Below are 68,887 nucleotides of genomic sequence, written 5' to 3' on the forward strand. Positions count from 1 at the left end.
ATTGTCTGGTAGTTCTGTCCCTCTGCCGTCCCAGCCAATCAGCGTCATTCGGCTCCTCCAATGGCAGGAGGGGACTAGCCCACCTGACGAAGTGGCCTGGGACGCGGAGACAGACAGAACAAGGCTCCGCCCAAGGAGCTCACGTGCTCGCTAAGCGGGCCAGCGCGGCTCCTCTCTGGAGACTTTGTCACGTGAAGAGAAGAATTCCCCCTCCACATGACCCGTGAGCCAATAGGACGGGCTAAGAGGCGGAGCCGAGGCCGGGCTCGGCCAATGTGAAGACGGCCGGGGGAGGGGAGGTGAGTTGCCCCAGAAGCAGTGTAAGGAGTGGAGCTGGGCGCGGCCATTGGGGGTGAGTGGAGGGAGTACTGGGCGAGGCCATCAGGTAGAGGCGCTGTCTCTCCGGCGCCCCGTGTTCGGGAGCCACCCGGCGAGTGGGGTGGGCTGGGATGCCCCGCTCTGTGCTGGGAACCGGGCAGCACCGAGCAGGGACGGGGAGCGCTCCCCGGGGACAGGTGTGATGGGGCGGGGCTACGATGGATGGACGGGGCTAAGAGAGGTGGGGAGGGCAGGCATGATGTCCAATGCATGGGGTGGCTTGGGATAGGATTTGGCAGGGCAGGGTGAAGGCAGGGGAATGGCGTGATGCGGGGCAGGCAGGGTGAAGGGGAGGGGTGGGGTATGAATGGGTGCAGATGGATAGTGTGTGGTATGGGGACCGAATGGGTAGGGAGGGGCGCAGCATGGGATACGGGAGTTGGGATGGTGTGGGGGTGTGACAGGAAAGGGTGCTGGAGGTGAGGTGGGCGGGGCAGAGGAGCAGCATGTAGGAGCGGGATAGGACAGTGTGGGGGGCAGGGACAGGTTCCAAGGGGGGGGCAGTGTGTGGTGGGAAGGACTGGGCGCTGCAGAGTCTGTTGATGCCCCTGCAGCGGCACACCTGCACTGACAACAGCATCTGCCCTTTCAGCTTCTGTTTCCTTGGCCGGGGGGCTGCTCTCGTGCTGGCAGGATCAATAGGCCCTTCCGAGTGGTTTGGATGGGGATACAGATGGAGAGTAGCAGAAACTGACAGTAGGGCTGCAGGCTCCATGCTAACAAAGAGAGCTGTAGGGAGGGGTGGGCTGGGACCCTCATCACCTGTCTCCCATCCCAACTGCAGGCATCCCAGTTCAGTATGGCCTTGGTGACCAGTGTGGTTAGTGATCTGGACCATGTCCAGTCTAGGATTTAGGAGAGGGATGGTTTAAACAGCATTAGATTAGCTCAATCTCACAAACCCAGGCATTACGTTGACTGGCTCAGTGCATTCTAAGCATCTAAAGTACAGTTTGTTTGCTCTTGACTGGGTGTTTAAATGGCTAAATAACAGTGACTAACCTATCTTCCTACCCTGGTGTGGCCAGAGCCCAGGAAGAGGGTGCACCCAGCTCGCTAAGGAGACCTGTGGCTGCTGTGAAAATGGCAGGAGTTGCAATCACCACAGGACAGAAAGGCTCCCTGGGGAAGGAGGGGGCTGACTAAAAGAAGGGGAGAGGTTATAAATTTGGGCAGTGACCTGCAAAATGAGGTGCTGAATGGGCAAGTGCAGCTGGGACACTTGGGAGGGGTGATCTGCCAGCAAGAATCTGGCTGGAGATGGGACAGCCAGAGTGGCCAGAAGGGGCTGGGGGGAGGACAGGTGGCAAAGGAGACCACCTGGGTCTGTGATAGGATGTGGCTGCAGGAAAGGCTGGTGCAGGTTGACGCTGTGTGTGTCTCCCACAGCAAGAACGAGCCCTGTTCTGTTGGGATGTTGTGTTTAGGAGCTGGGCCTCTCGGTACCAGAAAGGGATTGACAAACCCCAGGGCATGAGAAGAGCCACAAAACTGTGCAGGGAGCTGGAGTGGGAGACTCCAGGGAAGGCAGTTGGAGGGGGTAATCTGCCTAAGGGCAAGGGAATGAGCCCCCAGGAGGGAGAGGGGTAACGTGCAGGGCAGGGGCAAGATTAGGAATTCCAGCAGGGGACTAAGAAAGTGAATCTACTTCCCTTGGTTCTTCTTGGAGCTTCAGTCTGACAGGGTTTCTCCTTCACTTCCTGCTAAGCACTCCTATGTGGCTGTTCAACAGCTGCCCAGCCCCACCCCAGCAGTGGCTGCATGTTAGTGCTGGGTGAGGGATCCCTGTGCATACAGGGGAAGTGCTTGGGATCCTCAGGGGAAAGGAGTTGGAGATGTGTTGAGTTGATTATTTAGGGTGTGGTCTTTCTCCCATTTCTTCCCAGCATGTTGTATTGATTAGCCCCTGGCAGAGGACCCAGAGCAGCACCAGAGGCACAGACTCTCCCCACCACAGGGCTGGATTATCTCGGGGTTCACGGTGCTCTGACCGGGGCTGGGGTTTGACTGACACACAGACGCGCACACACACACACACACACACACCCCGAGTGGGGAGAGCCCAGCTGCATCACTCTGTGGCCATGAGGTGCCTTGTTACCGGGGGCAATGTCAAAGGTGCGTGCAGGGCTACCAGCTGGGCATGGGGGTGGGGAACAGGACGTGAGGCCTTTCCCCCTAAGGGTCATTGACTCCTATCTGACCCCAGGGCAGAGGGACTGGGCTCAGCAGGGTGGGGAATGCGACATGGGGCCTTTCGCCTCTAGGGGGTGCTGGCTCCAAGTGGCTGTTTTTCTTGCCCCAGAGAGTAGGAGTTGAGTGGGGGTGGGATGGGTCTGGCCCTGGGTCACTGTCTCTCTCCTTCCCCCCAGTCCTAGGGAAGGCCGTGCACTCTCTGTCCCGCATCGGAGACGAGCTCTACGTAGACCCCACAGAGGATGGGGTAAGGGGGGGGTGTTGTTTTAACTGGTGGGGGGCACCCTTCTGATCTGAGGGGGAGGGGAGAACTGAAGGGGGTTGTCAGCGGGGGGGGTGGGGGGGTGGGGAATCAGGGTTTCGGAGTTATCACTGAGCTCCAAGAGGAGCAAGTTGGGTCACCCCCTGGTTGGTGATGGGGCTGGCTCTCCATGAGGAGATGGGGGGGTGAGGGGGCTGGTCGGTGACGGGGCTAGCTCTCCCGCAGGGGGCTGGTCGGTGGCGGGGCTGGCTCTCCTGCGGGTGGACGACTGGTCGGTGACGGGGCTGGCTGTCCTCTCCACAGCTCTCCCTGCGTGCTGTGAACTCTTCCCGCTCAGCCTACGCCTGCTTCCTGTTCGCCCCGCTCTTCTTCCAGCTTTACGAGGAGGGGAGCCCGGACCCTGATGGGGAGCCTTTCCGCTGCAAGGTCTTCATGAAGGTGAGGTTGCTGTGCTGGGGCGTCAAGAGTGGGCCTCAGAGGGATGGCCCAGGGATATCTGGGATATGGGAAGCCCAGCAGAGGGCCCTGGCTCTATGGTGTGGGGCGGAGGGGGAAGGGGGGGGGAGAGTTGGGCTCAGGGCTGTGCTATCTCTTAGCAGCCTGTGTGCCCAGTCCCTGTGTCCCGGGGCTCCCCTGCAGGGGGCAGGAGCTTGTGGCTTTCTTTGTCCTGGACAGTGAGTGTAGCTGGCACAAGGTGTGGTGAGGGGGAGGGGGGAAAGACGGAGGAATCAAAAGGGATCAGGGCTTGGGACCACCCTGTTCCATGGGAAAGAATCTTGGTGTGAATCTGCAGGACTCCTGGGTTCCCTCCCTGGCTCTGGGAGGGGAATAGGTGTCTCGTGGTTACAGCAGGGGAGCTGGGAGCCATTTCTCCAGCTGTGTGGCGGGAGGTGCAGGTGGTGACGAGGTGGTGTCTGTGCCTCCCCCCCCAGTCCTTCCTGGGCGTGTTCCGCTCACTGCCCTCCCTAGAGAAGATGGTGGAGAAGTGTTTGATTTCCCTGAATCCCCGGGCCAGCCGGCTGGTCGTGCAGCTGCACTGCAAGTACGGTGAGTGCACTGCTGCTGGGAAACCCCCTAGTGGGGCAGGAGGCGGGGATCTGGGTGGCCCTGCTGAGGCAAGAAGGGGTATCCAGGGAGCCCCATTAGCGGGGTGGGGGAGGGAGATTAGGGAGCCCTCCAATGGCAGGGGGCACCCCAGGGGTCCAGCAAAGGTAGCAGGGGGCCTGGATGGAGTGAGTTGGGATGGAGGGCTGGGGCAGAGCTGGGAGCCAGGTGAGCAGAGGGGACCCTGCAGTGAATGGTACTGGGAAGCGGAAGGGTGCATGCAGGTGGGTGGGGCCGAGGAGTGAGTGAAGCTTTGGGGTGGGGCGAGGCAGTTTCCAAGGGTCAGGTCCCCAGCCTGGTTCCCTACTGAACATAGGGCAAGGCTGGTGAAGTGTACTGGGGAGGAGCTGCAGGGATGGGTCCTGGGCTGGTGATGGTCCTGATGCAGGGGCAAAGGCGGCCCTGGCCTTGAGCTGCTGTTCTGATGCCTTTGGCAGGAGTCACCAAGACCCACAACCTGTCATTCCAAGAGTGCGAATTGCTACAGGCTGTTTTCGACAAGGAGCTGTGCGCCAACACGCTGCGCGCCCCTGCCCGGTGAGTGGGCTTTGCCGAGTTGGGGGAGAGGAAGCAAAGCATGAAGTATAGCTGAGGAGTTCTCAGCCTTTTTCTTTCTGAGGCCTCCCCGCATGCTATAAAAACTCCAGGCCCAGTGAGGAGGCCTCCAGGCTTCAGCTGCCGGAACAGGGGCTTCTTCTGGGTGGGGGGCACATTAGCCCTGTGAGGCTGGGGCTCAGGGGCTTCACCTGCAGTGTGTGGGGGACCTTGGGACTCTGGGCTTCAGCCACTGGGCAGGGGGAGGGATTCGGGGCTTTAGCCCTGTGGGACTGGGGGCTTCTGCCTCATGGGGCGCCGGGGCTTGGCGCGCCAGGCTTCAGTCCTGCAGCTTCGCTTCTGGCTTCAACCCCATGGGGCAAAGGGACCTGGGGTTCCAGGCTTCAGTTGCAGGGCCCCACAGACCCCTGAAACCAGTTTGTGGCCCCCTGGGGTGCTGTAGACCCTTGGTTGAGAACCACAGGTATAGATGAGGGGAGCACAGAGGGATTGAGGATATATGCTGGCTCCCTTGGGTGTTAGTTTGACACAGAGGGGGTGGGAAGATCAGTGGGGCAGAAGCTCTCTCTGGGGTGCTAGGTTGGCACAGGAAGTGGGAGGATTGGGGGCACAGCTGGCTCTCTGGGGCGCTAGGTCGGCACGGAGGGGGTGGGAGGATGCAGCTGTGTCTGTAGGGTGGGGCTCACAGCTCGCTCACCTCTGATGGCAGGGTGCTGGTGGACGCTGTGGTCCATTTCCCAGTGACGCTGGCCGAGGTGACGCTGGGGGTCAGCCCTGCTGGGAAGGTGAGCTTTCGCAATTACCTGGATGAGGAGACAGGTGAGCCAGCTCCGCCTTCCATGGGCCTCATCCAAAAGAGACCCAGCATGGTCCAGTCCCCTTGCCAGGGGGCTAGATTGAAGCTGGCACCCCCTAGAGGGGAAGGGCCCCATGTCCCACTCCACAAGCCCTGGGGTCTGGGCTGGCTGGCTGGCATCTCTGGGGTGGGAGGTTTTGGCAGCAGTTTATAGAGAGTGGCCAGTGGGTCCTGGGGGGGGGGAGGTCGTCTTGGCAGTGTGGGGACACCGGGGAGCTGATGTTGAGCTCCCTCTCTGTCTCCAGAGCCGAGCAGGACAATGGTGACTGAGCTGTGCCTCTCCGAGGACGAGTTCCAGGATGTCCAGGTGCAGCAGCAGTCCCATGTCACCTTCTGCCTCAAGGAATTCCGGGTGAGCAAGCAGAGCCAACCCCCACCAGCTCTTCTGCTCTAGCCCCAGAGGGTGGGGCTGCCTCACTGACCCTGTCTGTCTGCCCCTAGGGTCTCCTGAGCTTCGCCGAGTCCTCCAACCTGCCCCTCAACATCCACTTTGACTCCCCTGGCAGGTATGTCCAGGCCAGCCCCTTGTGGGGTGGGGATGCTCCCTCTACCTCAGTGCCCTGAGCTGGCTCTCCCCAGATGAGATCACGTGCTCATTGCCACTCTCACTCCCTGGCCCTGTCTCTGACCCTCTGGATTGGTCAGGGTCCCCTGTGGACTCCCCAGGCCTCTGCTGCAACTCTCTCTCTCTCTCTGTACACACCCTGTGCTGTCCCTGTAGAGTTCTGGACCTCCCCTCCCCATCTGTCTCATTCTCCTGTGATATCCCTGCAGGCCGGCCATCTTCACTCTGTCGGACCCCCTGCTGGAAGTGCACCTGGTTCTAGCCACCCTGTCAGACCCCAACAGCAGCTCACAAGTCTGCTCCACAACCTTGCAGGCCCGGCCAGCCAATGGGTAAGCAGAGCCCTGAGAGTTCGACAGTGGCACTCAGTTGTCATTAGAGTTCAGAGTGAACAGCCCCATTGGACTGGCTGGCTGCCACCTTCCTCATAGGGCTGCTGTTGCAGGCTGTCTGCAGACTCAGGCAGCAGCAGCTTCTGTGGGGAAGCCTAAGGGTGGGAGAGCTGGGATACTGGGCTGGCCACAGCAGGGAGGGGTAAGGACCCCATCTCCAGAGGCAGGGTTTGACTCTGGCCCCAGCCCTGCTCCCTTCTTCCCACAGTGCCTTTCCCATGGCTACCCCTGATGATGACTTCATGGGTGATGACATTGATTCCTATATGATTGCCATGGAGACCACATGTGAGGAGGGGCCAGGGCTGCCCTCCAGCCCCACCTTTCCCCAGAGACGCCCCCATCCGGGCGCTGCCCTGGAGTCAGAGAGCAGCACCATGGAGAGCGACCTGGAGGGGGCTGTGCCAGGGACACCCCCACAGAAAAAGGTATGTGGTGGTGACGGGGGAGGGTGCGTCAGGGCTGTTCTGTGGAGGGGAGTTGTGTGAATGGCAAGGGCAGTATTGAAGCCTAGGGGGAATGGGACCATGTGGGTGGAGGGAGAAGCTGGGAAGTGTCCCCCCACACACACTCACACATCCTGCTGCATTTCTTTCAGTTCCGCTCCTTGTTCTTTGGGTCGGTGCTGACCCAGTCTCAGGTTGGGACCCATCCAGGGCCCAGCCAGGATGTGCTGGCCGAGGACAGCGAGGGAGAGTCCTGAGAGATCACCTTCTGCAGCCTGGCTCCAAGCCCCCTCCCCCTAAAAAAGCCCCCAGGAGCCTGCGTTGAGAAGCTGGACTTTACAACCCCATCACCTCTGCTGGAGCAGGGCAGGAGGACTGGGCAGGGCTGCTGCTTCCGAGCCACTGTGAATAGACATGACCCTGTAAATAAAGCTTTTATAATAAGTCTGCTGCCTGCAGAGCTGCTGCTGGGGCTGGAGGGGAAGCTCAGCTCCCACCTCTCCCTGGGCAGAACAACACCCCCAGCCAGTTTGGGTGGGGGAGGAGGGGCTGCAGGCAGGATCCTTTCCCTCCTGCACCTTGCAGAGGCTGGGCCAGGAGGGGGAGGCAGGCTATTCCATTCCCCAAGTGCCTCTTACTGTAGTCAAGCTAGCTGGCTTCCTGCTGCTTGCCTCAGTCTTTCTTGCAGGGCTGGTGGGTTTGAGGCTGGGGCAGGGGATGTGTATATTTCCCCAGCTTGCTCTCTATGGACTGTCCTCACTCAGGGCAAATTCCTGGGAGCTGCCGGAGCCCTGTTGCTGGCCGTTAGGGGGCTGGCTATGGAGCTGGGCTAGTAACGGCTGCAGGCTGAGCGGCTGGGGCATGTGGTAACCCTCTTACTGCCCCAGGAGCACTATCCCACCCAGCCCTGGGGCCCAGTAACCAGTCCCCCACCCTTACCTTGGCTAGAAGCCAGGAAATCTGCAGCTGCCAGTGCTCAGGGTGCCTACCTCAACTGAGGGAAGCTGCCAGCCTATCCCCCTCTGTTGGGGGGCATAAACTAGGCAGAGTGGGGGGATGGGTCCTGCTCCTGGCTGGTATCAGCCCTACTGGAGGCAGGAAGAGCAGGCCCATGCTTTCCCCTTGCAGCAACCCCCACCCCCATTGTAATAGCTGTGATACCCCCTCCCAGGCAGCTGAGTTCACCCCCTGAGATCCTCTGCTACAGTGACCCCCACATTGCCATTTCCTCCTCCCACCTTAATGAGGGGGCAGTCAGGGCTCAGCTGCCTCCGCCACCCTCAACATCCCCTTCCTGGCAGGGGCCCCTTGGCGCTCCTGGAGCCATCAATAACTGCAGGGGCCCCTTGGCGCTCCTGGAGCCATCAAGGTCCCTGCAGGGGCTGTGGCTCCCTGCTCTCCTCCATCATACCAGGAAGGTAGATCACAGCATAGTTCAGGGCCCCACTATAACACCCCCCACCCATGGTGTAGGGGCAGTACAGCTCTCCCCAAAAGTGGCTGCACATCAGCACTTTGCCCTGGGGGGGGGGGGGTGTCAAGAGATGCTGGGGGCTGGAAGGCACATGCCCCCGCTCACAGGTCAGGCAGGAATCCCCTGTGGCATTGGCTGCAGCAGGCAGGAGCTGAGGGGAAATACCATTCTCCACTCCCAGGGGTATTAGAGCCTCAACATGGGGCAGGACAGGGTATTCCTTGCATAGCCCCTCAGAGAACCCCTGCGCCACCGCCCCCAACACCACCACCACCACAGGCTGGGAACAGAGGGACAGGGAGGCAGCAGGGTAAGAATTTCTGGTAAATATTTATTCAACAAGAAATATTCTCAGCATTAAGGGGGAGGGGTGGGGGGCTCAACTGACAAAATAGACTTGATCCAAAAAGATTAAACCCACTCCCCCAAAATCAAGAGCCCCCTCTCCCCAGAGCAGGATTTTTGGTACCAAACTCCAGGAGTTTAAAAATAATAATTCAGCTCTGCCCCAGGCAGGCAGGGCTGGCACTGGACAGCAGAGCCCCTCTGTGCAGAGAGCCAGGGGCAGGGCAGTGAGGGGGGGCCCTAGTCCATGGGGTAGGGCAGGGGGAGCAGCCGGTTACTTCTTGGCCTTGGTCGAGTTGCGCGGGGGTGTGACAGGGCGGCCGCCGGGGTTCAGGCCACTGAACTGCCCATACTTGCCCTTGTTCTTGTCAGCCGGTTTCAGGATCTGCAAGAGGAGAGGCAGGTTGGATGTGGGGAAGGGGGGCCGAGCCTGCTGTGACCTGCCCTCCCAAGAGCTGGCCCAGGTACTGGGCCAAGGCCCATGCCAGCCCCCACAGCCCAGGGAAGTGGTCCCCAACACGGTGCCCACAAGCGCCATGGCATTTGTGTGCACCCGCCTAGTGCTCAGCAGGGGAGAGACGCCGCGGCCCCGTGCCTGACGGGGACAGAGAACTCAGGCTGCGGGTGCGGTGTTCTCTGTTCCCAGCAGGTGCGGGGCCCACCTAGTTCCCAGCAGGGGAGAGAAACTGCGGCCACACACCTGCTGGGGACAGAGAACTCCGGGGCTGCAGGCACCGGTGTTCTTGGCAGGGTTTTTGCTGCCTCAAGTGGGGGGGGGGGGCGGGGAGGAGGGGGGGAAGGAGGCCGTGATTGCGATCAGCTCTACCGGCGGCAATTCGGTGGCTCGTCCTTCGCTCCCAGAGGGAGTGAGGGACCCACCGTCGAATTGCCACCGCAGAGCCCGACGTGTCGCCCCTCTCTGTTCGCCGCCCCAAGCACCGGCTTGCTAGGCTGGTGCCGGCCCTGGTTCTCAGTCCCTGGCAGGCACGGGGCCGCGGCTTAAGCCGGAGAGAAGCTGCGACCCCGTGCCTGCCGGAGACAACGAACTCCGGGGCTGCAGGCACCAGTGTTCTCTGTCCTCGTGGCTTCTCTCTGGATTCATATATTATGTAATATTAAAAATGATGTTTTTCGTATTTAATGTACAAATAAAAAATAAGCCTTGAAAAATTGTTGGCCCCCGCCACACTTCTGAAAACATGAATGTGCTACTGGCCACAAAAAGGTTGGGGACCACTGGGCCAAGGGATCTACTGCTCTTGAAATCAGAGCCCCGCCCCCCTGGCTGAAGAAATGGCTGCCATGGAGACACCCCCACACACACTCCTTCAGCCCCACAGAGCCCAGACTTGGGATCCCCACAGCTCCTCTAAGGCCTAAACCCTTCCCCATCTTGGCTGTTACTGGAAGGGGGGTTGTCCTCTGCAGGAGGTTTCCTCCCCCACTTGCCATTATCCCATCTGAGGTCTGACACCCCTCCTAGCTCCTACCCCTCCACCCCCGCTCCCCCTGGCAGGGAGATCAGGCTGCAGGGCCATAGCTGCCCCATGGTGCTGGCTCCACACGCCCTCTGCCCCAGCAGGGTGGACACAGCACTGCCCTGCCCCAGGCTCACCTGGAAGGAGCACATGAGTGTCTCATCCACACTCATCATGGCGCCCGCGTTGTCAAACTCGCCGCAGTAGTTGGGGGCTGAGAAGAGTGTCACCAGCTGGCGCTTGGCAAAAAACTCATAACCATCCTCCACCACCTGAGGCAGGGAGACAGGAGGTAGAGTCCAGCCCTACCCACTCCATGCCCCCAGCTCTGCCTGACACTGCCATCCCCAAACAGGCACAGCCTGGTACCACAGACTAACCCCTCTCTGTCACCCACATGGGATGCAGGAAGGGGTGCGGTGTGCAGGAAGGGGCTCAGGGCAGGGTGTTAGGGCTTGGGAGGGGTACGGGGTGCAGCAGGGGGCTATGGGCAAGGGGTTGGGGTAGAGGAGGGGGTGCAGAGTGTGGGAGGGGTGCAGCATGGGGTTGCGGTACAGGAGGGGTGCGGCAGGGGGCTCAGGGCGTTGGGGTGCGGGAACAGACTGATCCAAACAATGCAAACCATCCCCAGCCGGCAGGTTCCTGTACCTCAGCCTGGGGAACCCCTGCCAGCAGAGCACCCCACACAGCTCTGACGATGCCCTCCATCCAGACCCACAGCGCCCCCCCCATCCGCTCTGACAATGCTCTTCCATGACGACCCCCAGCTATCCCAGCCCTTCTGATGCCCCTCAATCCCACCTGACAGCACCCTAGTGCTGAGTTCCCCCCAGACTGGTACCTGATGTGCCCGACAGATAAGGTCCAGGTCGTGTTTGTGCAGGAACTTGGCGACCACCTCAGAGCCGAAGGTGAAGGAGACGCCGCGATCATTCTCGCCCCAGCCCTGGACATCCTTGTCGGGGTCGGACCAGAGGAGGTCGCACAGCAGGCCCTGATCCGGCACGTCCGTGGGGCGCATGATCCTGCGGATCTGCTCCATCGACTGCAGGTCTGGTGAGAGTCCTGAGGGGAGGGGGAAAAAAAAATCAGTCTGTTAGACTCCGCCCCTCACAGAAGCCCCACGCACTGTGGTAGCATATTAATAGGGTCCTTAGTTTTCAGTTTTTATTTTATTTAATTTTCACCAGGAATTTATCAGTGTTTATTACCACCACAACAAAACCAGGTGAAAAATCAGTGCTAAAATAATTTTTCTGGGTAAATATCGGGTTTATTTTGGTGGACGAAAGGACGGGGGGGAAAGTATTCGGTAGATTAATGCTGTGAATTCCATTCATCAATGTGGTTTGCTGCAGAACTAAAACAAACTCAGAGGTGGCATTGTGTTTTGAGTTTTAAGAAACAATCTCTCTCTAATCCCCAAATAAAGCTTTTCATTTAAATAAACAGTTTACTGGTGTAGACTTAGAACTATTAGCCTATAAATATTTATTTTTAATAATTGGGCCACACGATTTGCAGTGCATACACTCAACTTGGTCCTTTTCTCCTGTTTTTGCTTTTGAAATCTTGAATACTTCCTTGTGTTCTGAAATGTATTCTGATATAGATTTTCATTTTCTTCCCAATTTAGTGTCTCGGATCTTTAAACCGTTATATGCTAACAGCTTGAAACATATACGTGGTGAGCATGAGATTCATCAGTATGGTCAGATGTGCACACACTTCAGAGCTTGCGTGCTGCCTGTTTGTTTCTTGTGTGTATCTTCTAGACCAGGGGTGGGCAAACTTTTTGGCTCGAGGGCCACATCTGGGTGGGGAAATTGCAGGCAGGGCCATGAATGTAGGGCTGGGACAGGCAGTTGGGGGTGTGGGAAGGGGTGCGGTGTGCAGGAAGGGGCTCAGGGCAGGGGGTGTATGAGGAGTGTATGAGGGGGCTCAGGGCAGGGGGTTGGGGTGCAGGAGGGGGTGTGGCAGGGGGTTGGGGCACAGGATGTACAAAGAGGCTCAGGGCAAGGGGTTGGGGTGTGGGCTCCGTCCCGGCACCGTTTACCTGGAGCAGCTCTGGGGTGGCAGCGGTGCACAGTGAGGCTCAGGCAGGCTCCCTGCCTGCCCTGGCCCCGTGCCAAAGCGGCTGGCACCACATCCCAGCAGCCCTGGGGTGGAGTAGGGGGAGGGGGGCAAAGGGCTCCGTGCGCTGCCCTCCCCTGCAGGTACCTCCCCCGAAGCTCCCATTGGCTGCGGTTCCCTGTTCCCGGCCAATGGGAGCTGCGGGGGGCTGTGCCTGGAGGCGAGGGTAGCACACAGAGCCCTCTGCCCCCCCTTCCCCAGGGGCGGCAGGGACATGGTGCCAGCCGCTTCCAGCAGTGGCGTGGGGCCTGTGGCGCCACGGAGGTGGCAATCCCGTGGGCCAGATCCAAAGCCCTGACAGGCCAGATCCGGCCCGCGAGCCGTAGTTTGCCCATCCCTCTTGTAGACCAATACATAGCCTTAGTTCAACAGGCAGCTTTGCATATACACACAGACTAATGTATTATCATGATACATACAGCTCATGCAATGCTTTGTATTTTCCTAATCAAACTAGTTTTTTTTATATATTTGAATGATGCAAAAGTAGGGTGAAAATCTGAAGAAGAAAAAAAAAATGAATAATACTTTTTGTAAAACCTGGGGATTTTTTGGTAAATCCCACCAGACACAGCCCCTATAGCAACTCCCTGCCCCCCCGCACCAAATATCTGCCTTTGCAGCATTCCACCCCAGATGTGCCCTCCACAGCCCTCCCAGCATCCATTAGCCTTGCCCCAGCACCCTCCCATCCGATCCGCATGACAACACCCTGCCCTGATCAAGCGCCCACAGCCCCATGGTGCCTAGCACCCTCCGCCTTCCCCAGCAGCGCCCTCTATTGCACGAAGCCCACATTGGAATTCCTGAAACACCCCACTATGCTGTCTCCCTCCTTCCTGGGGACAGGGTCACGGAGCTCTGGCCACCACACCCTGCAGCACCTCCCAAACCTCCATGGCCGCAGAAGATCTTCTCGTCCACAATAGCGGCGATGGGCAGGCAGTTGAAGCAGTCGGTGAACGTCTTCCACAGCTTGATGTTGTAGCGCCTCTTGCCTGTGGGACACAATGGGGGGGGATGGGGGCCCAGCCACTGAGGGAGACTCGGGAGAGGGGCCCGCCTCCAAGGCTGGACCCTTGCCTGCTGGGAGAGACCTAGGCCATACAGGGAGCCAAGTGAACTGTGCAGCGACAGCACACAGGGCCTTCCTCTCCAGGGTTAGCTATGGGGCACATGGGATATGGGGCAGAGGCTGCCCTCTGCCATGGACGCTGGCGCACTCATGGTTGGGGGTGTAGGGGATATGATGGTCAGAGCAGAGGGGGTACAAGAGTATAGATGTGGGGCAGTGGAGGATATGGAGAGTACGGGGCAGAGCAATGTGGGCACACTCATCATAGAAGCCATAGATTTAGTTGATGCTGGTGCATTCGTGGTAGGGGTGAGGAGCAGGGTGAGGGGAGATTCGGGGAGCCGGGCGGTGGGCGTTCGGGCAGGACCACACTCACTCTCATCGTAGAAGCCATAGATGCGGTTGATGCTGGCGCACTCATGGTAAGGGTGAGGGGAGCAGGGCTGGGGGGACTCGAGGGGCCGGGCGGGGGCACACTCACACTCATCATAGAAGCCGTAGATGCGGTTGATGCTGGCACACTCGTGATTGCCACGCAGTAGGAAGAAGTTCTCAGGGTACTTAATCTTGTAGGCCAGCAAGAGGCAGATGGTCTCCAGCGACTGCTTCCCCCGGTCCACATAGTCGCCCAGGAAGAGGTAGTTGCTCTCAGGTGGGAAGCCCCCGTACTCAAAGAGCCGCAGAAGGTCATAGTACTGGCCATGGATGTCACCTGGGGAGAGCAGGAGGTGAGTATAGCAGCTACCACAGCCAAGCCTAACCCACCTCCCCCACAGAGCCAGGGTCCTCCCCCCACAGACCCAGGGATCCCTCCCACCTCCGGAAAGGGCCAGCAAGGGGACCACAGATCCACCCTGGCCTCCCCACCTAGCCTGAGCCAGCGAACCCCCCCCAGAGTGAACAAGGCCTCTCCCCCATGGCCACTGGGAGGAAGGTTCCAACCTCCCGACCTCACTCACCGCAGATCTTCAGCGGTGCCTCCAGCTCCAGCAGAATGGGCTGGCTCAGGAAGATCTCCCGCGACTTGAGGCAGAGGCCCCTGATCTCACTCTCCGTCAACTGCACATTCTTGCCAGGTCGGGAGCCTTGCACTGCAACACAGAACAGTGGGCATCTCTGCTTGGCCTTGGTCATAGCCCCCGCACTGTTCACAGACCCACCCACAGCTCAGGGCAAGGCCCCAGCTCCAGCTGGAATGCTCCAAGGGGCTACAGGGCTGAACTGCCTGAGGCTTTTCTGGGCAGCCTGTGTACCACCACCACCACCACCCCTCCACCCACAAGGGCAGGTTAACACGTGACTCAAGACCAGCAAAGGAGGAGGAGGCACCAAGCAGCCCTGGCCCTGCCTAAGTCCTCACCTGCTCTGTGCACCAAGCAGCCCTGGCCCAGCCTAAGTCCTCACCTGCTCTGTGCAGCCGGCTCAGGAGGCGCAGTGAGGCTGGACCCAGACCCACCACGGCATCTCACACAGGAACCTTGGCCAGAACCCAGATGGGCTCTTCAGACACTTGGCCAGAGGAGAGCTGGCACCCCCTACAGAGGAAAGGCCCAGTGTCCCATTCCCTCACCCCTTTCAGCCAGCCAGTTCCCCCACCCTGGGGCAGGATCAGAGCCAGTGGCTCCCGTATCCCATTCCCTCCCTCCCCCCACCCCCCGGCTCCTGGTCACACTAGAGTCCTTTTCAACATTGCAGGCTGCAGAATACACATGCTTTAAGAAGCAGCGTGTCCTAGCAACTGATACTGGACTGTTAGGCCCCACACCTGGGTTCTTTTCCCAGCTCTGAACTGTTCTGTAATCTTGGGCCACTCCCTTCCTCTGTGCCTCAGTTTCCCCATATGGTACACAGGACTGATGCTTTTGCTTTCCCTTTGTGATGCACTAGGATGTGAGACCAGATAATCTGCCGCTCAGCAGCTGCTCCGGTTCAGGGTCCAGCCCCAGGGGTCAACTACCACCCAGAAAGCGTAGCTAGGGTCGCCCCCCAAACACCCCTAGTATTATAAGGGTGCAGGGAAGTAACAGTTAATTTTCCCCTCCCTTTTGTTAGCAGCACTGGGAGAGCAGAGTTCGCACTAGGACGACCGCCCCCCACACGGGTCTGTCTCCCTCCACAAACGCCCCCGGCACCCGGGTCTCCCCCTGCAGCTGAGATCAAGTCCCCACCACGCCCCCGGGAATTGGAGAGTCCCTAGTTCCTCCCTGGGGCCTAGGAACAGCGCGTCCCACCCGGGATTGCCATGAAATGTACAAGCCATGGGCCCAGCCAGCGTGGGGCAGGCAGCAAGCGGCCGGGCCGCTACCGGAGCCCGGTCCCCCCCTCCGCGTAGGGCCAGCCCCGACCCCCGCCCAGGAGCGTGCTGCAGACAGGGAGACCCGAGCGAAAACAAAGGAACCCAGAAAGTCAACACGGAACTTCCCGGAGCACCCGGCCCGGGCCCTTCCAGCCACAGCGCCCAGTGCTCCCGGCCCCTCCGCAGCCGGCCCAGCCTGGGGTGGGGGGGTATGAGTCAACCGGGCAAACCCCCAGCACCGCCCCACGCCCTCAATCGCTCTGCTCGGGCCCCTCCCGCCCCGGCCCCCCATGCTAGGACCTCTCCCGGCCCCAGCACCTTCCAGCAGCCGCCCGATGATGGAGTCCAAGTTGAGTTTCTCGCCCTCCGACATGGCGGCTCTGCAGGGGGGGGGGGGGGAGACCCGGACTCCTGGGTTCCTCACGCTGCACTCGCCCCCCGCCCGCCTGCTTGGCTCCGCGACGTCCGGAGCGAGAGCCTGGCTCTGACTGATTGCCGCTTTCAACGACGAGGCGGGTCGGGAGCGCAGGCCCCCTAGAGGAGTGGAGGGATCATTGGCAGCCACCCACCTAGAGCCCCGAGGGAGGGGCGCGGCTCCGCAGCGCGGCCTCTGCCAGCAGGGGGCGCTGCAGTGAGCGGGGCGGGGGGCGCTCGCTGTGGGGGAGCTCCCGGCTAGTCCAGCCGCAGCCTCTCCCAGCAGGGGGCGCTGCAGGGAGCGGGGTGGCAGCGCTGCCCCACAAACACACTCCCCGTGGCCTCAGGCTCCCTGTCCCCGCCCCCCACCCTCATGCTGATTGCTGCCTTCTGCCTTAGCCCTGTCAGGTGCAAAAGGAAATGACAGCAAAGAGGAAATAAGTTTGCAGTGCTTGTGGGGAGCGCCCTGGACTGAGGTGTTGGCAAGGGACGGATGCACGGCCGTGCCACTTGGGCACTGCTCCATTGGGAATGGCCCCAGCACAGAGCACGAGCTAAGGGGATTGGGCACATTGAAGGTGAGTGGGAATGAGGGAACGGAGCACAGGGAGGGCTCCTTGGGGGCAATGTGGGGAGATTCTCTAGGAACCCCCCTGAGCCGTGCTTGGAGACAAGGGCTGCACAAAGCCATCCCCAGGATAGACACAGGAGAACTGGAGTGGGGGCTCTGGGTGAGGGTGTTACTCACGCTCCCTGCCCAGAAACCAGGCCACCATGGATTCCTCCCGCTAGTACACATGGGGCTGGAGGAGCTGGGGCCCGGAGCGGGGGAATGGAGGTGTGGTTCCCTTCGCTGGAACCTGGGAACGGGGATGGAGGTGTGGGGCCCTGGACTGGAAGCAAAGATGGGGGGGAGGAGCCCTGAGTGGGTCAGACCCTGGGAAATGGAGATGTGGGACAGTGGGCGGTGCAGATCCTGAGGGAATGTGAGTGTGGAGTTTTGGGTGGGGCAGATCCTGGGGAAGATGGGGGTGAGGGGCCCTGGGCTCTGCAGACCCTGGGGGGATGCGGTGGGGTGAGCGGCCTTGGGCTGGGCAGACTAGAGGGAATGGGGGTTTAGGGCCCTGGCTGGGCAGGACCTGGGTGAGGATGGCGTGCAGAGCTTTGGTAGAGGCAGACCCTGGGGGGAATGGAGGTGAGGGGCCCTGGGCTGGGTAGACCCTGGGGGGATGAGGTTGTGCGGCCCTGGGTGGGGAAGGCCCTGGGGGGATGGGGGTTAGGGGCCCTGGGCTGGGCAGATTCTCGGAGGGAGGGAATGAGAGGCCCGGGGGGAAAGGCCCTAGGGAAGATTGGGATGCGGGGCCCTGGGCAGGTCAGACCAGGGCCGCCCAGGGGGGGGGGAGGGCAAGTGGGGCAATTTGCCCCAGGCCCGAGCCCCACAGGGGCCCCCACGAGAATATAGTATTCTATAGTATTGCAACTTTTTTTATGGAAGGGGTCCCTGAAATTGCTTTGCCCCAGGTCCCCTGAATCCTCTGGGTGGCGCTGGGTCAGACTCTGGGGTTGTCTCCTGGGGTGTTCGGTTCTGGGCTGGCCGTGCTGGGCACTCACTGAGGGCCTCTCTCCCTGCCCTCCCTCCCCCTGCAGGGTGCTGGGCTCGTGGGCATGGCGTCTGGCCCCATGTCCTCCGCCGACTCCTCCAGCCACAGTACCCTGGAGGAGCTGTCCGATGCCTTCGATTCGGCCCTGGGGCGACATGACGACTCCAGCTCGCTGGGCTCCGACTCTGAGCTGAACGGGGCCGCCCCCTATCGCCAGACCGACCGCTATGGCTTCCTTGGGGCCAGTGGTGCCCAGGATGGGTAAGTGGGGCAGGCCTGGGCATGGGAGTACTCAAAGGGGCCATTGCAGAGGGAGTAGGGGTGCTGCGAAGGGCATTTCTGTGTCCCCTAGGGGTGAGCACCCTGCATGGCTGACCCGGATGCCTGGCTCCCATTCCTCGTCCTGATCTCTTGCTCCCTGGAGCCATAGTGGGTGCTGGACTGATACCCACATTCCCAGTCCCACAGGGCAATCCCCTGGGCTCTGAGCCTGGATCCAGCATCTCCCCGCTCTGTAAGCTGAGGATATGGGGTGCTTAGGGTTACCATATTTCAGCGAGCAAAAAAGAGGACGGGAGAAGCCCCGCCCTAGCCCCGCCCCTGCCCCTCCCACTTCCTGCCCCCCCTGACCTCCCAACCCTCCCCCCGTTCCTTGTCCCCTGACTACCCCCTCCTGGGACCCCTGCCCCTAACTGCCCCCCAGGACTATCTAAGCCTCCCTGCCTCTTGTCCCCTGACTGCCCCAACCTTTATCCACACCCCCACCCCCAGACAGACCCCTGGGACTCCCACGCCCCATCCAACCACTCCCCACCCCCTGACAGCCCCCCCCCCGAACTCCCAACCCATCTAAACCCCTCTGCTCCCTGTCCCCTGACTGCTCCGATCCCTCTCCGCACTCCTGCCCCCTGACAGCTCCCCCCCAGAACTCCCAACCCATCTAAACCCCTCTGCTCCCTGTCCCCTGACTGCTCCGATCCCTCTCCGCACTCCTGCCCCCTGACAGCCCCCCCCAGAACTCCCAACCCATCTAAACCCCTCTGCTCCCTGTCCCCTGACTGCTCCGATCCCTCTCCCCACTCCTGCCCCCTGACAGCTCCCCCCCAGAACTCCCAGCCCCCTACCCCCCCGCTCCTTGTCCCCTGACTGCCCCCTCCTGGGACCCCTGCTCCTAACTTCCCTCCAGAACCCCACCCCCTACCTAAGACTCCCTGTTCCTTGTCCCCTAACTGCCCCCTCCTAAGACCCCCCCACAACTGCCCACCAGGACCCTACCCCCTACCTGTACCCTGACTGCCCAAAACTTTCTCCACTCCCCCCAAAAAGCCCCCCCCCGTTTCTTGACTGCCCCCTCCAGAACCTCCCTGCCCCTTCTCCTGCCCCCCTTACCCTGCTGCTCAGAACAGGGTGTTGGGCTCTGTGCGAGCCGGACACGTGGCTAAGCTCCCCAGCACAACAAAACCCGTCCCTGGCCCTGCACAACAAAACCCGGTCCGTGGTCCGGACCGGGTTGCAGGGGAGAGCTGCCCTTGTATCAGCACAAAGTGCTCTCGCTCCCGTTTTGCTACGCTGCATGGCAGTAACCGCTCCCAGTTGCAAAAGGGGAGGGCTGCACTTTGTGCTGAGACACTTGCTCAGAATGCAGGGCGGAGCTCCTCTCCAGCTGCTCCGGAGTCCAGCCCGGGACTTTCCTGCAGCCCTCCCAGCCGCTCAGGGGGAGGGGGGAAATCCCGGACATTGTGAGTGCTTTACAAATTCCCCCCGACGCTATTTTTAGCACAAAAAGGAGGACATGTCCGGGTAAATCCGGACGAATGGTAACCCTAGGGGTGCTCAGGCCCATAGAATGGACATACACAGAGGAGCTGAGCCCCTGGCCCACACCCAAGTAGAATCAGCCCACACCCAAGTAGAGCAGCTTGTGGTTGTGGCCTTGCCCCTCTTTCCTAGTCCTGCTGCCCCCCAGGGGTGGGGCAGAAGCAGGGAAGAGGCAGAGTTTGGGGAAGGAGAGTCTCAGGCGCTGGGGGCGAGGACTGTTTGGGACTCTTGCATCAGGGCCCTGTGCACCAGCCCCATCTCCCTAACAGCCTGATGTAGGGGATCCCCCGACCCAGGGAATATCATGTGTGCCCTCTAGGGTTTCTACAGCCAAGATGCTACTGAGGGCAGGCCCCCTGCTGGGGAGGCACAACGGCCCCTGGGAACCCCGGTTCACTCTCTGTACCTTCCCCCAGCTGGGAAATCACGAATGGGTGTACAGCCCCAAAGCTGTATCCAGGGAGGGCCGGCTCAGGCCATCAGCCTCATGGCTGGATCAGCTGAGGTTGCTGGAGCTTTCGGGGCGGGGTTCGGAAGAGCCCATGCCACCCTGGTGTCAGTGTGCCATGCTGCTGCCACGCTCCCTGCAGCACAGTGTCCTGTGGGTGCCCTCCTCCCTAGAGGCAGCTGCAGCCCCATAACTCTCTATGATCACAATAACACCTAGCTCTTCCAGAGCACCTGCCATCCCATTTCCTATTGGATGGGAGGGGTGCGGGGTCAGTGTCCTACTCCCCATTGAACAGATGGGGAAACTGAGGCACCAAGCAGGGCAGGTGACCTGCCCCAGCTCACACAGCCAGCATTGACTGCAAAGTGCTGCAGGATGAAAGATGCTATGTTACTATAACATCCTCTCCTGCTTCCCTGGGACTTGGCTTATGGGGTGTCTCCCTGGACACTGGGCTAGCTGATGGTGATAACAAATGTGAGGGCTAAGCTTAGCTAGTGCCAAGGGGTTTAGTGGTGATTGTCCAGCATGGCAAGGCTAAGGTCTGTGTGGTTGTTGTTGTTTAAATGCACAGTGTGCTGAAGGCAGATGACAGGGTGGGGTTTTCTAACTACTGGCTCAGTCAGGGATCCAGGGTCTTCCCTTGGAGGGGGGACATGTTTAGGTAGGGTCTAACCAAACAGATCCCAGTTCTGAAATCTGCAAGGTGCATCTGCAAAGGAGCAGAGCTTGGGAACACCAGAGATGGAAGCTCTGTCTTTGGAGGGGATTTTCCTCCCCTTCCTCACTGTTCATTACAAAAACTGTAGGAAATTAAATGCAAACTATGATGTCAATGTAATGCATGGAGGCATGGGAAGGCTCCTGAATCCCTGGCTGGAAGGCCAGAAGGGGCTGTTCTGATCATCTAGTCCAATGCTTTTGAACCTTTTTTCATTTACAGACCCCCCAAAAATTTCAAATGGAAGTGCAGGCCCCTTTGGAAATCTTAGACATGATCTACAGACCCCACAGGGGTCTGTGGACCACAGATTGAAAACCATTGGTCTAGTCTGATCTCCTGCGGAGCCCTGAGGTGACTCCTGCACTGATCCCAGAACTTGTCATGAGCTAGAGCGGGTCTTTAGGGATGTCCCCTCAGGACTGCTAGGCACCGAGGCCTGGAGAATGCCCCAGCCCTGGGAGAAGCTGGGGAGCTCTGCCCCATTATCATGCCATGATCCTGCAGAGGACATGAGCTCAGAAGCTATGATTTCCTTCTGGGCTGCTCACACCTGTCCATGGCCCTAGTCTTTCTTGGGGTTCTGGCGGGGACGTGTGGTAATGAGGGGTGTGAGGCCCACACAGGGCCGGCTCCAGGCACCAGCAAACCAAGCAGGTGCTTGGGGCGGCACATTTTCAGGGGCAGCATTCCGGCCACCCTTTTTTTTTTTTTTTTTGTGCTTGGGGCAGCAAAAGCCTAGAGCCGGCCCTGGCAGCAGCAGCGGGGGGCACCCTGGGGCCGCTGCGGTTTGCGTCAGGGAGCAGCGCCCGCACCTTATGGCCAGGCGGGCTCCGAGAGTGGGACACTCAGGCTGGGGGCCACTCGGTGGGGCACACGGAGCTGTCTGCAGGTGCCACAGGGCGGCCATCCCCCAGCGCCGCAGCCAGGGCTGGGTGAAGCAGCCCAAGCCGCCCAGGGACTGCGGCAGGGCGGCCAGAAGCAGCAGCAGCGGGGCCATAGAGGGTGGGGCGCTGCCGTGCGGGGCCTGTGTCCCACTCTCCGGGGCTCCACTCCATCTGGGGCTGCCCTGCCCCGGCTCCTCAGCCCCCTGCCGGGGTGGTCCCCCGGCTCTGCCCTCCCGGGTCCCGGCCGGTCCTAGAGGCGGGAGCCCCGACGGGTGAGGTGGGGGGGGAGAGCCCAGGGTTGGCGTGGCAGGAGGTGCAGGTGGAGTAGGGGGGAGAGCCCAGGGCTGGGGCGGCAGGGGGTGGGCGGGTGGGGGGGAGAGCCCAGCTCTGGGGCGGCAGGGGGTGCGGGTAGGGGGGAGAGCCCAGCTCTGGGGCGGCAGGGGGTGCAGGTAGGGGGGTAGAGTCCAGGGCTGGGGCAGCAGTGGGGTGCAGGGGGAGCCCAGGGCTGGGGTGGGGGGCAGCCAAAAATCTTTTTGCTTGGGGCGGCAAAAAACCTAGAGCCGGCCCTGGGCCCACATCAGCCCCAGAGAAGAGCCAGAGCCCCTAACCCCTCTGGGAAGGGCTCTGAGCACTGTTGGTGCTGGGCCAAGGGAGGGGAGCACCCTGCACCCCTCCACCCGCATGAACTAACACTTCCTGTTTCAGCAGCTCACGGCTCGGCCACATCCTGTCCCCGTCTCCATGGCGATGTGCACACCGTGCTTGCAGCGGTGTGTGGTCAGGGACGTCAGCGCCCCAGCCTCCCCCACCTCACCCCGCCGAGCGGTTCAGGGTGTGAACGGGTCCAGGAGAGAAGAGAGAACAGCCCTGTTCAGCTCCACCCCCGTTTTCCCTGGGATCCATTCCTACAGCATCACTCCATGGATCTGCTCTGTGCTGCTGGGAAGATCACTTGTAATGGGGCTGCCAACCTGCCCCCAAAGGCAATTCCCCTGCCCAGCAGACCCCTCGCTGCCCACACCCATCTCCTGATAAAAGAGTATGAGAGGGAAGCTCTGTAGGTTAAAACACTGATAGTATTACTCCCTCTTTATTCAGTATTTGCATGCTCATTATTTTATATGTGGACATTACTCAATGTTTACTCGCTCATTACGCGGTGTTTATGTGGACATTACTCAATGTTTACTCTTTCATTACTCTGTTTATTCACATATTACTCAGTGTTTACTTACTCTTTACTCAGTGTTGACTCGCTCTTTACTCAGTGTTTACACACTTAATAGTCAGTGTTTACACATTCATTACCCAGTGTTTAGGTGCTCATTACTCATTACAACAAAAATGATTAGGGGTATGGAACAGCTTTTACATGTGGAGAGATTAAAAAGACTGGGACCGTTCAGCTTGAAAAAGAGATGACTAAGGGGGACTATGGTAGTGGTCTATAAAATCATGAGTGGTGTGGAGAAAGCGAATAAGGAAGTGTTATTTACCCCTTCACATAACACAAGAACCCGGGGTCACCCGATGAAATTAACAGGCAGCAGGTTTAAAACAAACAAAAGGAAGTATTTCTTCACACAACACACAGTCAGCCTGTGGAACTCGTTGCCAAGGGACGTTGTGATGGTGAAAAGTATAGTTGGTTTCAAGAAAGAATTAGATAAGTTCATGGAGAATAGGTCCTTCAATGACTATTAGCCAAGATGGTCAGGGACACAACCCCATGCTCTGGGTGTACCTAAATCTCTGACTGCCAGATGCTGGGAGTGGACGACATGGGATGGATCACTCAATAATTGCCCTGTTCTGTTCATTCCCTCTGAAATACCTGGCATTGGACAGAATACTGGATTAGAGGGATCATTGGTCTGAGCCAGTATGGCCGCTCTTATGTTCTTAGTGTTTACTCACTCATTACGCCATGTTGTTTACTCACTCATTACTTTGCTTTTGCATGTTCATTACTCAATATTTACTTTTTCCTCAATGTTTATTCGCTCGTTACTCAATGTTTACTCACTCATTACTCAGCGTATGTCTACACAAGAAGCACTACAGCAGCACTGCTGCAGCAGCACCACTATAGTGTAGACACTTGCTATGGTGAGGGAAGGCATTTTTCCGTCGCTGTAGTAAATCCACCCCCCTTGAAAGGCAGTAGCTAGGCCAATAGAAGAATTCTTCCATCAACCTAGCTGTGTCTGCAGTCGGGGTTAAGTTGCACAGGGCATGATGTTTTTCACAGTCCTGAGTGAGGTAGCGAGGTTGACCTAAGTTTTATATGTAGACCAGGCCTCAGTGTTTACGCACTCATTACTCAGTTGTTACATAGGCCCAGATGGAGGGCAGGCAGTTTGTGGCAGGCGCCAGTTCTGCCTTCCTCACAGGCTACAACAACCCTTGGGGCTGCCTCAACTAGTGCCTCTGCTGCGGTGGACCGATGGAGCTTTGCACAGAACAGTCAGAGACAGTGCAGCACCTCCCCCCAGTGTGTCCCCGCTCTGCCCCCAGGACACCCCGTCGACCAGGGGCTGCTGCAAGGTGACACATGAACTGGCAGAGCCAACTTTGCACCTGGACCTAGGGGCCTCTGCATAAAGACTCCCTAGGGCAGGGGTTCTCAAACTGGGGGTTGGGACCCCTCAGGGGGTCGTGAGGTTATTACATGGGGGGGTCACAAGCTGTCAGCCTCCACCCCAAACCCCACTTTGCTTCCAGCATTTATAATGGTGTTAAATATATAAAAAGTGTTTTTAATTTATAAAGGTGTCGCACTCAGAGGCTTGCTAGGTAAAAGGGGTCACCAGTACAAAATTTGAGAACCACTGCCCTAGGGAGTCTTTATGCAGAGGCCCCTAGGTCCAGGGCAACAGGGAGTTGAGCTCTTGGTATTTACTAGGTCAATTACTCAGCTATGACTTCATGTTTAGTTGCTTATTATTCAAATGCCACCCGGTGTTTGCTTAGCCATTGCTCAGTATTTACTCAGTCATTATTCAGGGTTTACTCAGCGGTTATGAAGGCATTGTGTGGTGGTCATTTAGTCATTACTCAGTAGTCAGGGTTTACTAAATTGTTACTAAGTGTTTATTGAGTCACTATTTGGTGTTTACCTGGCCATTACTCATGGTTTACTCATTTGTTACTTGATCACTCCTTTGTCGCTACTTGGGTTTATGTAGTCATTACCCAAGCATTACTTGATATTTACTCAGACGTTACTCAGTGATTACTTGCTAATCTCAGTGTTTAGTCACTTGTTACTCGGGATTACTAAATATTTACTCAGACATTACTCACACGTTAGTTGTTAATCATTATTCCTTGCTTACTTGGTCGTTACTCAAACTCATGGTCTCCATGGCAGAGGGAATACATCCAGATCTGTGCTTCTGATGGGAGGGTGGGAATTGTGGGGTGTCTCTGGAGCACATGGAGGGTGAAAAGCAATGCTCTGAGTCTCTAAACAGTAACAGACGGTTAAGCCAATGTTTCCTCAGCGTGCAGAATGTGAGGGTGATGCCGGAGGGAGGTCTATGGCTCTTCTCGGGGTAGAGTTGGCAGGGTGAGGGTGCCACCAGTCTGTAGCTGGGGTTAGGCAGGAGAGGGGTCAGAGTTAAGGTCATGTTGGAACATCCTGATTTGCCCAGTGTTTAGTTTTCACATTCCCAGGTGCTGCCTCCCCCTGCCCAGCCCCAAGGTAGGGCAGGGGTACAGGGAGCTGAGGCAGCAGTACCTGGAGGGGAAGGAGCAGACAGGGGATAGGCAATGAGGAGGCTGTGCTCTCTTCCCAGAGTAGTGCCCCAGGAGGGGAGCTTCGTGTGGCTACTGAATGAGGGAGGAGAGGGGGCCCAAGGAGGAGGAAAGGGGGAATGAAAGAGAGGTAGAAGGGGTGCACCAGAGGGACAAAGAGATGGGAGGAATGGAGGCACAGGGCAAGGAGGAGATGGCCTTTGGCCTGATACCCATTCTCTTTCCCTCATCCAGCCTGGGCCAGCCCCCAGTAGAGCTCATCCGGCACCGGGAAGCCAGATGGCTGGAGATGACATCGCACTGGGAGAAGGCCATGGCCAGGAGGTACAAGAAGGTGAGGGGGAGCCACAGAGAAGTCCCAACCCTCTATGGGGCCATGCCGATTGCCCAATGGGGCACTCAGCCCTCCCATGGGGCACCCCAAAGGGCCCTGCTAATCCCCCCAGGGAGCAACCAGTCTCCCCAGAGGGCACCCCAGTGTGCTCCACTCCCCCAAGGAATCAGCTGTTGCCAGGGTTTCCCCCATTACGTCTCCTGACAGTGTAATGCCACACAGTTGAGCCCCCTGGAGCTAGGGTCTCCCTGCCCCTGAAGCCTGTGTCCCAGGGCCCTGGCTCTGTCTAGTGTGGCACCATGCTGGGCCCCCTCTCCCTGGCCCTGCCCTGTGGGGGGTTGTACTATGGTTGATGCAGTTCTCTGGCTCCAGGTGAAGGTCCTGTGCCGTAAAGGGATCCCCTCGTCCATGCGCGCCCGCTGCTGGCCCCTGCTGTGCGGAGGGCAGGCCAGCATGGACCGCAACCATGGCAAGTACAAGGTAACCAGCTCCCCCTGCCTCCCTCGCGGCTCCCACTCCCCCTCGGTATCCTCTGCCCCCCCCCACCCACTCTGCCCCACCTGCATCCATGCCGATGCCCCCAAGCTCTGAGCCAGCTGCCTCCCACACTTCCGCACGCCTGGCTCTAGGCGCTGGATATGCACAAGGCTACCCTGTATTGGCTAGCGTGCAGAGAGGATAACATCCCAGCTACCACTGCTGCTAGAGAAGCGCTCCTTTAGCTCTTGCAGCAGGCACCTGCATTGCTGCAGTGGCAGGAGGGAGCTCTCAGCTCCCCAGGGCCAGAGGACAGGGGGTTAATATACAGGGTGAAAGGGCCCAATCTTGTTCTCCCTAACCCTGCTGACTGCCATGGGGTGATTGGCAGGAGAACAGGATCTGGCCCCAGGGTGAGTCATCATCAGTGGCAGAATAGGACGTCTCGAGGCATGGATCCACTGGATCTGTGCTATGACCTAGCTTATAAACAGTGCTGTGGTGGACTGGTACCCTTCAGTGTACCAGTCTCCCGAGCGCTGGCCACAAGGCTTCAATGCCTCTGAGAAGGAGCTGCTGGACTCCAGCCCTCTTGCTTTGTGCCGTGAGCCCTGCCCCGTGAGTCCCAACTGAGCCAGACATCTGGTCAGAGACATTCACCCTCTCCAGGGCTCCGGGCACCCCATCCAGTGTTTGCAGTGACACAGGGCAGCTTTTCCAACCAGAGCAGGTTTCGTTAGCCTGCTGGCACATGGCGCGGGGAGTCCTGAGAGTAGGAACAGAGGGACAAAGATTAAGAGATCATCCATCCTGATCCGCACCAGGGCTCCATGAGCCATGCTGCTGCTGTGAGAACTGTGCAGTTTCCTTTCTCTGTCCCTGTCCCTTTGTCCCTCAGTCCCAGGTGAGAGACCGCAACTGAGTTCACATGCTCAGCCTGCTGGGAGCCCTTGCTGATAGGTGATAGTCATTGGGCTTCCATTGCTCTGGGTTAGTCTCAGCCAGACCCAAAGGACCTGCATCCAGTTGGGCTGAGTCCAGCATGCTCTGGCACCCCTCCTGGCCCACACTACACCTGCAAACACAACCACCGTGCAGGGAGCCGCTAACACCCACCCCAGGCCCTGATCTCTTGCCGCTAACCCTGAGCCCCTGCCCCAGGGATAGGGTGGTGTGGCCCACTTCCTGTCGCCATGGTCACCTGTTGCTGTGTCGCTGTAGGAACTGGAACAGTCACCTGGCGACCCGCAGTGGTTGGAGACCATTGAGAAGGACATCCACCGCCAGTTCCCCTTCCACGAGATGTTCCTGTCGCCTGAGGGACATGGGTAAGGGAGCGGCGGGGGTACAGCCAAGTGCTGGGGGAGCAGAGGGGAAGCCCTGCTGGGGCTGATGCCTGAGTTGTCCCTGCAGCCGGAGTGGGGTGCTGTGTCCTGCCCCCAGCCCAGGACATTCCTCACAGCTGGGCAGCGCTGCCGTAGTGGGCCTGTGATTCCCATTCCAGGTACTCGCCACTGAGTGGTGCTGTCTTCCTACTGACACCAGCTCCCAGCGGTTCCAGTTAGAGAGCAGGGATTGTCCAAGGGGCAGGGGGAACGCGGCTGGGGTCCATGGCATTGAGTCACGCCGGCCGGGGCACCACTCAGGCATGTGAGCCAGAGTCATCCCCCCACACTGGGGCAACCTGCAACTGAACGATACCCCCTGGGGAGTGCCCTGCTGGGCAGCAGAGTTACCCCCAAACCCCTCGGAGGGGGGGAGTGTGTGACCCATCTATCAATCCCTATCCACACTCCTCCTTCCTTCTATCTATCCCTCCCTCCCTCCCTCCCCATCCGCACCTATCCTTCCCTCCATCCCTATCCTACTCCTCCCTCCCTCTCTCCATCCATCCACCCAATAGACTCCCCGCTAGGTATCTATTTAGAGAATTCTGTATATATGTAGCCTCATGGACTCAGGACACCTGGGTTCTCTTCCCAAAGGTCTGATCCGACATGGGGTGGGGTATGGGTTGGGGCAGGGGATGATACTGGGCTAGTTGGGCTCAGTGTTCTGGTCCTGTATGGGAAGGGAGCTCTGCACCGTGTGCCCCATGTCCCAGCCGAACTCTAACACCCAGCCCCATCCATGCAGGCAGCGAGGGCTCATGCAGCTCCTGAAGGCCTACACCGTGTATCGGCCCCGCGAGGGCTACTGCCAGGCCCAGGGCCCTGTGGCTGCAGTGCTGCTCATGCACATGCCTGCTGAGGTGAGTCATGCCCAGCAACTACTGGGAACCATGCCCTCCCCATGGGGCACCCCCCCAACTGCACTGACCCCGCCTCACCGCCCTGCCCCTCCCCCCACTGCTGTTGTGCTGCCCTGTGATATAACCCCGTCCACTCATGGGCACTGGCCCCCACTGCCCTCCCGCATGGAGCAGCCAGCTCCCATCCCCACACGGGCCACCCTCCCGCCCCCCATGGGTCACCAACCCCACTCCTAGCCCTCATTAACAACCACCCTCAGGCCCCTTTGCATGCCAGGGCAGCCAGTTCCCCTCCTCCTCACACAAGATACACACCTTCCCCCTCGCATAAACCCTGTGCCCCTCCTCTATTCAGTCCCCCTCCCCGTGTGCTCCGGGTACCCCGACATCCCCCCTGGCTAATGTCTCCCCCTCCTCTACAGCAAGCCTTCTGGTGCCTGGTGCAGATCAGTGAGCGCTACCTGCCCGGTTACTACAGCCCTGAGATGGTGAGAACCCCCCTGCACTCCTCCCCCAGGATGGGAATGGACCCTTATGAGATGCAACGTGGAGTCAGCAAGGCAGGGGGAAGAGCCTGCAGCTGCCTTGCCATGCCTTCCCCATCAGGGGGTACTGGGACACCAGAGAAGGGGAGGAGCCTGGACTGCCCAGCCATGCCCTCCCCATCAGGGGACGCTGGGACACCAGGGAGGGGGAGGAGCCTGGACTGCCCAGCCCAGCCTTCCCCAGCAGGGGAGTAGGAGAGGGCTGTGGGGCTGGAGCCTGTGTGCTTGGAAGCAGGTGGGGCTGTGCAGCGGGCAGATCTGATGGTCTCTCGGTTGCCCCCGCAGGAGGCAGTGCTGCTGGATGGCGAGGTCTTCGTGGCGCTGCTGCGGCGCGTCTGCCCCAAGGCCTACAAGCACCTGCAGAAGCACAGTGTGGGGCCGCTGCTCTACGTCACCGAGTGGTTCCTGTGCCTCTACAGCCGCACCCTGCCCTTCCCCACCGTGCTGCGCATCTGGGATGCCTTCCTCAGCGAGGGTGCGTGATGCACTGGCTCAGCCCAGAGCTTCACCAGCTGCCAGCCATCTAGCCAGGGCCGTACTGGGGGCATGGTCCTGCACGATTTATGGCTCCCCCAGGGCTGAGACATCCTGGCTGCCCTGGACTAGGAGGGGTGGGGGCGGGGCCAGGTCATGTTGTCTTGGTGGTTTCACAGCTCCCCACAAGCCTGCTGCCTGTTTCATGGCTCCACCTTCCCCAGCTCCGCTGGCAGCTTCATTCCTCCCCTCGCAGGTCCCCTGGCTGTTTCATGGCTCACCCGGCCATCTTTTGGCCCCCCTCCCAGGGGCCTTTGACTGTTTCAAGGCTCCTCCCCCCAGCTCACCTGGCTGTTGCATGGTGTCCCCCACACACAGCTCCCCTGACTGGTTCATGCCTCCCTGCGTAGGTCCCCCTGGTTGTTTCACATTCTCTCTGTCTCTCTCTGTCTCTGTCTCACTGACACAGAGCTCCCTTGACGGTTTCATGGCTCCCCCTCCCAGGTGCCTTTGGCTGTTTCATGGCTTCCTCCTAGGTACCCCTGGCTGTTTCAGGCCCCCACCCCCGGTCTCCTGGCTGTTTCAGGGCTGCGCCAGCGCCCCCTACCTCTGGCTTGGGGTCTGACAGCTGCTGTCTCCCTGCAGGGGTGAAGGTGCTGTTCCGGGTGGGGCTGGTGCTGGTGCGCCTGGCACTGGGCTCCTCTGAGAATCTGCGGGATTGCACGGGCATTGTGGAAACACTGGAAAAGCTGCGCAGCATCCCAGCCCGCCTACTGCAGGAGGACATGTTCATGGCCGAGGTGAGGCGCAGGGTGGGGACCAGGCTGGGCTTCTGCTGCAGAGATAGGAACCTTCACCAGCCTCCAGCACAGCCCCCGGCAGGGCCAGACCCCTCTCCCCTATTCAGCCCCCACAGGGCCAGGCCTCCCCAGCTCCTTCCTCCCCCATTCTCCTGCCCCCTCCCGAACTCATTCCCTCGTAGACAGGTCTCCCTAGCTCTGTCCTGCCCCCTTCTTCTGCCCCTCCTCCCCAACTCAGCTCCTGAGGACCACGCCTCCCCAGCTCTGACCTCTCCCCTTGCCCTGTCCTGCCCCTTCCCCAATTCAGCCCCCTGAGGGGCTTACAGCACCGTGCTCCCTGCAGGGGAGGGTGGGGCTGGACAGCTGCAGGCTCTTTCCCCCCCCCCCCCCCCGATGTCATGGTGCCCTCTGCTGTTTCTCTTCCCTGCACACACCAACCTGAGGCCTCACACCTGTGCACGTGGGATCCCTTTGCACATAGGGCTCCCCACAAGACGCAGACCCCATGATGTCCCTCCACCCCCATCTCCTGCAGGTTCACAACGTGGCCGTCTCGGACCGCGATGTGGAGCGCGAGTGCCGGACCCAGCTAGCCAAGCTGCGCAAGGTCCGGCCTGATTTCGGGTACCGCCCGGAGCAGCGCCTGCCCAACGCCAAAGCCATCTTCGACGCCCAGCAGCTGGAGGATGCGCAGCAGCCCGGAAAGGGCAGGCACCCAGCGCCCGCCTTCCTCATCCCCGAGATTGTGGTGGACCCCCCACCCCCACCCCCCAAGGAGCAGCGCCGGATGGAGAGGGAGCGGCTGAAGGAGCAGCGCCGGCAGGAGCAGGAGCGGCGCCGGCAGGAGGAGGCAGCCGAGAAGCAGGCTCGGAAGAAGCAGCCCCCAGGCAGGAAGAAACCAGACACGCGTGGCAAGACTTTCCATGTGGCCCAGCGCCCCATGCTCAGCCTAGCACAAGAGAGCGGGGAAGGGGAGGAGCCTGGCCCCGCCAAGAGAAACTCTGCCCCCTACCTGGAGACCTATTTCTGAATGGGTGGGGCGGGGCCTGCCCTAGCAAGAGACACTCCGCCCCTTGCTGGAGACATGTTTTGAATGGCAGGGGTGGAGCCTGCCCCACCAAGAGAGACTCCACCCCCTACCTGCTCAATGGATGGAGAGGAGACAGTGTGGGGCATTGTGTTGAAGAGGGAAGGGATCTTGGGCTCAGAGGGCTGAGACCCCCCTGCGTCCTGTAGCGCCAATCAGCAAGGCCAGATTCTCCCTCAACCCCCATCAGTATTCACACTGGGGCCCAGTGAGTGGAGAACCTGCCTACTGCGATCTGGCCACTGGTGTCAGCAACACAGACAGTCCGGTCCCTGCCTGGGCCTTGCTCACTCACACGCACTGCCCGTCCTTTGGCTCTGGGCCTGCCCCTCCTTTGGAGACCTGACAGAGCAATCAGTGCACAGGTGCCATGGGCACACAGCTCGTTGCCTGAGAGCCAGGTCCCTGGGAACCGCAGCAGCCGCCCTGTGAATACTGCAGCCTATGATCAGAGCGGGAAGAGGGGGGCAGATTGAAAACATAAAGGGAAATGAAACTTCCTTCTGCGGTCCCCCTCCCCCCCCCCCCCCCCGAGCTGGGGCCAGGCTGGGGAGTGGGGCTGATGAGCCACTGCTTGGCAGCGTGTCTGTGTAGATGGTATTAAAAGTTTGTCCTGGGGGCAAAGGCCGATCACAAGTGTTGAATCAGGAGCCTGTTTGTTCAGGAGACCACCTTGGGGGAAGGAAATAGCCCCAGCTGCCTACGCAGCTCTCACCTGGCAAACAACAGGAATCACTGGGGGAAGGAAATATGCCCCAGGGCAGGAATGGCAGGCAGCTGCTCTGGCCTGGGTCATGCTGTGGGTTGGGCGGGAGGATCCCCCAGTGGCTTTCTACCTGGAAACAAGCTGGGCTAGAAACCTGGATGGCCAGCAGTGAAGGCGCCCCACCCCTGGTGGTGGTCAATGTGGGGTGGGGCTAAGGACCTTCCCCACCGCCCAGATGGGTTGGCCTCCCGGTGGGGTCAGCCCAAGGCTGCATGATCCAGTCACAGCAGGGCCGGTAATTTTTCCACAAAGGGCAGCCAGTAACCAGCTTAGCCCCCTTGTCAGATTACACTGCCATATATAGACAGGCAGCCAAACACCTGCACGGCCCTCCCCCATGCTAATCTGGGCCTGCAGGCTGGCCCTCGACACCTGCGTCCCCAGACGGCAGTAACTCTCCATTGGGATTAGACCCTGGCCCTGCCAGGTGCAGGAGGCTCAGGGAACTGGAAGCAGTGGCCTCCTGCAGAGCCTGAGCTGTGTGCTGGGGAAGGGGGAGAAAGCACCCCACTCCAGGGGGAAAGGAACAGAAACCCTGGGCAAGTCCAGCTGAGATCCCTGATTGTTTTGGAGCCTGGGACCAGATTGGAGTTGGTGCCCCCGAGAAGGGAAAGGCTCCATGTCCCATTCCCCACCCCTGCTGGCTTGGAGCAGCTGGCTGTCCTATGGGTCCATGTTCCCCATGTGCTTTGCCCAGGCTGTGGGGATTTTGGTTGCTCCTCGGGCACCTGGCACTGGACTCCTGGCACTTCCCCCCGCAACACACACACACTCAGGGTGCAACCTGCCACCTCCCTCCCCGACGATAAGATTAGACTTTATCGTCCCAGCTGTGTTGATCTATGGTGGAGGCATTGATATGTGGGGCCGCATTGCTCCATGTGGGCCCGTGACCTCTCATCCAGGAACCCATGGGAGGCAGGGAATGGGCCCTGTGGTCACCACGCCAACCCAGGGGAGAGATCAGGCAATGGGGCAGGGGAAGCTTTGGATGCTGCTGCCTCCATCTCTGCGCTGCCCACAGGGCTGGGGTGGAGCCCCGAGCCAGGCAGGGGGGCTGTTATAGCAGCCCTACGAGGGCTACTGCCAGGCCCAGGGCCCCATGGCTGCCAATGGAGCAGAGGGGGAGCCCACAGCAGGGTCTGGCAAGGTGAGCGGGTGGCTAAGATTGGGAAACTGAGGCACAGAGAGGGAAAGCCTCCTGCCTGGTGTCACGGCCCCACTCTGGTCTCATCCCTGATTTGTCCCAAGCCCTGGAATCAGCCATGCCTTACAGAACAAGCCCCTGAGTCCTGATCTCCCTTGGGTAGCTGCTCAGAGGCCAAGGGCTCACTCCCCCTCCCTTAGGGCATAACCCTATAGAATTCTCTGCCTCCTATAGAATCCCATAGGCTGGATCCAGAACCCTCCAGAAAGAGATTCATTCTCTAGTCTGGTGTCCTTGTATAGCCCCCTATGCCATGTCTGGCTGGTTTCATCTCCTATGGAATTCCGTAGAGACCAAGGAGGAATAAGCAAGATCTTCCCCTGAATGAGCCCAGGCCAGAGATCTCCGATAAATCCGGCTTTATTAAGGAAAAGTAGAGAGTCCTGCTAAAGGCAAACTCTCTGATAGGTAGCCTCACAATGGTAGCCCCACGAGCCAGGGTCGAGGTCCACCTGTGCACAGACACACAGCGAGAGACAGGCCCTACCCCAGCTGAGATCAGGGCCCCGTTGTGCCGGGCACTACAGACAAACGGAGAGACAGCCCTGCCCCAGCTGAGATCGGGACCCCGTTGTGCCAGGCACTGCCCAGACACACACGGAGAGACAGGCCCTGCCCCAGCTGAGATCAAGGCCCGTTGTGCCAGGCGCTACAGACACACAGGGAGAGACAGGCCCTGCCCCAGCTGAAAGCAAGGCCCATTGTGCCAGGTGCTACAGACATACAGGGAGAGACAGGTCCTGCCCTAGCTGAAAGCAAGGCCCATTGTGCCAGGCGCTACAGACATACAGGGAGCTCTACGCTACAAACTTACGTCAGTATAGCTACGTCAGTCAGGGTGTGGAAAATTGACACCCCACGTAATGCAGTTGTACGGATCGAACGCCTGGTGCAGGCAGCGCTATGTGGATGAGAGGGTTTTTCTGGCCGATTTAGCGACCGCCTTTCAGGGAGGTGGATTAATTATGCCAAGACAAGAAGCTCTCCCATTAGTGTAGGTAGCGTCTTCGGTAAGCACAGTCACGCTGCTGCAGCGCTGGCAGTGTAGCCAAGTCATGACCTCTCTCTCTGGCTTTGACTGCCCTTGAGTGCTGGAGAGCCAGCCCTGCTGTCAGGTTCCCATAACCCATAAATCCTGAGGAGTGCGCGGACCTCAGCTGTGCTGAGTCGGGCTCTTTTGTCACTTGGGTAGGGGCGGCACAGGGTGCCAGCCACTGGGGTGAAGGATGGGACAGTGTACTGGCACCTGGGTGGGGGCACAGGGTGCCAGCCACTGGGGAGGGGGATAGGACAGGGTACTGGCATCTGGGTAGGGGGGCACAGGTTCCAACCACTGGGGTGAGGGATGGAACAGAGCACTGGCACCTGGGTAGGGGGCAGGGGGCACACAGGACCCAGTCACTGAGGAGAGGAGGGCCATGGGCACCAGCCACCAAGGAACTTACATAAGAAGGCCAAAGTAGGAACTACCAGGAAGCCCCTTCCCAGACGGGAACAGTCTGTCCCCCTCCCACAAGTCCTCACCCTCCCTCCTACCCCTCTGCCCCCTGACAAGCACCAGGAGCTCTCACCCCCAGCTCAGAGCCTATTGGATTGTTAAAGGCACTGGGCACATAGGGTGAAACAGGTAAAGCACTGGTGCTGCCGGGTGCAGGGTTCACCCAGCGGTTGAGGGGGAGAGCCAGGCCTCACCCTCAGCACCACAGCATTGCTCTGGGTGCAAGGCAGTAACCGTGGGAGGTGGCATCTGATCCCTGACAGCATCACAGGGAATGTGCTACATCTAGGGGCAGAGCTCTAGTGAGCTGGGGGAGAGCTAAAAACTGAGCGGGGGGGACACCCCCAGAGCCCCTGGTGCCTGATTAACCATGGCCTCTGGCATCTTTGCAATTGTCTGTTGGTTAAACAACTGGTTGATGGTGCCAGTTAATTCCTGCCAGCATAATACCCCCCCTCTCCCATATTGACACCTTGAATGTTCCCCTGCCAAAGAGTTGGGAGAAAAGGAGGGTATGGGGGGGACATGGGGGTGTGCATATCACCCTGGCATGGGGAGGAATGGGGGACCCTGGTATGGGGGAGGGGAGAAGGGGATACACAGGGTTCCTACATGGGGAGAAGCTGGGGAAGGGGGGCAGACAGAGCCCCTGGCATGGGGCAAACTTGGGGCCCTGATATGGGGGCAGGTGGCACACAGAGCTGCTGGCATTGGAGGATAATAGGAGAACCTGGTACAGGGTGGAGGGGAGAAGGGTGTCCATAGAGCCCCTGCCATGAGGGGAGAATGGGGGACATACAGAAGCCTTAGTGTGAGGGAAATTGGGGCCCTGCCATGGAGGCAGAGGGACTGAGGCACTAAATGATTCGATCAGTGTTACACGAGAAGAGCTGGGAATTGAACCCAGTCTCCCAGCACTCTAACCACTGGACTGTCCTGCCTCTTTCTCCATCCCTGCTTCTCTTCGCACTCAAGGCTCTTCTGTCCCTCCCTCTGTCATGCAGCTCCTCTGCAGTCCCTTTTCTGTGTCTGTGCAGCATCTGGCATGATGGGGCCTTCCATCTCGGTGACCCTGACCAGCAGCCAGCGTGATGAGGCCCTGATCTCAGCTGAGGCCTCTGGGTACAGCCGTAAAATACGCACATTAGAGACCCGTTCAGAGAGGGTCTCAGAACATTTCCCCGCCTCCCACCTTAAGACGCTAGCAAGGATATGGGGTGATAACAGTGACCCAGTGGAACAGCAGAGACAACCATGATGTCATCTCGTGAGCTCTCATTGGCTGAGCAGTACCCTGGTGGCTGGGGAAAGCTATCCAGTGGCTTACAGGTGGCAACACACAGTGTGTCAGGGACGCAGCTGACACCTGCTTGGCACAACTGCAAGTGACACTGCCTGTCCCATCAGACCTGCTCCAGCTTGTCTCCATGGCAACCAGGCAGGCTGGTCCCTCGCTGAGATCAGGTAACCGGAGACACACCCTTCACTGTGCTGAAGGGAACATCGGCGTAGGACTCCTGGGTTCTACCCCAGCTCTAAGAGGGGAGTGGGATCTCGTGAGCAGAGTAAAGGGGGCTGGGAGCCAGGACCGCTGGCTACTACTTGGTGTCTAGTGGTTAATGCTCCTGTTTTGCCACTGATTGTCTCTGGGGTCTGATTTCCATGGACACCTAGCTCTTTGGCCCATGTGAACTTGTTAAGGTGCTAATGGCTCGTTTTGTCCCAAGTGCTTTGCTGCTTTGGGAGCTCTTGGCATGAGATCAGCACTGATTTTTATCTGTCCCATAAGCCTGGGTGCCGGGGACAGATAGACTGGGGAAGAGGGAGCAGAATGACAGTGATGGATGAAGATATGACCTGATGGCAGCCCCATAGCAGGAAGGTGGGTGTTGACGGCTCCCATCGATTGAGGAAGGAGGAAAGGGGAAGAGGGCGTGATGGGTTCTACCTCATGTTTACCCAGACAGTGAGAGTCTGGGAGCAGTGAGCCAGCATCAGATACAGGGGCAGAGAACAAGGGCAAGATGGGTGTGGGAATCAGGAGATGTTCCCACAACCCCCACATGCTTTGGGCTCATCAAACAGTCCTGATTGTTCTGTACTTGTGGGCGCGGCACTGGCCTGGCTCTACACATGCCAGTCACACATGGCCACTGAGTTAGCTGTCCTGCCCCTTCTCCAGGCTAACACAGGCCACCAGCAATGCCCTCTGGGTACACATCCTGCAGTTCCAAACAGCAGGGCATTTGGGGGGGGAGGGTGGCTGTGTTTGTGGGAGAACACCTAGGGGATTGTGGGAAGAGAAGCCAAACTCTCATGATTCCCCTTTGGGAATGTCCCACGATTCCTTGGGTCTAGCCCATGGTCGCTTCAGGCCTGGAAGATGAGTGCCTGGTTAAAGGTCCGAGCTCTCCCCCTGGAGGAGAGAGAGTCCCTCAAGGGAGCTGATGCCACACTCTGCAGCAGGGCAGGATAAATACCCAGAAGCCTCTTGGGTGAACACATGTCATCAAGGGGCTGAGTCAGTTACAGCAAAGGGACCTCTAGACTCCTGAAAGGTGAGGAGCCATTAGCCAATCAGAGAGCAGCTGTCCTGGACAAACCAGAGCAGACCACTCTGGCACTCCTGAAAGACCCTACAATAATACACCAAAGGGTGGAGCCCTGATATTTATGGGAGATCCTTGCCATCACAAATCAGCAGTAGCAGCCCGAGTGACCCTACAATAACATACCAGGGCACCGTTGTGGGAGATGGAGGCATTAGCTGCTGGAAGGCAGGAAGAAACACTTGTAGCGGCGGGGAATCAGCCACTGGGAGCCCTCCAAAAAGGACACATTCCATCTACTGCTCTAGGCATTGCCAGAATGCGGGGGGGGAAGGGGCAGGGCCGGCTTTAGGCCAGTTCAACCAATTCCCCTGAATCGGGCCCCGCCCCTAAGAGGGCCCTGCACCCAAGCCCCAGTACTGCGTACCAGCAGGTGCGCTGTACCGGGGTGGCCCAGCTTCCCCAGGGGGCAATTTAAAGGGCTTGGGGTTCCCAGCAGGGGCTGGAGCCCCAGGCCCTTTAAATTGCCACCAGAGCTCCACTGCTGGAGCCCTGGGGTAGGGCTGCAGGGCTCTTGGGGCTATTTAAAAAGTCTGGGGCTACGGCTGCCTCTACCGCCCCGGCCTTTTAAATAGCCACGGGAGCCCCACTGCTTCCCCAGGGCTCCCGTGGCTATTTAAAGGGCCAGGGCGGTAGAAGCAGGGAAGCCTCAGGCCCTTTAAATAGCCCCCAGAGCCCTGGAGTAGCGGGCGGGCTCCAGCTGCCTCTGCCGCCCCGGTCCTTTAAATAGCCCCTGAGCCCCAGGCTGCTGCTGCTACCCTAGTGGGGGAGGGAGGAGAAGGGGGCACTCACCGTACAGGGTGGGCTATACCCCCTGTACCCGTACCCCCTGCCTGCAGCCAGCCCCTGCTGCACCCCCTGCCCTGCCCGCACCAGCCCCTGCCTGCAGCCAGCCCCACACCCCCTGCCCTTCCCGCAGCCAGCCCCTGTCTCCAGCCAGCCCCGCACCCCCTGCCCTGCCTCCAGCCCCACAACCCCTGTCCTGCCCACACCAGCCCGTCTCCAGCCAGCCCCGCACCCCCTGCCCGCAGCCAGCCCGTCTCCAGCCAGCCCCTACTGCACCACCTGCCCTGCCTGCACCAGCCCCACACCCCCTGCCCTGTCTCCAGCCAACCCCTACCGCACCCCACTGCCTGAAGCCAGCCAGTCCCGCACTCCTCTGTCTCCAGCCCTGCCAACCCATGCCACACCCCCCTGTGGCTCTACCTGAAGACAGCCAGCCCACCCCACACCCCCTGTCTCCAGCCAGCCCCGCATCCCTTGCCCTGCCTGCAGCCAGACCCTACCTCCAGCCAGCCCCATATCCACGGGTGCCCTGCAGTTCCCAGGGCAGTAACCCTGCACAGCTGCTTCAATGAGCGGGGCAGGGAGCAGCTGGGACCCACACATGTGCACACCCTAGGGTGACCAGACAACAAGTGTGAAAAATCAGGACGGGGGGGTGGGGGGTAATAGGATCCTATATAAGAAAAAGACCCAAAAATCGGGACTGTCCCTATAAAACTGGGACATCTGGTCACCCTAGCACACCCCCAGGGAGTGGCAGGGACCCACACATGTGAAACGGAGCTCATTTCTAGCGCAGGCCCATCTTTTTAAAAAAGAACTTTAGGTAGGGTTAACATACATCCATATTTTTCCGCACGTCAGGCTTTTTGGTTCTTAAATCGCTGTCCGGGAGGAAAATATGGATGTATGGTAACCCTATTGGTACAAAATATACATACTGTGGCACATCCCTTAAATCAGAACTTTTTATAGGGAACCGGTTGCTAAGAAATGAAAGGCTTTTTTTTACATTTTTTTTTTTTTAGTCATCCCTGCTGGGGCCCCGCCGAAAATGTTCAAATTGGGCCCAGCACTTCCTAAAGCCAGCCCTGGGGGAGGGTGGCTGGGCGACAGGCAAGGGGAGAGAGGCTGGAAAGGTTAAAGCCATTGCAGAAGTGGCAAGGGTCAGGGTGGCTGTTGGGAACTGTTTGAGTGTGTGTGTGTGTGGTATGCCATCAGGGGCTTGTTCACCTGCACATCTACCAATGTGATATATGCCATCATGTGCCAGCAATGCCCCTCTGCCATGTACATTGGCCAAACCGGACAGTCTCTACGCAAAAGAATTAATGGACACAAATCTGACATCAGGAATCATAATACTCAAAAACCAGAGAGGGAGAACACTTTAACCTGTCTGGCCATTCTATGACAGACCTGCGGGTGGCTATATTACAACAGAAAAACTTCAAAAACAGACTCCAACGAGAGACTGCTGAGCTGGAATTGATATGCAAACTAGACACAATCAACTCAGGATTAAATAAGGACTGGAATGGCTGAGCCATTACAAACATTGAATCTATCTCCCCTTGTAAGTATTCTCACACTTGCTTCTTATCAAACTGTCTGTACTGAGCTATCCTGATTATCACTTCAAAAGTTTTTTTTTCTCCTACTTAATTGGCCTCTCAGAGTTGGTTAGACAACTCCCACCTGTTCATGCTCTCTGTATGTGTGTATATATATCTCCTCAATATATGTTTCACTCTATATGCATCCGAAGAAGTGGGTTGTAGCCCACGAAAGCTTATGCTTTAATAAATTTGTTAGTCTCTAAGGTGCCACAAGTACTCCTGTTCTTTTTGAGGATATAGACTAACACGGCTGCTACTCTGAAACCAGGTATATACTGTCAGTTTCTGAATGTACTGACAAAAAGAAGTTGTGCATCACTGTACAGTACCTTGCCTCTTAACTCATCTATATTTCATTTTAAACATTAACTTTAATAAAATTTTTACTTAGGACATGTCAGTCTACAGGACCTTAGTTTAAAATTTGCTTTAAAAATATTTCATTAGTGAGTTGGTGAAGATTATAAAATCACATCTCTAAAAAATCCTTGCATAGATTTTTAGATGCACAATCATCTTTAGCCTTAAATGCTTGGCTCTTCAGACATATGGTTTTTTAAATAAATTCTTTAAAAGACCACTCTTATCTAAAATACACATTTAAATTACTATAGTAAAAAAAACTTACTTCCAAAGTCTTCCTGTCCTTTCTGTCCATCCATTTCTCCCTTCACCCTCCCACCCCACATTGAAGAGAGCCCTTAAAGGGACAACAGCCCTTTGCTTCCAGAAAGCTGGACAAAGAGTTTCCCTTTCTTTACTTCTGACTATCTGATGAACTAATTTTAAGAGAACCCTCCAGCAAAATCAGTACCTTAGTAAGATATAAAATCCTTTGTTATGCCTAAAATCTTTGGAAACATATTTTGTAAATATTTGGTGAACTTTCACAAACAGGTGTATTGTTATGGAGATCACACACCATAAATTAGTGTTCCCTTTTTCTAAAAGCAATGAACATTGTTATGAACACACTAAACTTCTGTGACTGATTAATTTAAAATAACGTCTGTTTCAGTGAGTTAAATATGTAGTAATCTGGAATGGTTACTTTATGAAGGCTTCAGAGTACATTTAAAATATAAAATCAGATTAGAAATACTGATTAAGAAAATGTAAAACAGAGAAGAGCTGCATCATGTATTTCATAATTTAATGTTGTATTCAGCAAGACTGCTGACTCACCCTTACTACGAAGTTTTTGCAAATAAATGTCTGACAAACTTCAGGGCATATAAAAAAACCTGTGACTGACATTTTTTATTCCCAACTTTAGTGCTTTTAATTAAGTACGTTCTGCCTGTCCATTCTCCGTGAGGGAGAGGGTACAGGGGTTTCTGTGGGGAACTGTGACTCTCCGCCACCGTGAGGCGGGCCGGGCGTCTTGTTATTCTTTTTGCCTTGTCCCTCCGCCCCCGCCGGGCTGCAAGCTCAGGCTGCCGTCGGGCATAGGGGCACCAGTTTAATAATACTGCATAGGGCCCGATAAATCCTAAGGACGGCGCTGGGGGTGCCAAAAAGCAGTGCCCTGGCTCAGCAGGGAGGAGCTGCCTTCCGGAGGCACCGGAGAGCCAGAGTGTTGGCTTGCGGGGGTGGTGAGCCCCAGCCATGGAAGAGCCAGTGCGGCACGGGGGGCAGGAGCCCTGCAAAGGCTGCGGCGCTGCTAGTGGGGAGCAGCCTCGCCCCCCCGCCCCTCCTGCCCAGGCTGTGGCCTGGTGCCCCCCCGGGGGCTCCTGCAGGCTGCAGCAGATGCATGCGAGCAGAGGCTCCCGTGCGCCCCCCAGCTCCCGCTCACCGCGCTCGGGCTCTGCGGCTCCTGGGCATGTGAGCCGATGCCGGGGCACGGGGTCCTGAGCCTGCTCTGGGAGGGGCAGTGTCAGCTCACACTCCCGGGAGCCGCCGAGCCCAAGTGCGGTGAGGGGAGAGCTGGGGGGCGCACGGGGGCCTCTGCCCGCATGCATCTGCTGCAGGAGCCCCCAGGAGGGGGGGAGGCGCCAGGCCGCAACCTGGACAGGAGGGGCAGGGAGCGCAGCTTCTTCCTGCTAGCGCCGCCGCCACCGCCTTTGCAGGGCTGCTGCCCCCCTGCGCCACGCTGACTCCTCCATGGCTGGGGCTCTCCGCCGCTGCAAGCGGGACCCTCTGGCTCTCCGGTGCCTCTGGAAGGCGGCTCCTCCCTGCTAAGCTGCTGCAGTGGCCCAGCCTGGCAAAGCCAGTGAGTGGACTTGGGGCAGGGGCTGCCGGGGTGGGGTGGGGAGGGAAGGGCTCACGGGGGGAGGGGGGACTGTGCACCCTCCAGGGGAGTTCAGGGGGCGGGGAGGGGGGAACCTGGTCTGGGGAGCAGCCCCTGGGCATGCTTGGCCCCTGTGGTCTATAAAGGCTCGCTGGGATTTGCGCCTCAATGAACCTGTGTGTGGGGGGGGGGGGGGAGGGGGGTGGCACAAGGTGGAAGTTTTGCCTAGGGCACAACATATCCTTACACCAGCCCTGTGTGGATGCAGTGACAGTGGTACGGTCCCCCTTTCCAGTGTGGATGCAGGTCCAGTGGAACAATCCCCCCTGCCCAGTGTGGATGCAGTGACAGTGGAACAATAGTGACAGTGGTACAATGAGGGGCTGGACTTGAGGCATTGATTTGTTATTGGAGGATCAGTGGGGTCTGGGGTTGGCTGCTCTGGCTTGCTGATGTATGGTCACTGGGGCTGTGTGTGCTGGTTTGTTATTGTAGGGTCACTAAAGCTGGTTTGTTATGGTAGGGCCAATTGAAATCACTGAGGCTGTGTATACTAGTATTTATTGTAGGGTCACTCAGGCATGTTGGGCTGCTTTATTTCAAATGGGAACACTATTCTGGAGTCCTTGGGATCCACTGGAGAGGCCTGGAATGACCCTGTTCCCAGTTAATCAGAGACCTCTAACGCAGTGCTAGAAACCTCAGTATCTACATCGTCTTAGGACAGGGCTTCAAAATTCCCACAGCCCCTGGCTTTCCCCTTGGCAGCGGGGTTAGGGAGATGGCCAAAGGGGAAATGGCCAGTTACAAACTGGGTTCCTTTGGATAACTCCCCTTGCACAAATAGGGTTGCCAATTTTAGTTGGACATATCCCTGGAGGGTTCATCACATAATATAATCTTTAATTAAAGATTCATCTTTAATTCCTAGAGACTTCAGGACAATCCTGGAGGTCTGGCAACCCAATGCCCAAAGCTCTTGGCAGGGTTACAGCCGGAGGGGGTTTAGCTGCTGGATAAATCCATTAACTTTGTGCAATGATTGTAGTAAGCACACCCCAACGTACAGCTTAGCACAGGGTCCTCTTTGTGCTGCCCGACTGCAGGGAGAGGGGGAGTCAAAGTCTCAGGACAGACTCTGCCTTTCAGACATGCCAAATCTCAGCTTAATTTGGAATCAGCTGCTTTGATACAATTCCCCCAGAGTGGGTTCTGAGACTCCAGTGGAGCACTGGCCAATTCACACCAGCTGGGATCCGGCCCATTGATTCCCATGGAGCTATGTTGGTTCACACTAGCTGGGGATCTGGCCTAAGGTTTGGGTGTTGGCCCCAGGGGCAGGAGTCAGAGGAGATGGGGTCCCAGCAAAGACCCCACCCGCTTAGGGCCATGTGAGGAGTGGGGTGAGCCCAGGACCTGAGGGTTAGGAGGCCCCACTTACAAAGCATGGGGGTGGTATTTGAGGGAAGGGACTCTGGAGGCAAAATGGAGTGGGCCCATTTGGTTGCTGCTGGGCTGAGCAAAGGGGAACTGCCAGGCTGGTTGGGGGAAGAGATAACATCTTCAAAGAGACACCCTCTGCTGCCTGGGGATGGTCTCTACCACTGGGGGGCTGCCTGGAGGAGATCTGTGTAATGGAGGGCTCACTGGTACTTGGGGGGGGATCTGTATAATGGGGGGCTGACTGGGGCCTGGGGGAATCTGTAGAAAGGGAGATCTCCCAGGAGCCTGGGGGATCTGTATAATGCGGGGCAGGGTCTCACTGAGGCCCGGAGGGGATCTGTATAATGGGGGGCTCACTGATACTTGGGGGGATTTTCATACTGGAGGAGGACTCACTGGGGCCTGGGGGGATTTTGTGTCATGCAGGGTTGGCTTCTCTCCACCCTGTTTACAAACACTTGGAGCAGGCGAGGTGCTGGCACCCAGGGGCTCAGGCTGGTGGTGGGAGGGACCTGCCAGAACAAACTGCAAGTGTTTCCCGGGAACAAAGGATAAAGGGAGCGCGGGGCAGTGGGGCAACAGAGGGGCCTTTGTGTGCCAGCCCTCAGGTGCCCCCGTGCCGCACTGCCTGCTGGGAGCGGGGCCAGGGAGCCTGTCAAGGCTAATTCCCCACTTTGGCACTTCAAGTGCAGAAGGTGGGGGCCCACAAGGATTCTAAAACTTAATACTGGCCACTCCAGGCTGGTATTAAACTCCCAACGTTACAGCTTTTCTCTGACCTTGGATGGGTAGATGCTGCCACCACCCAAGTGCAGAACCCCTTTGAGAGCCCAGGAAGGCGCCCTTAGGAATTCCTTCCTGTGGGTACCCTCAAGCTCTTTCACTGCCCCCTCCGAGGAAGAGCTGAGAAAGAAAAAACAAAGGAAAGCAGCTGTTGCCACCAGCTAATTAAACAATGTGCACAAACCTCTTAAGACACAAAAATCTAATTATTTTCTTTAAAAAGGTAAATTTTATTAATAAAAAAAAAAAAAGAAAGAAACTACATCTGGGAACTCAGGCTATTGCAAGATTTTAAAAGAGCAACTACAAGGATTAAGCACCAAGAATAGCTTTTTCGAGATCCAGTTCAAAGTCTACAAGCAAAACAAAAGCAACTGGGATTAGCACAAAGGAGTCCACAAGAACATAAGAACGGCCGTACTGGGTCAGACCAAAGTTTCATCCAGCCCAGTATTCTGTCTATCGACAGTGGCCAATGCCAGGTGCCTCAGAGAAAGTGACCCTAACAGGTAATGATCAAGTGATCTCTTTCCTACCGTCCATCTCTACCCTCTGACAAACAGAGGCTAGAGACACCATTCCTTACCCATCCTGGCTAATAGCCATTAATGGACTTAACCTCCATGAATTTATCCAGTTCTCTTTTAAACCCTGTTATAGTCCTAGCCTTCACAACCTCCTCAGCCATAAAGAAATAAAAAGAGATAACCTTAATCGCATCTTCTTAGACATTTCCTGATCTACTTTCATATCTGGGGTTTCAAATGAGTAGTTTTTAGGCATGATACTGAGGTTTTTCATACCTATCCCCAAGCTTCTTACAGCATAACTCTGCCCTGTCCACCTCTCTCCGGGAGAACAATAACAGACAGACAAAAGCGGAGTCTTTGTTTCAATTTTAAAAAGTTCTAGTCTCCCCATTAGCTCTTTTGGCCAGGTGCCCACTCACTTCCTTTTACCTATGCATAGCAGTGAGACTTTTTAACCCTTTACAGGTAGAGCAATTAGAGAACAGCTACTAAGAAATACTTTATAGCTACTGGCTGGCTGGTGTCCATAAAAGGGAGTTACCCCCCTCCCTTCATTTATCTCAGAGCTGGAGACCTGCAAGGAGGAAGGAGGCACCAGGAAGAGTGGAGGGTGTGCTGCTGGGACATCCCCCGCCCATGGACGTACTCAGCAGCTTTGTGGTCCTGCCTGGTGTGGGCAGTCTTCGGAGTCTGCGACTTGGGTGTGGTTCCAGGCAGTGGGTCCCATGTGGCCCCTCAGGGGGGAGTGAGACTCCTGGGGCCCACCAGGCCCTAACCCCCCAGGCCGGCTGTCACCCCCAGGCCTGGTCATGGTGGGAGTAGAACAGGGTCCCATTCAGGATGTGAGGGCTCTGGGGCCATGGCACTGAGACAGGCTATGGGGGGGTTCCCTGTGTGGGACTGAGGTGACCCCGGCTGCCCTGATGGGACAAATGGGGACACACAGCTCAGTCCCGGGGAGGGTGGGAATCTCATTCCCGGGCTCCACCCCTCCCATCTGTCTTGTTCCTGAGCTGAGAAAACAATCACCAGGGAAAGGGATGGAAGATGGATTATGTGAAATTAAAGGAGGGGCAGAGACAGCCCTGCCCCAGGACAGAGCTGAGCAGTCCTGAGGGGCAGGGCAGGCCCGAGAGGGACTGGTGGAGAGGGGGAGGGGCAGAAGGGGTCTTGGGGGGTGCCAAGGGGCTGAAGGATGGGGTGGGGCAGGCCAGGGCAGAGTTGAATCTAGGGGGTGGAGAGGTGCGAGAGGAGCAGAGATGGCCCCTCCCGGGGTGGGGTGGGACAGAGGGAGATCAGGCAGAGATGGTCCCTCCTGGCATGGGACAGAAGGGGCTGGGGGTTGTTGGGCAGCCTCAGTAGAGTCCCAGTGCTGCCTGGGTCAGACTGGCTGACTTGCCACTACCCCGAGGGATCCTGCAAGGCAGTCTGTGTGGGGCAGAGGGCACTGCTCCCCTGTTATTGCCCAGGCTGCCCTCCCCAATGCATTCAGTCCAGCGATGCCTCTTTTGACCTGTGGCTGGGGGGATCTGGACAGGGCCCCCTGGGGGCTTGGACATGGGGGGGTCTCCTGGGGCCTCCCAAGGGCTCCTTCACCTAGGAGCAGCAGCAGCCCAGTGGGTGGCTGCCCCCACCCCCTGAAGTGCCAGGGGAGCTCATTACACTGGCAGCTTCTGATGCTGTTGCTCCTGGCAATGGTGGTTGCCATGATGCTGTTTCCAAGCCTGCAGGATCCCAAAGGAATTTCCATCCCCTGGGGTGGCTCCTGCTCTGCTGCCAGCCCAGCCCATTCTGCAGGCCTGGGGCCCCACCCCTGGGCACCTCTAGTCCGGTCCTCCACCCCCATCTCTGCCCCTCTCGCTAGCTGGGTGGACCATGCTCAGCCCCCGTGGCAGCCGGGCTCCCCAGATCCCCACGCGTCTCTCCAGATCTGCATCCCACAATGGGATGGGGTGGGAGAAATGGGACTCAGGCCTTGGCTACACTGGCAATTCACAGCGCTGCACTTGCTGCGCTCAGGGGTATGAAAAAACACCCCCCATGAGCACAGCAAGTACAGCGCTGTGAAGTGCCAGTGTAATCAGCGCCTGCAGCACTGCACACTCGCTCGCAGCGCTGCAAGCTATTCCCCTCGGAAAGGTGGAGTACTTGCAGCTGGCGGCGCGACTACACTCGCGGCAGCGCTGTGAATCCGCGAGTGTAGCCAAGGCCGTAGGGGTTAGCTCGTTCCAATGCCAAAGAGCCACCCTCTGCCCAGCTGCTGAGAGGCAGCATTGTCCCAGCATTTTCACTGCCTGCCTGTTTTCCCTGCGGTGGCCCCTGCACCTTCTGGGCACTGGACTACTAGAGAGCGATCTAGTGGTTAGACCAGATAGGCTGGGAGCCAGGGCTCCTGGGTTCTGTTCCTGGAGAGGTGGGGGGTGTAGTGGTTAGAGCAGGGGGAGCCAAGAGTCAGGACTCCTGGGTTCTACTGCAGCTCTGGGAGGAGAGTGGGGTCTATTGGTTGGAGCTGGGAGCCAGGACTCCTGGGTTCTGCTCTGGGTTTTGGGAAGGGCATGGTGTCTAGTGGATAGAGCAGGAGGCTGGTAGTGGAGGGGGAACAGAGCCAATGAAAGGGGGGCCTTCGCTTGTGGCCTGACTGCTGGCCTCTTTGCAGGGCTGGGTGAATAGCACCCATCTGGCTTTTGGGGGCTGTGGAGGAGCCAGTTACTGAGCAGCTGAGCAAGTCCCCTTTGGCTGGTGACAAGGAGTGAGTGTCCCCGCCCCCTTGGCTAGCTGCTGGCATCCCGGGCATCTTGGCTGCATCATGTAGCAGGATTAGTGAGCTTTGCAGTGCCAATGGGGTCCTGCTGCCCCAGCCCCACCCGCTGTGTATGGAGCTACCCGCCTGGGCACCCTTGCCTGGGCAGATTGATGAGCTCTAGGGCCTCTATTTGTAGAGGGTCTCTAAGGTGCCACAAGTACTCCTGTTCTATTTGTAGAGCGGGCCTGAGTGGCTTCTCCACCCACTTGCCTGAGCCCTGACCTGGTGGGGACCCCTGCTGGGCAGCCAGCAGCCTCAGATCCAGACGGGAGCTGGAGCCTGGCAGCTGGAGAGACTCTTAGGTGCTGAGGCCCCTAAGTATATATGGCAGCCCCAGCCTGTACCCTGGCCCTCCTCGACCACCAAGGGGCACTGCAGCTGCCTCTGGGGCAAAGGTGGCCTTTGGGCAACAGCCCTAGTGTAGGATGCTAGTGAGCTGGGTTCAATTCTGCCCACTGCTTGTGAATCGCCTTCGGCCCTCCCATTTCCCCGCTCCCTGCCTCAGTTTCTCCACCGGTGGTGCAGGGTGACTGACTCGCTTGGTGAGGGTCACGTGGGAGATGCTGAGAGAATCATAGAATATTAGGTTGGAAGGGACCTCAGGAGGTCATCTAGTCCAACCCCCTGCTCAAAGCAGGACCAATTCCCAACTCAATCATCCCAGCCAGGACTTTGTCAAGCCTGACCTTAAAAACTTCTAAGGAAGGAGATTCCACCACCTCCCTAGGTAACCTGTTCCAGCGCTTCACCACCCTACTAGTGAAAAAGTTTCTCTTAATATCCAACCTAAACCTCACTAACTGCAACTTGAGACCATTGCTCCTTGTTCTGTCATCTGCCACCACTGAGAACAGCCGAGCTCCATCCTCTTTGGAACCCCCCTTCAGGTAGTTGAAGGCTGCTATCAAATCCCCCCTCATTCTTCTATTCTGCAGACTAAATAATCCCAATTCCCTCAGCCTCTCCTCATAAGTCATATGTTCCAGCGCCCTAATCATTTTTGTTGCCCTCCGCTGGACTCTTTCCAATTTTTCCACATCCTTCTTGTAGTGTGGGGCCCAAAACTGGACACAGTGCTCCAGATGAGGCCTCACCAATGTCTAATAGAGGGAAATGATCACGTCCTTCAATCTGCTAGCAATGCCCCTACTTATACAGCCCAAAATGCCGTTAGCCTTCTTGGCAACAAGGGCACACTGTTGACTCATATCCAGCTTCTCGTCCACTGTAACCCGTAGGTCCTTTTCTGAAGAACTGCTGCCTAATTACTTGGTCCCTATTCTGTAGCAGTTTTGCATGGGATTCTTCGTCCTAAGTGCAGGACTCTGCACTTGTCCTTGTTGAACCTCCTCAGGTTTCTTTTGGCCCAATCCTCTAATTTGTCTAGGTCCCTCTGTATCCTATTTCTACCCTCCAATGTATCTAACACTCCTCCCAGTTTAGTGTCATCTGCAAACTTGCTGAGGGTGCAGTCCACGCCATCATCCAGATCATTAATGAAGATATTGAACAAAACCAGCTCCAGGACCGACCCTTGGGGCACTCTGCTTGATACTGACTGCCAACTAGACATGGAGCCATTGATCACTATCTGTTGAGCCCAATGATCTAGCCAGCTTTCTATCCACCTTATAGTCCATTCATCCAGCCTATACTTCTTTAACCTGCTGGCAAGAATACTGTGGCAGACCATATCAAAAGCTTTGCTAAAGTCAAGGAATAACACGTCCACTGCTTTCCCCTCATCCACAGAGCCAGTTATCTCCTCATAGAAGGCAATTAGGTTAGTCAGGCATGACTCGCCCTTGGTGAATCCATGCTGACTGTTCCTGATCACTTTCCTCTCCTCTAAGTGCTTCAAAATTGATTCCTTGAGGACCTGCTCCATGATTTTTCCAGACTGAGGTAAGGCTGACTGGCCTGTAGTTCCCTGGATCCTCCTTTTTCCCTTTTTAAAGATGGGCACTAAATTAGCCTTTTTCCAGTCATCCAGGACCTCCCCCGATTGCCAGGAGTTTTCAAGGATAATGGCCAATGGCTCTGCAATCACATCCACCAACTCCTTTAGAGTTGGATGCAGTGAATCCGGTCCCATGGACTTGTGCTCATCCAGTTTTTCTAAATAGTCCTGAACCACTTCTTTCTCACAGAGGGCTGGTCCCCTCCTCCCCATACCGTGCTGCCCAGTGCAGTAGTCTGGGAGCTGACCTTCTTTGTGAAGAAAGAGGCAAAAAAATCATTGAGTACATTAGCTTTTTCCACATCCTCTGTCACTAGGTTGCCTCCTCCATTCAGTAAGGGGCCCACACTTTCCCTGACCTTCTTCTTGTTGCTAACATACCTGTAGAAACCCTTCTTGTTACTCTTAGCATCCCTTGCTAGCTGCAACTTCAAGTGTGATTTGTCCTTCTTGATTTCACTCCTGCATGCCTGAGCAATATTTTTATACTCCTCCCTGGTCATTTGTCCAATCTTTCACTTCTTGTAAGCTCCTTTTTTGTGTTTAAAATCAGCAAGGATTTCACTGCTAAGCCAAGCTGGTTGCCTGCCATATTTACTATTCTTTCTACACATCAGGATGGTTTGTTCCTGCAACCTCAATAGGGATTCTTTAAAATACAGCCAGCTCTCCAGGACTCCTTTCCCCCTCATGTTACTCTCCCAGGGGATCCTGCCCATCAGTTCCCTGAGGGAGTCAAAGTCTGCTTTTCTGAAGTCCAGGGTCCATATTCTGCTGCTCTCCTTTCTTCCTTGTGTCAGGATCCTGAACTTGACCATCTCATGGTCACTACCTCCCAGGTTCCCATCCACTTTTGCTTCCCCTACTAATACTTCCCGGTTTGTGAGCAGCAGGTCAAGAAGAGCTCTGCCCCTAGTTGGTTCCTCCAGCACTTGCACCAGGAAATTGTCCCCTATGCTTTCCAAAAACTTCCTGGATTGTCTGTGCACCGCTGTATTGCTCTCCCAGCAGATATCAGGGTGATTACAGTCTCCCATGAGAACCAGGGCCTGTGATCTAGTAACTTCTGCTAGTTGCCGGAAGAAAGCCTCTTCCACCTCATCCCCTGGTCTGGTGGTCTATAACAGACTCCCACTACAACATCACCTTGTTGCTCACATTTCTAAACTTAATCCAAAAACTCTCAGGTTTTTCTGCAGTTTCATACTGGAGCTCTGAGCCGCCATACTGCTCTCTTATATACAATGCAACTCCCCCACCTTTTCTGCCCTGCCTGTCCTTCCTGAACAGTTTATATCTTTCCATGTCAGTACTCCAGTCATGTGAGTTATCCCACCAAGTCTCTGTTATTCCAATCACATCATAGTTCCTTGACTGTGCCAGGACTTCCAGGACTCTCCCTGCTTGTTTCCCAGGCTTCTTGCATTTGCGTATAGGCACTTAAGATAACTTGCTGATCATCCTGCTTTCTCAGTCTGAGGCAGGAGTCCTCCCCTCTTGCACTCTCCTGCTTGTGCTTCCTCCTGGTATCCCATTTCCCCACTTACCTCAGGGCTTTGGTCTCCTTCCCTGCTGTGAACCTAGTTTAAAGCCCTCCTCACTAGGTTAGCCAGCCTGCTTGCAAAGATGCTCATCCCTCTCTTCAAACAGAAGCCCTTGTCCAGGCCTCAGCAAGGGCCAGGGACAGCTGCTTCCCCTCAGGGGCTGTCAAGTCATGAGGGCTCTCAGCTGCTCCTGGGTGGGTTCACAGAGCAGTGAGGTGACAAAGGCTCCAGAGCTTCTTATCTCTTCCTGCCCACATCAGATGCCTGGCTGGGGGCTGGCCTTTCAGCTCAGCCACTTTGGCTTCAGTGAGACATGGGCCAATCCGACCCGTCTATCCAGTGACCCAGGATAGTGTTTTGGGGTAGACAAATAGCACCTTAAAGTCATCAAAAGACCAACTTCATATCCCCCTGTGACCTTATGAGTGTAATATAATATCTCATTGAAAGGTGACATAGGTCCAGAAAGAGTTAATTAACTCACAGACTGACCTGATCCATAGCTGAACTTTAAAGACTTGTTAGGAAGATATGTAAATGAATAGAGCTTTGAAATGCAAGCCTGCATTATTAGAGATAGAAGGGTAAATGTTTGCTCAGGTCTTGTGAGGTAAGCAAACAAGTCTTGTCTATTGCTATAGCTTTGATTCAAAGATAGGGTGACCAGACCACCACACTAAAATATTGGGACACATTGGGGTGCCATAACCCCACCCACAGTCCACCCCCACTCCTCCCAGGCTCTGCCCCCACTCTGCCCCAGGTCCCACCCCCTCCCCACTCGGCCCCTGCCCACTGTGCCCTTCCTCATCCTCTGGCCTGCCGCTGGCTTGCTGCGTCCTTCCTCAGTCCCCCGCCCGCTTGCCACTCAACCTTATGGTGTCGAATTCCCCTCCGCTGGGTGGGTGCTCGCCCACCCCCCGCCTCTTCCTGTCCCTGCATCACCCTTGCCCCGCCCCCATTCCACCCCCTTCCCCAAAGTCCCTGCCCCTGCCCTGCCTCTTTTCCACCTCCTCCCCCGAGCACGCCGCATACCCACTCCTCCCCTCTCCCTCCTGGAAAGCGGGCGGAGCAGGGACGCGGTGCACTGGGGGGAGGGGAGAGGAGGCGAGGAGGGGGGAGCTTGGCTGCAATTTTTCCCCATGGGTGCTCCAGTCCCAGAGCACCCACGGGGTCAGCACCTACCTCCCGCTCACCTCCTTACCTGAATATCGGGACAAATGGCGTCCCGACTGTACATTGATCGGGATGCAGGCCAAAGGGTTAAATACTGGGACAGTCCTGATTTTATTGGGACATCTGGTCACACTATTCAAAGATCAAAAAAGGAATATTAACATTTATGATGACACTTAAGTAAAATAGTATTATTGTCTATATGTCTCTCTGAAGGTTGTGATAAACTGTATATGAACTGTTTAATGGATAAATTACACTATGCTAATTGCCAGCATGGTTGGGAGACAGAAGATTAAGCTTATTCTCTCAGGACAAGAGGCTGCTGGAAAATGTATAAAAACCCTGGGACACCATCCTGTTTTATCTCAGATCTGCTTTGGGTTTAAAGAGGGGGAAACCTTAAGCCAGAAGAATTGAGATCCCTAGTCATTGACTGGAGTCACCCTGAATATGGACATTGTTGTGGAAGCAAAAAAAGACATTGGACTATATAACCTATGGACTATTTCTAAAAGGACTTTTGGCAACTACAAACTCATCTGTGCTGTGTATCTGAACCTCAAGAACTGAATTCAAGTCTGTTTTCTTTTTTAATAAATTTTAGTTTTGTTAACAAGAATTGACTATAAGCGTGTATTTTGGAGAAGATTTAAGTTATAATTGGACCTGGGTGTGTGGCTGATTCTTTGGGGTTGGAAGAACCTTTTCTTTTATACAATGAGATAAGATTTTCAGTAGTCATCATCTTTTGGAGGGAGGGATAGCTCGGTGGTTTGAGCATTGGCCTGCTTAAACCCAGGGTTGTGAGTTCAATCCTTGAGGGGGCCACTTAGGGATCTGGGGCAAAATCAGTACTTGGTCTTGCTAGTGAAGGCAGGGGGCTGGACTCAATGACTTTTCAAGGTCCCTTCCAATTCTAGGAGATAGGATATCTCCATTACTTAAATTAAAATATCTGACATGTGTCTGGATGTGACAATGTGACGGAGAGACTGCCGAGACTCATCAAGGCCTCGGATCGCTACCCCTTCCTGCTTCTCCACGTGGGCACCAATGATACTGCCAAGAATGACCTTGAGCAGATCACTGCAGACTACGTGGCTCTGGGAAGAAGGATAAAGGAGTTTGAGGCACAAGTGGTGTTCTCGTCCATCCTCCCTGTGCAGGGAAAAGGCCTGGGTAGAGACCGTCGAATTGTGGAAGTCAACGAATGGCTACGTAGGTGGTGTCGGAGAGAAGGCTTTGGATTCTTCGACCATGGGACAGTCCTCCAAGAAGGAGGAGTGCTAGGCAGAGACGGGCTCCACCTAACAAAGAGAGGGAAGAACACCTTCACAAGCAGGCTGGCTAACCTAGTGAGGAGGGCTTTAAACTAGGTTTACCAGGGGAAGGAGACCAAAGCCCTGAGGTAAGTGGAGAAATGGGATATCGGGAGGAAGCACAAGCAGGAGAGTGCAAGAGGGGAGGACTCCTGTCTCAGACTGAGAAAGCGGGACAATCAGCGAGTTATCTTAAGTGCCTATACACAAATGCAAGAATCCTGGGAAATAGCAGGGAGAACTGGAAGTCCTGGCACAGTCAAGGAACTATGAGGTGATTGGAATAACAGAGACTGGTGGGATAACTCACATGACTGGAGTACTGTCATGGATGGATATAAACTGTTCGGGAAGGACAGGCAGGGCAGAAAAGGTGGGGAGTTGCATTGTATGTGTAAGCGGGGGAATGGTCCCGCTATTGTCGGGAACTTTCCTGGCTTGTGCACTACCCCAGTGACGTGGGCTAGCAAAAGGATCTGAGTCCTCACTCCCACTTCCTTTAACCAGAGGCCTCCCTGCCCTTTAGGACTCCCCTTCCACTCTCCTGTCTGGCAGAGTCCTCATAACCCCGACAAGGCTGGGCCCAGGATTTCTGGGGGTCTCGACCCCTAACCCTGCTGTAGTCACCCAGGACAGGGGCTAGGGTGTCCCCACTCCGGGGTACTCTCTTTGCACTGGGCACCTCCCTGACCCACTGATAATTTCATACAATTTAAAGCAAATACAAGTTGTTTAATTAACAATTAATTTAGAATAAGAATAAGGAAAAATGGGAAAAGTTAAAGGAAAACATGTCACCCCGCTCTGTGGCAGGGAACATCACAAACAGTGTCTCTGGAATGTCAGGGCAGTTCACAGTCTGTTCCTTGTAGGTCCCAGGCCTCCTTCTCAGGCCCTGGCTGTACTGCAGAGACGCTGCGGGTTGGACACTTGCTCTGGTGGTGGCCACACGCTCTCAGGCTCTAGGTGGCAGGACCCTTCTTCCCAGCGTTGCCCCCGCCCTGACAGGGTTACGATCCCCCTCCAAGTCTGGCCTGCAGAGCCTCTTGGCTGGGCCACTGCCCAGGGTCCCCCTCCTCTCCCCAGCTGCTCACCGCACCCAGCTCCGGCTCCACTCTGCCTCAGCACGGCTGCTGCTGCTGCTCTGCCTTCAGCTCCCTGGGCTGCTTCTCTGGCCTCTCTGGCTCTGGTTGCTGCAGCTCTGCTCCCAGGACAGGTCTGCTCTCTCTGGGCTCTGCTCTGGCTTTGGGGCTGCAGCTCTGCTTCCAGCAACTTAGGCCTGGTCTACACTACGGGTTTAGGTCGACTTTAGCAGCGTTAAACCGAATTAAGCCTGGACACGTCCACACAACGAAGCCCTTTCTTTCGACTTAAAGGGTCCTTTAAACCGGTTTCTTTACACCACCTCCGACGAGGGGATTAGCGATAAAACCGGCCTTTGCGGGTCGGAATTGGGGTAGTGTGGACGGAATTCGACGTTATTGGCCTCCGGGAGCTATCCCACAGTGCTTCATTGTGACCGCTCTGGACAGCACTCTCAACTCAGATGCACTGACCAGGTAGACAGGAAAAGACCCGCGAATGTTTGAATTTCATTTCCTGTTTGCTCAGCGTGGAGAGCACAGGTGACCACGCAGAGCTCATCAGCACAGGTAACCGTGATGGAGTCCCAGGATCGCAAAAGAGCTCCAGCATGGACTGAACGGGAGGTACGAGATCTGCTCGCCATATGGGGAGATGAAGCAGTGATAGCTGAACTCCGTAGCAGTAAAAGAAATGGAAAAGTATTAGAAAAGATCTCCAAGGCCATGAAGGACCGAGGCCATAACAGGGACACACAGCAGTGCCGCGTGAAAATTAAGGAGCTACGGCAAGCTTACCACAAAGCCAGAGAAGCAAACGGAAGGTCCGGGGCAGAGCCGCAAACTTGCCGCTACTACGCGGAGCTGCATGCGATCCTAGGGGGTGCAGCCACCACTACCCCAACCGTGTGCTATGACTCTCTCACTGGAGAAACACACAGGGAAGACGGTTCGGGGAACGAGGAAGATGAGGATGGAGGTACTGTAGGTAGCTCACAGCAGCAAGGAAGCGGAGAAACCGGTTTCCCCAACAGCCAGGATATGTTTGTTACCCTGGACCTGGAACCAGTAACCCCCGAACTCACCCAAGACCCTCAGGGCACACAGGAGACCTCTGGTGAGTGTAACTTTGTAAATATTTGTAAACATTACAAAAAAAAAGCAAGCGTGTTTAATGATTAATTTGCCCTGGCAATCGCAGCCAGTACATCTACTGGAAAAGTCTGTTAACGTGTATGGGGATGGAGCGGAAATCCTCCAGGGACATCTCCAGAAAGCTCTCCTGGTTGAAATGGGGTGATTTTATTAAGGGGACATTCAGAGGCGCCCGTTCCTGCTCTTCTGAACAGAAATGTTCCCCGCTGTTAACCACGTGGTGGAGGGGAGGGGTGAAGTGATCATCCCAGAGAATCGTGTGTGTGTGTGTGGGGGGTGTGGTTTACTTGTGTTTGTGCCGCATGTTAACCGGGAAACCGCAGCCCCTCCTTTTACATTGAAAACCCATTTTAAATGGACAACCCAATTCATCCTTGATATGGGAAACGCGCTGCTGTTTGCAACCTTTCCCGCATGTTAAGAAGGTTAAAAAAGCCAAAACACTGTGGCCTACCATGGCTGCCTGCAAGCCAAAATATGCGACCTTGTAATGAAAGAGTGTACCCATTGTTCTCTAAAATGTGTCTTTTTTAACCACCTCTCCCTTCTCCTCCACCAGCTGCAAATGTTTCTCCTTCGCAGAGGCTCGTGAACATTAGAAAGAGAAAACGTAGGACGAGGGGCGATATGTTCACGGAGCTGCAGATGTCCTCCCACGCTGATAGAGCACAGCAGAATGCGTGGAGGCAGTCAATGTCGGAGATGAGAAAAGCCCAATATGAACGAGAGGAGAGGTGGCGGGCTGAATGGCGGGATGAAAAGAGCAAGTGGCGGGCTGAAGACGATAGGTGGCGTCAGCTTGCAGACAGACGGCAAGAGTCAATGCTCCGTCTGCTGGAGCATCAAACTGATATGCTCGAGCGTATGGTTGAGCTGCAGGAAAGGCAGCAGGAGCAGAGACCGCCGCTACAGCCCCTGTGTAACCAACAGCCCTCCTCCCCAAGTTCCATAGCCTCCTCACCAAGACGCCCAAGAACACGGTGGGGGGGCCTCCGTCCACCCAGTCACTCCACCCCAGATGATCGCCCAAGCATCAGAAGGCTGGCCTTCAATAAGAGTTAAAGTTTTAAAATGCAGTGTGTCTTTTCCATCCCTCCTCCCCCACCCATCCCAGGCTACCTTGGCAATTATCCCCCTACTTCTGTGAGGAACTAATAAAGAATGCATGAATGTGAAAAAACAATGACTTTATTGCCTCTGCAAGCGGTGCTCGAATTGGGGAGGGGAGGGTGGGGTGGGGTGGTTGGTTTACAGGGAAGTAGAGTGAACCGGGTCGGGGTGGGGGGTTTGGAGGGTTCATCAAGGAGAAACAAACAGAAGTTTATCCCTCCCCAGGGTGGGGAGGAAGGGATAGCTCAGTGGTTTGAGCATTGGCCTGCTAAACCCAGGGTTGTAAGTTCAATCCTTGAGGGGGCCACCTGGGGATCTGGGGCAAAATCAGTACTTTGGTCCTGCTAGTGAAGGCAGGGGGCTGGACTTGATGACCTTTCAAGGTCCCTTCCAGTTCTAGGAGATAGGATATCTCCATTATTATTATTATTTTTTTTTTTCCACACAGTAGCCTGGCCAGTCACAAAACTCGTTTTCAAAGCTTCTCTGATGCGCACCGCGCCCTGCTGTGCTCCTCTAACCGCCCTGGTGTCTGGCTGCGTGTAATCAGTGGCCAGGCGAGTTGCCTCAACCTCCCACCCCGCCATAAAGGTCTCCCCCTTACTCTCACAGATATTGTGGAGTGCACAGCAAGCAGCAATAACAATGGGGATATTCTTTTCGCTGAGGTCCGAGCGAGTCAGTAATGCACATTCCACCACCATTCGACACTTGCTCAGCCTGTAGTTGAACAGGTCCTGACTCCTGTCCAGGCTGCCTGTGTACGGCTTCATGAGCCATGGCATTAAGGGGTAGGCTGGGTCCCCAAGGATCACGATAGGCATTTCAACATCCCCAACGGTCACTTTCTGGTCTGGGAAGAAAGTCCCTTCCTCCAGCTTTCGAAACAGAGCAGAGTTCCTGAAGACGCGAGCATCATGTACCTTTCCCGGCCATCCCACGTTGATGTTGGTGAAACGTCCCTTGTGATCCACCAGGGCTTGCAGCAGCATTGAAAAGTACCCCTTGCGGTTTACGTAGTCGGTGGCTTGGTGCTCTGGTGACAAGATAGGGATATGGGTTCCGTCTATGGCCCCGCCACAGTTTGGGAATCCCATTTCAGCAAAACCATCCACTATTGACTGCACGTTGCCCAGAGTCACTACCCTTGATATCACCAGGTCTTTCATTGCCCTGGCAAATTGGATCACAGCAGCCCCCACCGTAGATTTGCCCACTCCAAATTGATTCCCGACTGACCGGTAGCTGTCTGGCGTTGCAAGCTTCCACAGGGCTATCGCCACTCGCTTCTCAACTGTGAGGGCTGCTCTCATCTTGGTATCCTGGCATTTCAGGGCAGGGGAAAGCAAGTCACAAAGTTCCATGAAAGTGCCCTTACGCATGCGAAAGTTTCGCAGCCACTGGGAATCGTCCCATACCTGCAGCACGATGCGGTCCCACCAGTCTGTGCTTGTTTCCCGGGCCCAGAATCGGCGTTCCACGGCATGAACCTGCCCCAGTGACACCATGATTTCCACATTGCTGGGGCCTGTGCCTTGTGAGAGGTCTATGTCCATGTCAATTTCCTCATCACTCTCGTCGCCGCGCTGCAATCGCCTCCTCGGCTGGTCCGGGTTTCACCTTGGCATGTCCTGGCTCTGCATATACTCCAGGACAATGCGCGTGGTGTTCATAGTGCTCATAATTGCCGCGGTTATCTGAGCGGGCTCCATGATCCCAGTGCTAGCTATGGCGCCTGGTCAGAAAAACGGCGCGAAAGTAGTATCTGATGGACCAGGAGAAGGAGGGAGGGCGGGAGGGAGGGAGGGCCGAGGGATGACATGGCGTACAGGTACAGGAACAGGGAGAAACACAAACAACTGTCACACAGAATGGTCCCCCCAAAGATTAAACTGAAAACCCTGGGCTTAGCAGGCCATTGATTTCACGGAGGAAGGGGAAGCAAATGAATACAGAACAAATCTATTTTTTACATCTTAAGCTGGCAGCCGACGGTGCAGCATGAGTGATAGCCTCTCCAGTACGATGATGATGGATACCAATCATAATATACCATCGTCTACCAAAAGGCAAGGGGCTGCTGCTGTGTAGCAATGCAGCCCCACGTCTGCCAGCCCCACGTCCGCCAGCACCCAGCATCACCCTCGGCCTCTTCTGGGTGCTTAGCAGACAATACTGGGCAATTGGCAGAAAATAGTATATTACGATTGGTAGCCATCATCATCAAAACATGTCTGCCCAGGTGGCCATGATTGACAGCCACTCCAGTATGACGACGATGGGTACCAGTCATAATATACCATCGCCTGGCAAGGGGCTGGTGCAATGCAGCCCTACGGCTGCCAGCCCCACAGCTATCACTCATGCTACACCGTCTACCGCCAAAAGGCAGTTAGCAGCTGCTGCTGTGTAGCAATGCAGTCCCACGTCTGCCGGCACCCAGAGGACATATGGTGACGGTGAGCTCAGCTGAGCTGAGCGGGCTCCATGCTTGCCATGGTATGTTGTCTGCACAGGTAACCCAGGTAAAAAGGCGCGAATCTATTGTCTGCCGTTGCTGTGACGAGGGGGGAGGGGCCTGACGACATGTACCCAGAACCGCCCGCGACACTGTTTTGCATCATCCGGGCATTGGGATCTCAACCCAGAATTCAAAGAAAAGGCGCGAAAGTAGTATCTGACGGACTAGGGGAAGGAGGGAGGGCGGGCAGAGTGACGACATGGCGTACAGGCACAGGGAATTAAAATCAAGAACGGTGGCTGTGCATCAGGGAGAAACACAAACAACTGTCACACAGAATGGTCCCCCCCAAAGATTAAACTGAAAACCCTGGGTTTAGCAGGCCATTGATTTGACAGAGGGAGGGGGAAGCAAATGAATACAGAGCAAATCTATTTTTTACATCTTAAGACGACGGTGCAGCGTGACTGATAGCCCTCGGCATCTTTCTGGGTGCTTGGCAGCAAATACTGGGCGCTTGGCAGTTAGTGTATGACGATGGTCTTCAGGCCTATTGCACGATCGGCTGCTCGGGGAAGACTCTGCTAATGTGCGATGACCCGACTTGTAATAGGACGGTTAACAGTCGTAATACACCATCTACTGCCAAAAGGCAAGCCCCACGGCTGCCAGCACCCAGATCGCCGATGAAGGCTACCAGTCTACTGCACCGTCTACCGCCAAAAGGCAGTTAGCAGCTGCTGCTGTGTAGCAATGCAGTCCCACGTCTGCCGGCACCCAGAGGACATATGGTGACGGTGAGCTCAGCTGAGCTGAGCGGGCTCCATGTTGTCTGCACAGGTAACCCAGGTAAAAAGGCGCGAATCTATTGTCTGCCGTTGCTGTGACGGGGGAGGGAGGGGCCTGACGACATGTACCCAGAACCGCCCGCGACACTGTTTTGCATCATCCGGGCATTGGGATCTCAACCCAGAATTCCAAGGGGCGGCGGAGACTGCGGGAACTGTGGGATAGCTGTCGGATAGCTACCCATAGTGCAATGCTCCGGAAGTCGACGCTAGCCTCGTACTGTGGACGCGGTCCGCCGACTAGAGCACCTAGAGCATTTTATGTGTGGACACACACAATCGGCTGTATACAACCGATTTCAATAAAACCGGCTTCTATAAATTCGAACTAATTTCGTAGTGTAGACATACCCTTAGCTCGGGCCCACTGTGTCTGACTCAGGCCATTCCAGTTCACAGGGAGGATGGGACCTCCCTGGCCTCCCGACTCCCTGATTAGCCTGCCCACCCTGTCAATCAGGCTGATCTGGAGCATTGGCCTCTCCCCATTGTTCCCGGGGACTGTCAGTCTTAGGCTCCTGATTTGCCACCGACCCTTCCCCTTTTAGTGCTGGGAGCTAGCCAACCAAAACACCCCCACTGAGTGTTAGTAAGGGGGCAACAGTTCCCTTACATATGTAAGAGAGGAGTATGACTGCTCAGAGCTCCGGTGTAAAACTGCAGAAAAACCTGAGAGTCTCTGGATTAAGTTTAGAAGTGTGAGCAACAAGCGTGATGTTGTTGTGGGAATCTGCTATAGACCACCAGACCAGAGGGATGAGGTGGAAGAGGCTTTCTTCCGGCAACTAGCAGAAGTTACTAGATCGCAGGCCCTGGTTCTCATGGGAGACTTTAATCACCCTGATATCTGCTGGGAGAGCAATACAGCGGTGCACAGACAATCCTGGAAGTTTTTGGAAAGGGTAGGAGACAATTTCCTGGTGCAAGTGCTGAAGGAACCAACTAGGGGCAGAGCTCTTCTAGACCTGCTGCTCACAAACCGGGAAGAATTAGTAGGGGAAGCAAAAGTGGATGGGAATTTGGGAGGCAGTGGCCATGAGATGGTCCAGTTCAGGATCCTGACACAAGGAAGAAAGGAGAGCAGCAGAATACGGACCCTGGACTTCAGAAAAGCAAACTTTGACTCCCTCAGGCAGGGCCGGCCTTAGCAAGAGCCAGGAATCGGGTCCCACTCGGGCTGGGGTCGCGGGGTTTGGGTCCGGGCCGGAGCCATTGGGGTCAGGGCCAGGCCAGAGTCGCTCGGCCCGGGGCCTGAGCCAGAGCCGCCGGGGCCCGAGCCAGAGCCGCTGGGGCCGCTTACCTGTTGCTGCCGCCGCCTGCCCCTTTTCAGACTTCCCACAAACATCTGATTCGCGGGAAGCAGGGGATGGGGAGGAACAGGGGGCGGAGCATTCAGGGGAGGGGAGGGGAGGAGGGAGAAGTGAGCTGGGGGTAGAGTGGACAGCTGCGGGGCCCTCTTAGGCGCGGGGCCCAATTCAGCCGAATCGGCTGAATCGGCTTAAAGCCGGCCCTGCCCTCAGGGAACTGATGGGGGGAAAGGAGTCCAGGAGAGCTGGCTGTATTTTAAAGAATCCTTATTGAGGCTGCAGGAAAAAACCATCCCAATGTGTAGAAAGAACAGTAAATATGGCAGATGACCAGCTTGGCTTAGCAGTGAAATCCTTGCTGACCTTAAATGCAAAAAAGAAGCTTACAAGAAGTGGAAGATTGGACAAATGACCAGGGAGGAGTATAAAAATATTGCTCAGGCATGCAGGAGTGAAATCAAGAAGGACAAATCACACTTGGAGTTGCAGCTAGCAAGAGATGTTAAGAGTAACAAGAAGGGTTTCTTCAGGTATGTTAGCGACAAGAAGAAAGTCAAGGAAAGTGTGGGCCCCTTACTGAATGGAGGAGGCAACCTAGTAACAGAGGATGTGGAAAAAGCTAATGTACTCAATGATTTTTTTGCCTCTGTCTTCACGAACAAGGTCAACTCCCAGACTGCTGCACTGGGCAGCACAGTATGGGGAGAAGGTGACCAGCCCTCTGTGGAGAAAGAAGTGGTTCGGGACTATTTAGAAAAACTGGACAAGCACAAGTCCATGGGGCTGGATGCGCTGCATCCGAGGGTGCTAAAGGAGTTGGTGGATGTGATTGCAGAGCCATTGGCCATTATCTTTGAAAACTCATGGTGATCGGGGGAGGTCCCGGATGACTGGAAAAAGGCTAATGTAGTGCCCATCTTTAAAAAAGGGAAGAAGGAGGATCCAGGGAACTACAGGCCAGTCAGCCTCACCTCAGTCCCTGGAAAAATCATGGAGCAGGTCCTCAAGGAATCAATTATGAAACATTTAGAGGAGAGGGAAGTGATCAGGAACAGTCAGCATGGATTTACCAAGGGGAAGTCGTGCCTGACTAACCTAATTGCCTTCTATGATGAGAGAACTGGCTCTGTGGATGAGGGGAAAGCAGTGGATGTGTTATTCCTTGACTTTAGCAAAGTTTTTGATACGGTCTCCCACAGTATTCTTGCCAGCAAGTTAAAGAAGTATGGGCTGGATGAATGGACTATAAGGTGGATAGAAAGCTGGCTAGATCGTCGGGCTCAACGGGTAGTGATGAATGGCTCCATGTCTAGTTGGCAGTCGGTTTCAAGTGGAGTGCCCCAGGAGTCGGTCCTGAGGCCGGTTTTGTTCAATATCTTCATTAATGATCTGGACGATGGCATGGACTGCACTCTCAGCACTGGGAGGAGTGGTAGTTACGCTGGAGGGTAGGGACAGGATACAGAGGGACCTAGACAAATTAGAGGATTGGGCCAAAAGAAACCTGAGGAGGTTCAACAAGGACAAGTGCAGAGTCCTGCACTTAGGATGGAAGAATCCCATGCACTGTTACAGACTAAGTACCGAATGGCTAGGAAGCAGTTCTGCAGAAAAGGACCTAGGGGTTACAGTGGACGAGAAGCTGGATATGAGTCAACAGTGTGCCCTTATTGCCAAGAAGGCTAATGGCATTTGGGGCTGTATAAGTAAGGGCATTGCCAGCAGATCGAGGGATGTGATAATTTCCCTCTATTAGACATTGGTGAGGCCTCATCTGGAGTACTGTGTCCAGTTTTGGGCCCCACACTACAAGAAGGATGTGGAAAAATTGGAAAGAGTCCAGCGGAGGGCAACAAAAATGATTAGGGGGCTGGAACATATGACTTATGAGGAGAGGCTGAGGGAATTGGGATTATTTAGTCTGCAGAATAGAAGAATGAGGGGGGATTTGATAGTTGCTTTGAATTACCTGAAAGGGGGTTCCAAAGAGGATGGATCTAGACTGTTCTCAGTGGTACCTGAGGACAGAACAAGGAGTAATGGTCTCAAGTTGCAGTTAGTGAGGTTTAGGTTGGATATTAGGAAAAACTTTTTCACTGGTAGGGTGGTGAAGCACTGGAATGGGTTACCTAGGGAGGTGGTGGAATCTCCTTCCTTAGAGGTTTTTAAGGTCAGGCTTGACAAAGCCCTGGCTGGGATGATTTAGTTGGGAATTGGTCCTGCTTTGAGCAGGGGGTTGGACTAGATGACCTCCTGAGGTCCCTTCCAACCCTGATATTCTGTGATTCTATGGAGGCCTGAGGCTCGGCACTATAAGGGAACTGCATTATTTGGACTTCTAAGTAACCAGTGAGGTAATATTGAAGCTGTTTTGTGCTGGTTTGGTAATCTAAGTACTGGACTATACACCATTTTTGGGGGTTTGTCTGTCCCCTTGTGTTTGCAGTTCACCCTAATTGAGTGACCTCAGCTGGCTCCCACAAGCAGCATCGTTACACCCCATGCGGACCCACCTGAACAGTGTAATACTAACAGGACAAGTAGGATGGGAAGTTCAGGACTCCTGGGTTCTAGCCCAGCTCTGGGAGGGGAGTGGGGTCTAGTGGTTAGAGCTGGGGGAGGCAGAAGACATATAGGAGCCAGGACTCCTGAGTTCTATTCTTGACTGTGTCGTTGGGGGAGGGAACTCCAGTTGCTAGGAAAAGGCAAGTGGTAGTAATGGGAGATTTGATCATTAGAAACATAGATAGCTGGGTTTGTGATGACCAGGAGAACCGTATGGTGTCTTGCCTGCCTTGCGCGAAGGTTGCAGATCTCTCGAGGCATCTAGACAGACTTATGTGTAGTGCTGGGGAAGAGCTGGTGGTCGTGATACATGTAGGTACCAATGACAAAGGGAAGGGTAGGAGAGATGTCCTGGAGGCCAAATTTAGGCTGCTAGGGAAGAGACTGAAATCCAGGACCTCTATAGTGGCATTCTCAGAAATGCTCCTAGTTCCACGCGCAGGGCCAGGTAGGCAGGCAGAGCTTCAAAGTCTCAATGTGTGGATGAGACGATGGTGTAGAGAGGAGGGGTTTACATTCATTAGGAACTGGGGAAACTTTTGGGATGGCGGGAGCCTATACAGGAGAGATGGGCTCCACCTAAACCAAAGTGGAACCAGACTGCTGGCACTAAACATTAAAAAGGTTGTAGAGCAGTTTTTAAACTAGGAGATGGGGGAAAGCCGACTGCTGCAGAGGAGCATGTGGATCGGACAGAGACTTCTCTTAGGGGAGAGTCTAATCATAGAGAATCTCCAGGTTATAGGCAGGAGCAGAGGATGGAAGAGGATAATGTAAGGGCCAAATCAGATGATAAACATTCACATAAAAAAGAATCTGACACATCAGAAAAGGGCAGACAAATAAACAGTGACAAGTTTTTAAAGTGCTTTTACACAAATGCTAGAAGTCTAAATAATAAGATGGGTGAACTAGAGTGCCTCGTGATAAAGGAGGATATTGATATAATAGACATCACAGAAACCTGGTGCACTGAGAGCAATCAATTGGACACAATCATTCCGGGGTCAAAATATATCGGAAGGACAGAACAGGTCGTGTGTGTGTGTGGGGGGGGAGTGGCACCATATGTGAAAGAAAACGTAGTATCAAATGAAGTAAAAATCTTAAGTGAATCCACATGTTCCATAGAATCTCTATGGATAGAAATTTCATGCTCTAATAAGAATATAACATTAGGGATCTATTATAGACCACCCGACCAAAGTGATAGTGATGATGAAATGCTAAGGGAAATTAGAGAGGCTATCAAAATTAAGAACTCAATAATAGTGGGGGATTTCAATTATCCCCGTATTGACTGGGAACATTTCACTTCAGGACGAAATGCAGAGATAAAATTTCTCTATACTTTAAATGACTGCTTCATGGAGCAGCTGATACGGGAACCCACAAGGGGTGAGACAACTCTAGATTTAGTTCTGAGTGGAGCACAGGAGCTGGTCCAAGAGGTCACTATAACAGGACCACTTGGAAATAGTGACCATAATACAATAGCATTCAACATCCCTGTGGTGGGAAGAACATCTCAACAGCCCAACACTGTGGTATTTAATTTCAAAAGGGGGAACTATGCAAAAATGAGGGGGTTAGTTAAACAGAAGTTAAAAAGTACGGTGACTAAAGTGAAATCCCTGCAAGCTGCATGGGCGCTTTTTAAAAACACCATAATAGAGGCCCAACTTCAATGTATACCCCAAATTAAGAAACCCAGTAAAAGAACTAAAAAAGAGCCACTATGGCTTAACAACCATGTAAAAGAAGCAGTGAGAGATAAAAAGACTTCCTTTAAAAAGTGGAAGTCAAATCCTAGTGAGGCAAATAGAAAGGAGCATAAACATTGCCAAATTAAGTGCAAAAATGTAATAAGAAAAGCCAAAAAGGAGTTTGAAGAACGGCTAGTCAAAAACTCCAAAGGTAATAACAAAATGTTTTTTAAGTACATCAGAGACAGGAAGCCTGCTAAACAACCAGTGGGGCCCCTTGATGATCAAGATACAAAAGGAGCGCTTAAAGACGATAAAGTCATTGCGGAGAAACTAAATGGATTCTTTGCTTCAGTCTTCACGGCTGAGGTTGTTAGGGAGATTCCCAAACCTGAGCCGGCTTTTGTAGATGACAAATCTGAGGAACTGTCACAGATTGAAGTGTCGCTAGATGAGGTTTTGGAATTAATTGATAAACTTAACATTAACAAGTCACCGGAACTCAAATGTGTGAAGTTGCACAACTATTAACTAAGGTTTGTAACCTGTCCTTTAAATCGGCTTCTGTACCCAATGACTGGAAGTTAGCTAATGTAATGCCAATATTTTAAAAGGGCTTGTAGTAGTGTTCGGCCGAGGTTCGGCCGTCACTGGGGCTGTGGGGTGTCCCACCGCCTTCCTCTGGTTCGGCGGCAGCCTGGGACAACAGGCACACCGTTAGGGTCTCTGGCCCATAGCTGGGGCTGAGCCAAGAGATCAGAACCCAGGCCCTTAAGCCAGGGCTGAGGCAAAGTCTATAGCAGCCCAGGCCCTAGGTCAGGGCGGGGCAGCAAGCAAATAGTCAGTCCGAAACCCAGGCCTCTAAGCAGGGGCTGGGTCAGTTTGTGGCAGCCCAGGCCCTAGGTCAGGGCGGGGCAGCAAACAAATAGTCAATCAGTGGCCCAGGCCTTGTAGCAGGGGCTGGGTCAGTTTGGGGCGGCCCAGACCCTAGGTCAGGGCGGGGCAGCAAACAAATAGTCAAACAGCAGCCCAGGCCCTTAAGCAGGGCTGGGTCAGTAGCAAATAGTCACTCAGGTACCCAGCCTCTCTAGGCCAAGGGAAACAGGGGGAGTCTGCCACCCAAGGAGTGGGTGGCAGGGGGGACGCAGGCCCTCCCACCCCACTGCGTCCCAGCCCGGGGCCCTAGCAGCAGCGGAAACTTGCTGCTGTCAGTGGGGATCCTGGCCACAACATACTGACATTGGCTCTGGCAGTGCAGCAGCCAGACTGGGGTCGGCTGCCCCCGGGCTATTTCCACTCTCCCCCTCGTATGGTACCTGGGCCGTCTTAGTGTCGTCGGTGCTCTCCACCAGCATTGGATCCTCTGGGTAGGTAGCGAAGGGCAGGCTCAGCTCCTCCTCAGGGTAGCTGGCACGGGGCAGGCTTGGCCCGTCCTCCTCGGGGTACCTGGCACGGGACAGGCTTGGCCCGTCCTCTTCGGGGTACCTGGCGAGAGGTAGGCTCGACCGGCCCAGTGAGTCAGCAGGCCGGTCGCGGCCTGCAGCTGTTTCCCAAGCAGGAGCTCGGCCATGGACGTCTGCTCTCTCCGCCGGCCTGGCCTCCACTGAGCTCTGCAGACGAGCTTTTATACTTCTGGGTCGGGGCCATGACCTCGGAGGGGCGGGCGCCGGACCCGGTGGCTCCGCCCACGTTGGTATTAGGGGAGGTTCGGCCGTCAGTGGTGCTGTGGGGTGTCCCACCACCTCGCTACAGGGCTCTAGAGGTGATCCTGGCAATTACAGACCGGTAAGGCTAACGTCGGTACCGGGCAAATTAGTCGAAACAATAGTTAAGAATAAAATTGTCAGACACATAGAAAAACATAAACTGTTGAGCAATAGTCAGCATGGTTTCTGTAAAGGGAAATCGTATCTTACTAATCTATTAGAGTTCTTTGAAGGGGTCAACAAACACGTGGACAAGGGGGATCCAGTGGCCATAGTGTACTTAGATTTCCGGAAAGCCTTTGACAAGGTCCCTCACCAAAGGCTCTTACGTAAATTAAGCTGTCATGGGATAAAAGGGAAGGTCCTTTCATGGATTGAGAACTGGTTAAAAGACTGGGAACAAGGGTAGGAATTAATGGTAAATTCTCAGAATGGAGAGGGGTAACTAGTGGTGGTCCCCAAGGGTCAGTCCTCGGACCAATCCTATTCAACTTATTCATAAATGATCTGGAGAAAGGGGTAAACAGTGAGGTGGCAAAGTTTGCAGATGATACTAAACTGCTCAAGATAGTTAAGACCAAAGCAGACTGTGATGAACTTCAAAAAGATCTCACAAAACTAAGTGATTGGGCAACAAAATGGCAAATGAAATGTAATGTGGATAAATGTAAAGGAATGCACATTGGAAAAAATAACCGCAACTATACCTACACTATGATGGGGGCTAATTTAGCTACAACAAGTCAGGAAAAAGATCTTGAACTCATCGTGGATAGTTCTCTGAAGATGTCCACGCAGTGTGCAGAGGCGGTCAAAAAAGCAAACAGGATGTTAGGAATCATTAAAAAGGGGATAGAGAATAAGACTGAGAATATATTATTGCCCTTATATAAATGGATGGTATGCCCACATCTTGAATACTGCATACAGATGTGGTCGCCTCATCTCAAAGAAGATATACTGGTACTAGAAAAGGTTCAGAAAAGGGCAACTAAAATGATTAGGGGTTTGGAACGGGTCCCATATGAGGAGAGATTAAAGAGGCTAGGACCCTTCAGCTTGGAAAAGAGGAGACTAAGGGGGGATATGATAGAGGTATATAAAATCATGAGTGATGTGGAGAAAGTGGATAAGGAAAAGTTATTTATTTATTCCCATAATACAAGAACTAGGGATCACCAAATGAAATTAATAGGCAGCAGGTTTAAAACAAATACAAGGAAGTTCTTCTTCACACAGCGCACAGTCAACTTGTGGAACTCCTTACCTGAGGAGGTGGTGAAGGCTAGGACTATAACAGCATTTAAAAGAGAACTGGATAAATTCATGGTGGTTAAGTCCATTAATGGCTATTAGCCAGGATGGGTAAGGAATGGTGTCCCTAGACTCTGTTTGTCAGAGGATGGAGATGGATGGCAGGAGAGAGATCACTTGATCATTGCCTGTTAGGTCCACTCCCTCTGGGGCACCTGGCATTGGCCACTGTCGTTAGCCGAA

General features: G+C 55.8%; 3 protein-coding genes across 9 annotated transcripts; 2 read left to right on the forward strand and 1 right to left on the reverse strand.

The window, feature by feature from the left end:
• The first annotated feature begins 309 nt into the window (after positions 1–309).
• Positions 310–8,447, forward strand: RAD9A (RAD9 checkpoint clamp component A). 6 transcript variants are annotated; one of them, XM_054025732.1, is made up of 12 exons: positions 316–352; positions 2,265–2,496; positions 2,751–2,821; positions 3,140–3,274; positions 3,769–3,883; positions 4,378–4,477; positions 5,205–5,314; positions 5,597–5,703; positions 5,793–5,857; positions 6,126–6,248; positions 6,517–6,736; positions 6,907–8,447. In XM_054025732.1, exons 2-12 carry the CDS (start codon positions 2,463–2,465, stop codon positions 7,009–7,011), a joined length of 1,185 nt encoding a protein of 394 aa, XP_053881707.1. In that variant the 5' UTR covers positions 316–352; positions 2,265–2,462; the 3' UTR covers positions 7,012–8,447. The 6 variants fall into 6 exon arrangements, with proteins under 6 accessions (XP_053881710.1, XP_053881707.1, XP_053881712.1 ...); XM_054025733.1 differs by lacking the exon at positions 316–352 and adding an exon at positions 370–385; XM_054025731.1 differs by lacking the exon at positions 316–352 and adding an exon at positions 498–515.
• Positions 8,448–8,539: 92 nt separating this feature from the next.
• On the reverse strand, positions 8,540–16,063 carry PPP1CA (protein phosphatase 1 catalytic subunit alpha). Of its 2 annotated transcripts, none has more exons than XM_054025739.1 (7): positions 15,874–16,063; positions 14,219–14,350; positions 13,741–13,971; positions 13,069–13,182; positions 10,893–11,116; positions 10,189–10,323; positions 8,540–8,958 (listed from the first exon to the last, which is right to left on the reverse strand). In XM_054025739.1, the coding sequence occupies exons 1-7, from the start codon at positions 15,926–15,928 to the stop codon at positions 8,848–8,850; spliced, it is 1,002 nt and encodes a 333-aa protein (XP_053881714.1). In that variant the 5' UTR covers positions 15,929–16,063; the 3' UTR covers positions 8,540–8,847. The 2 variants fall into 2 exon arrangements, with proteins under 2 accessions (XP_053881714.1, XP_053881715.1); XM_054025740.1 differs by having other exon boundaries at positions 13,078–13,182; positions 15,874–16,061.
• Positions 16,064–16,355: 292 nt separating this feature from the next.
• TBC1D10C (TBC1 domain family member 10C) lies at positions 16,356–31,804 on the forward strand (the record flags this gene model as incomplete). Its single annotated transcript, XM_054025738.1, has 10 exons — positions 16,356–16,547; positions 17,617–17,831; positions 25,441–25,540; positions 25,913–26,020; positions 27,239–27,345; positions 28,154–28,268; positions 28,691–28,756; positions 29,099–29,288; positions 29,933–30,087; positions 30,623–31,804. Coding segments are annotated over 10 exons (1,743 nt in total), but the record flags the coding sequence as incomplete, so codon positions are not given.
• Positions 31,805–68,887: the final 37,083 nt, after the last annotated feature.

The sequence above is a fragment of the Malaclemys terrapin genome, chromosome 4 (assembly GCF_027887155.1).
Source record: "Malaclemys terrapin pileata isolate rMalTer1 chromosome 4, rMalTer1.hap1, whole genome shotgun sequence".
In the NCBI taxonomy this organism is placed as follows: domain Eukaryota; kingdom Metazoa; phylum Chordata; order Testudines; family Emydidae; genus Malaclemys; species Malaclemys terrapin.

Excerpts from the sequence above, each read along its gene's own strand:
- PPP1CA (XM_054025739.1), bottom strand. The coding sequence starts at position 15,928 with ATGTCGGAGGGCGAGAAACTCAACTTGGACTCCATCATCGGGCGGCTG. Across the intron at positions 13,972-14,218 it reads GGCACCGCTGAAGATCTGCG|GTGACATCCATGGCCAGTAC; the intron begins GTGAGTGAGGTC and ends TGCTCTCCCCAG. Across the intron at positions 13,183-13,740 it reads CTACGGCTTCTATGATGAGT|GCAAGAGGCGCTACAACATC; the intron begins GTGAGTGTGCCC and ends TGTGTCCCACAG.
- RAD9A (XM_054025732.1), top strand. The coding sequence starts at position 2,463 with ATGAGGTGCCTTGTTACCGGGGGCAATGTCAAAG. Across the intron at positions 3,884-4,377 it reads GCAGCTGCACTGCAAGTACG|GAGTCACCAAGACCCACAAC; the intron begins GTGAGTGCACTG and ends TGCCTTTGGCAG. Across the intron at positions 4,478-5,204 it reads ACGCTGCGCGCCCCTGCCCG|GGTGCTGGTGGACGCTGTGG; the intron begins GTGAGTGGGCTT and ends CTCTGATGGCAG.